General features: G+C 40.3%; 1 protein-coding gene across 1 annotated transcript; it reads left to right on the plus strand.

Moving 5' to 3' along the window:
* Positions 1–31,214: 31,214 nt before the first annotated feature.
* C15H11orf58 (chromosome 15 C11orf58 homolog) lies at positions 31,215–58,012 on the plus strand. The gene is made up of 5 exons (XM_005896780.3): positions 31,215–31,438; positions 40,060–40,143; positions 54,982–55,042; positions 56,573–56,682; positions 57,401–58,012. Exons 1-5 carry the CDS (start codon positions 31,376–31,378, stop codon positions 57,626–57,628), a joined length of 546 nt encoding a protein of 181 aa, XP_005896842.1. The 5' UTR covers positions 31,215–31,375; the 3' UTR covers positions 57,629–58,012.
* The last annotated feature ends 14,077 nt before the right edge of the window (positions 58,013–72,089 follow it).

Below are 72,089 nucleotides of genomic sequence, written 5' to 3' on the forward strand. Positions count from 1 at the left end.
TCTATTTACTGCGAAGTGATGGGAACAGACACCATGATCTTAGTTTTCTGAATGTCGAGTTTTAAGCCATTTTCACTCTGCTCTTTCACTTTCATCAAGAGGCTCTTTAGCTCTTCTTCACTTTCTACCTTAAGGGTGGTATCATCTACATATCTGAGGTTATTGGTATTTCTCCCAGCAATCTTGATTCCAGCTTGTACCTCATCCTGTCCAGCATTTCTCATGATGTACTCTGCATTTAAGTTAAATAAGCAAGGTGACAATATATAGCCCTGACGTACTCCTTTCCCTATTTGGAATAAGTCTATTGTTCCATGTCCAGTTCTAACTGTTGCTTCCTGATCTGCATACAGATTTCTCAAGAGGCAGGTCAGGTGGTCTGGTATTCCCATCTCTTTCAGAATTTTCCACAGTTTGTTGTGATCCACACAGTCAAAGGCTTTGGCATAGTCAATAAAGCAGAAATAGATGTTTTTCGGGAACTCTCTTGCTTTTTCCATGATCCAGCAGATGTTGGCAATTTGATCTCTGGTTCCTCTGCCAGAAATCGAACCAAATCCAGCTTGAACATCTGGAAGCGCACAGTTCACGTACTGTTGAAGCCTGGCTTGGAGAATTTTCAGCATTACTTTACTAGCATTGAGATGAGTGCAATTGTGCGGTAGTTTGAGCATTCTTTGGCATTGCCTTTCTTTAGGATTATAATGAAAACTGACCTTTTCCAGTCCTGTGGCCACTGCTGAGTTTTCCAAATTTGCTGGCATATTGAGTGCAGCACTTTCACAGCATCATCTCTTAGCATTTGAAATAGCTCAACTGGAATTCCATCACCTCCACTAGCTTTGTTCGCAATGATGCTTCCTAAGGCCCACTTGCATCCCATTTGCATTCCAGGATGTCTGGCTCTAGATGAGTGATCACATTGTTGTAATTATCTGGGTCGTGAAGATCTTTTTTGTATAGTTCTTCTGTGTATTCTTGCCACCTCTTCTTAATATCTTCTGCTTCTATTAGGTCCATACCATTTCTGTCCTTTATCGAGCCCGTCTTTGCATGAAATGTTCCCTTGGTATCTCTAATTTTCTTGAAGAGATCTCTAGTCTTTCCCATTCTATTGTTTTCCTCTATGTCTTTGCATTGATCAGCAAGAAAGGTTTTCTTTTCACTCCTTACTATTTTTTGGAATTCTGCATTGAAATGGGTATATCTTTCCTTTTCTCTTTTGCCTTTAGTTTCTCTGCTTTTCTCAGCTATTTATAAGGCCTCCTTAGAAAACCATTTTGCTTTTTTGCATTTCTTCTTGAGGATGGTCTTGATCCCTGCCTCCTGTACAATGTCACGAATCTCCGTCCATAGTTCTTCAGGTATTCTATCAGATCTAATCCCTTGAATCTATGTCTCACTTCTACTGTATAATCATAAGTAAGGTATGATTTAGGTCATACCTGAATGATTTAGTGGTTTTCCCTACTTTCTTCAATTTACGTCTGAATTTGGCAATAAGGAGTTCATTATCTGAGCCACAGTCAGCACCCAGTCTTATTTTTGCTGACTGTATAGAGCTTCTCCATCTTTGGCTGCAAAGAATGTAATCAATCTGATTTTAGTATTGACCATTTGATGATGTCTATGTGTAGAGTCTTCTCTTGTGTTGTTGGAAGAGGGTGTTTGCTATGACCAGTGTTCTCTCTTGGCCAAACTCTCTTAACCTTTTCCCTGCTTCAGGGCCAAATTTGCCTGTTACTCCAGCTATTTCTTAACTTCCTACTTTTGCATTCCAGTCCCCCCAAAAAGGACATCTTTCTGGGGTGTTAGTTATCGAACATCTTGTAGATCTTCATTGAACCATTCATCTTCTGTTTCTTCAGCATTACTGGTTGGGGAATAGATTTGGATTACTCTGATATTGAATGGTTTGCCTTGGAAACAGAGGTCATTCTGTCATTTTTGAGATTGCATCCAAGTACTGCATTTCAGAGTCTTAAATTGACTATGATGGTTACTTTATTTCTTCTAAGGGATTCTTGTCCACAGTAGTAGATATAATGGTAATCTGAGTTAAATTTGCTCATTCCAGTCCATTTTAGTTCACTGATTCCTAAAATGTCGATGGTCACTCTTGCCATCTCCTGTTTGACCACTTTCAATTTGCCTTTGATTCATGGACCTAACATTCCAGGTTCCTATGCAATATTGCTCTTTACAGCATCAGACCTTGCTTCGATCACCAGTCACATCCACAACTGGATGTTGTTTTTGCTTTGGCTCCATCCCTTCACTCGTTCTGGAGTTATTTCTCCACTGATCTCCAGTAGCATGTTGGGCACCTACCGACTGGGGGAGTTCCTCTTTCAGTATCCTATCTTTTTGCCCTTTCATACTCTTCATGGGGTTCTCAAGGCAAAAATACTGAAGTGGTTTGTCATTCCCTCCTCCACTGGACCACGTTTTGTCAGAACTCTCCACCATGACCCATTCGTCTTGGGTGGCTTTACACGCCATGGCTTGTAGTTTCATTTAGTTAGACAAGGCTGTGGTCCATGTGATCAGATTGGTTAGTTTTCTGTGATTGTGGTTTTGAGTCTGTCTGCCCTCTGATGAGTCTCCCCTGGTGGCTCAGACGTTAAAAGTGTCTGCCTACAATGGGGAGACCTGGACTTGATCATTGGGTTGGGAAGATCCCCTGGAGAAGGAAATGGCAACCCATTCCAGTATTCTTGCCTGGAAAATCCCATGGACGGAGGAGCCTGGTAGGCTACAGTCCATGGAGTCACAAAGAGTCGGACATGATTGAGTGACTTCACTTTGCTTTTTTGCTTTGCCCTCTGGTTTCCCTGGTGGCTCAGACGGTAAAGTGTCTGCCTGCAATGAGGGAGACCCGGGTTTGATTCCTGGGTCAGGAAGGTCCCCTGGAGATGGAAATGGCAATCCACTCCAGCACTCTTGCCTGGAAAATCCCATGGACGGAGGAGCCTGATAGGTTGCAGTCCATGGGGTCGCAAAGAGTCGGACATGACTGAGCGACTTCACTTCACTGATAGAGAAGGATAAGAGGCTTATGGAAGCCTCCTGATGGGAGAGACTGACTGAGGGGGAACTGGGTCTTATTCTGATGAGAAGGGCCATGCTCAGTAAAACTTTAATCCAATTTTCTGTTGATGGGTGGGGTTGTGTTCCCTTCCTGGTTTTTCAGATCAGATCAGATCAGATCAGTAGCTCAGTCGTGTCCGACTCTTTGTGACCCCATGAATCGCAGCACGCCAGGCCTCCCTGTATATCACCAACTCCCGGAGTTTACTCAGACTCATGTCCATCGAGTCAGTGATGCCATCCAGCCATCTCCTCCCCTGTCGTCCTCTTCTCCTCTTGCCCCCAATCCCTCCCAGCATCAGAGTCTTTTCCAATGAGTCAACTCTTTGCATGAGGTGGCCAAAGTACTGGAGTTTCAGCTTTAGCATCATTCCTTCCAAAGAAATCCCAGGGCTGATCTCCTTCAGAATGGACTGGTTGGATTTCCTTGCAGTCCAAGGGACTCTCAAGAGTCTTCGCCAACACCACACTTCAAAAGCATCAATTCTTCAGCGCTCAGCCTTCTTCACAGTCCAACTCTCACATCCATACATGACCACAGGAAAAACCATAGCCTTGACTAGACGAACCTTTGTTGGCAAAGTGATGTCTCTGCTTTTGAATATGCTATCTAGGTTGGTCATAACTTTCCTTCCAAGGAGTAAGCATCTTTTAATTTCATGGCTGCAGTCACCATCTGCAGTGATTTTGGAGCCCCAAAAAATAAAGTCTGACACTGTTTCCACTGTTTCTCCATCTATTTCCCATGAAATGATGGGACCGGATGCCATGATCTTCATTTTCTGAATGTTGAGCTTTAAGCCAACTTTTTCACTCTCCACTGTCACTTTCATCAAGAGGCTTTTTAGTTCCTCTTCACTTTCTGCCATAAGGGTGGTGTCATCTGCATATCTGAGGTTATTGATATTTCTCCCGGCAATCTTGATTCCAGCTTGTGTTTCTTCCAGTCCAGCGTTTCTCATGATGTACTCTGCATATAAGTTAAATAAGCAGGGTGACAATATACAGCCTTGATATACTCCTTTTCCTATTTGGAACCAGTCTGTTGTTCCACGTCCAGTTCTAACTGTTGCTTCCTGACCTGCATACAAATTTCTCAAGAGGCAGATCAGGTGGTCTGGTATTCCCATCTCTTTCAGAATTTTCCACAATTTGTTGTGATCCACACAGTCAAAGGCTTTGGCATAGTCAATAAAGCAGAAATAGATGTTTTTCTGGAACTCTCTTGCTTTTTTGATGATCCAGCAGATGCTGGCAATTTGATCTCTGCTTCCTCTGCCTTTTCTAAAAACAGCTTGAACATCAGGAAGTTCACGGTTCACATATTGCTGAAGCCTGGCTTGGAGAATTTTAAGCATTACTTTACTGGCGTGTGAGATGAGTGCAATTGTGCGGTAGTTTGAGCATTCTTTGGCATTGCCTTTCTTTGGGATTGGAATGAAAACTGACCTTTTCCAGTCCTGTGGCCACTGCTGAGTTTTCCAAATTTGCTGGCATATTGAGTGCAGCACTTTCACAGCATCATCTTTCAGGATTTGAAATAGCTCAACTGGAATTCCATCACCTCCACTAGCTTTGTTCGTAGTGATGCTTTCTAAGGCCCACTTGACTTCACATTCCAGGATGTCTGGCTCTAGGTCAGTGATCACACCATCGTGATTATATGGGTCGTGAAGATCTTTTTTGTACAGTTCTTCTGTGTATTCTTGCCATCTCTTCTTAATATCTTCTGCTCCTGTTAGGTCCGTACCATTTCTGTCCTTTATCGCATTCATCTTTGCATGAAATGTTCCTTTGGTATCTCTGATTTTCTTGAAGAGATCTCTAGTCTTCCCCATTCTGTTGTTTTCCTCTATTTCTTTACATTGATCGCTGAGGAAGGCTTTCTTATCTCTTCTTGCTCTTCTTTGGAACTCTGCATTCAGATGTTTATATCTTTCCTTTTCTCCTTTGCTTTTCACTTCTCTTCTTTTCACAGCTATTTGTAAGGCCTCCCCAGACAGCCATTTTGCTTTTTTGCATTTCTTTTCCATGGGGATGGTCTTGATCCCTGTCTCCTGTACAAAGTCACGAACCTCAGTCCATAGCTCATCAGGCATTCTATCAGATCTAGGCCCTTAAATCTATTTCTCACTTTCACTGTATAATCATAAGGGATGTGATTTAGGTCATACCTGAATGGTCTAGTGGTTTTCCCTACTTTCTTCAATTTAAGTCTGAATTTGGCAATAAGGAGTTCATGGTCTGAGCCACAGTCAGCTCCTGGTCCTGTTTTTGCTGATTGTATAGAGCTTCTCCATCTTTGGCTGCAAAGAATATAATCAATCTGATTTTGGTGTTGACCATCTGGTGATGTCCATGTGTAGAGTCTCTCTTGTGTTGTTGGAAGAGGTGTTTGCTATGACCAGTGCATTTTCTTGGCAAAACTCAGGACAAAACTTTGCCCTGCTTCATTTCCAGATTCCAAGGCCAAGTTTGCCTGTTACTCCAGGTGTTTCTTGACTTCCTACTTTTGCATTCCAGTCCCCTATAATGAAAAGGACATCTTTTTTGGGTGTTAGTTCTAAGAGGTCTTGTAGGTCTTCATAGAACCATTCAACTTCAGCTTCTTCAACTTTCCTGGTTGGGGCATAGACTTGGATTACTGTGATATTGAATGGTTTGCCTTGGAAACGAACAGAGATCATTCTGTCGTTTTTGAGATTGCATCCAAGTACTGCATTTCAGACTCTTTTGTTGACCATGATGGCCACTCCATTTCTTCTGAGGGATTCCTGCTCTCAGTAGTAGATATAATGGTCATCTGAGTTAAATTCACCCAGTCCAGTCCATTTCAGTTCAGACTTGATCATTAGGTTGGGGAAGATCCTGGAGAAGGAAATGGCAACCCATTCCAGTATTCTTGCCTGGAAAATCCCATGGACGGAGGAGCCTGGTAGGCTACAGTCCATGGAGTCACAAAGAGTCGGACATGATTGAGTGACTTCACTTTGCTTTTTTGCTTTGCCCTCTGGTTTCCCTGGTGGCTCAGACGGTAAAAAAAAAGTGTCTGCCTGCAATGAGGGAGACCCGGGTTTGATTCCTGGGTCAGGAAGGTCCCCTGGAGATGGAAATGGCAATCCACTCCAGCACTCTTGCCTGGAAAATCCCATGGACGGAGGAGCCTGATAGGTTGCAGTCCATGGGGTCGCAAAGAGTCGGACATGACTGAGCGACTTCACTTCACTGATAGAGAAGGATAAGAGGCTTATGGAAGCCTCCTGATGGGAGAGACTGACTGAGGGGGGAACTGGGTCTTATTCTGATGAGAAGGGCCATGCTCAGTAAAACTTTAATCCAATTTTTCTGTTGATGGGTGGGGTTGTGTTCCCTTCCTGGTTTTTCAGATCAGATCAGATCAGATCAGTAGCTCAGTCGTGTCCGACTCTTTGTGACCCCATGAATCGCAGCACGCCAGGCCTCCCTGTATATCACCAACTCCCGGAGTTTACTCAGACTCATGTCCATCGAGTCAGTGATGCCATCCAGCCATCTCCTCCCCTGTCGCCCCTCTTCTCCTCTTGCCCCAATCCCTCCCAGCATCAGAGTCTTTTCCAATGAGTCAACTCTTTGCATGAGGTGGCCAAAGTACTGGAGTTTCAGCTTTAGCATCATTCCTTCCAAAGAAATCCCAGGGCTGATCTCCTTCAGAATGGACTGGTTGGATTTCCTTGCAGTCCAAGGGACTCTCAAGAGTCTTCTCCAACACCACACTTCAAAAGCATCAATTCTTCAGCGCTCAGCCTTCTTCACAGTCCAACTCTCACATCCATACATGACCACAGGAAAAACCATAGCCTTGACTAGACGAACCTTTGTTGGCAAAGTGATGTCTCTGCTTTTGAATATGCTATCTAGGTTGGTCATAACTTTCCTTCCAAGGAGTAAGCATCTTTTAATTTCATGGCTGCAGTCACCATCTGCAGTGATTTTGGAGCCCCAAAAAATAAAGTCTGACACTGTTTCCACTGTTTCTCCATCTATTTCCCATGAAATGATGGGACCGGATGCCATGATCTTCATTTTCTGAATGTTGAGCTTTAAGCCAACTTTTTCACTCTCCACTTTCACTTTCATCAAGAGGCTTTTGAGTTCCTCTTCACTTTCTGCCATAAGGGTGGTGTCATCTGCATATCTGAGGTTATTGATATTTTCCCGGCAATCTTGATTCCAGCTTGTGTTTCTTCCAGTCCAGCGTTTCTCATGATGTACTCTGCATATAAGTTAAATAAGCAGGGTGACAATATACAGCCTTGATATACTCCTTTTCCTATTTGGAACCAGTCTGTTGTTCCACGTCCAGTTCTAACTGTTGCTTCTGACCTGCATACAAATTTCTCAAGAGGCAGATCAGGTGGTCTGGTATTCCCATCTCTTTCAGAATTTTCCACAATTTGTTGTGATCCACACAGTCAAAGGCTTTGCATAGTCAATAAAGCAGAAATAGATGTTTTTCTGAACTCTCTTGTTTTTTTGATGATCCAGCAGATGCTGGCAATTTGATCTCTGCTTCCTCTGCCTTTTCTAAAACAGCTTGAACATCAGGAAGTTCACGGTTCACATATTGCTGAAGCCTGGCTTGGAGAATTTTAAGCATTACTTTACTGGCGTGTGAGATGAGTGCAATTGTGCGGTAGTTTGAGCATTCTTTGGCATTGCCTTTCTTTGGGATTGGAATGAAAACTGACCTTTTCCAGTCCTGTGGCCACTGCTGAGTTTTCCAAATTTGCTGGCATATTGAGTGCAGCACTTTCACAGCATCATCTTTCAGGATTTGAATAGCTCAACTGGAATTCCATCACCTCCACTAGCTTTGTTCGTAGTGATGCTTTCTAAGGCCCACTTGACTTCACATTCCAGGATGTCTGGCTCTAGGTCAGTGATCACACCATCGTGATTATATGGGTCGTGAAGATCTTTTTTGTACAGTTCTTCTGTGTATTCTTGCCATCTCTTCTTAATATCTTCTGCTCCTGTTAGGTCCGTACCATTTCTGTCCTTTATCGCATTCATCTTTGCATGAAATGTTCCTTTGGTATCTCTGATTTTCTTGAAGAGATCTCTAGTCTTCCCCATTCTGTTGTTTTCCTCTATTTCTTTACATTGATCGCTGAGGAAGGCTTTCTTATCTCTTCTTGCTCTTCTTTGGAACTCTGCATTCAGATGTTTATATCTTTCCTTTTCTCCTTTGCTTTTCACTTCTCTTCTTTTCACAGCTATTTGTAAGGCCTCCCCAGACAGCCATTTTGCTTTTTTGCATTTCTTTTCCATGGGGATGGTCTTGATCCCTGTCTCCTGTACAAAGTCACGAACTTCAGTCCATAGCTCATCAGGCATTCTATCAGATCTAGGCCCTTAAATCTATTTCTCACTTTCACTGTATAATCATAAGGGATGTGATTTAGGTCATACCTGAATGGTCTAGTGGTTTTCCCTACTTTCTTCAATTTAAGTCTGAATTTGGCAATAAGGAGTTCATGGTCTGAGCCACAGTCAGCTCCTGGTCCTGTTTTTGCTGATTGTATAGAGCTTCTCCATCTTTGGCTGCAAAGAATATAATCAATCTGATTTTGGTGTTGACCATCTGGTGATGTCCATGTGTAGAGTCTTCTCTTGTGTTGTTGGAAGAGGGTGTTTGCTATGACCAGTGCATTTTCTTGGCAAAACTCAGGACAAAACTTTGCCCTGCTTCATTCCGTATTCCAAGGCCAAGTTTGCCTGTTACTCCAGGTGTTTCTTGACTTCCTACTTTTGCATTCCAGTCCCCTATAATGAAAAGGACATCTTTTTTGGGTGTTAGTTCTAAGAGGTCTTGTAGGTCTTCATAGAACCATTCAACTTCAGCTTCTTCAACTTTCCTGGTTGGGGCATAGACTTGGATTACTGTGATATTGAATGGTTTGCCTTGGAAACGAACAGAGATCATTCTGTCGTTTTTGAGATTGCATCCAAGTACTGCATTTCAGACTCTTTTGTTGACCATGATGGCCACTCCATTTCTTCTGAGGGATTCCTGCTCTCAGTAGTAGATATAATGGTCATCTGAGTTAAATTCACCCAGTCCAGTCCATTTCAGTTCACTGATTCCTAGAATGTCGACATTCACTCTTGCCATCTCTTGTTTGACCACTTCCAATTTGCCTTGATTCATGGACCTGACATTCCAGGTTCCTATGCAATATTGCTCTTTACAGCATCGGACCTTGCTTCTATCACCACTCACATCCACAGCTGGGTATTCTTTTTGCTTTGGCTCCATCCCTTCATTGTTTCTGGAGTTATTTCTCCACTGATCTCCAGTAGCATTTGGATACCCCTCATCCAAGGTAAGGAGCATTAGCTGCGCTTTGCTGGAACAGCCATGAAGAGATATGGCTGTTCTTCAAGAGAAGAACAGCCATGCCTAAGGTAAGAGAAACCCAAGTAAGACGGTAGGTGTTGCAAGAGGGCATCAGAGGGCAGACACACTGAAACCATACTCAGAAAACTAGTCAATCTAATCACACTAGGACAACAGCCTTGTCTAACTCAAAGAAATTAAGCCATGCCCGTGGGGCAACCCAAGATGGGAGGGTCATGGTGGAGAGATCTGACAGAATGTGGTCCACTGGAGAAGGGAATGGCAAACCACTTTGGTATTCTTGCCTTGAGAACCGCATGAATGGTATGAAAAGCAAAATGATAGGATACTGAAAGAGAAACTCCCCAGGTCAGTAGGTGCCCAATATGCTACTGGAGATCAGTGGAGAAATAACTCCTGGTTTTTACCTGGGGCCAAACTATGGTGGGGGGCTTCCCTGGTGGCTCAGAAGCTAAAGCATCTGCCTGCAATGCAGGAGACCTGGGTTCAATCCCTGGGTCGGGAAGATCCCCTGGAGAAGGAAATGGCAACCCACTCCAGTACTCTTGCCTGGAGAATCCCATGGAGGGAGGAGCCTGGTAGGCTACAGTCCATGGGGTCACAAAGAGTCAGACACGACTGAGCGACTTCACTCACTCAAACTATGGTGGAGGTAATGAAGATAATAGAGACCTCTTTCCAAAGGTCCCATGCACACAGTGCCCCCAACCCTGCAGCAGGCCACTGCCAACACATGCCTCCACTGGAGACTCCTGTACACTCACAAGCAAGTCTGGATCAGTCTCTTGTGAGGTCACTGCTCCTTTCTCCTGGGTCCTGTTGCACACAAGGTTCTGTTTGTGCCCTCCAAGAGTCTGTTTCCCCAGTCCTGTGTACGTTCCGGCAGCTCTATGGTGGGGTTAATGGTGACCTCCTCCAAGAGGGCTTATGCCATACCCAGGTCTGTTGCACCCAGAGCCCCTACCCCTGCAGCAGTCCACTGCTGACCCATAACTCCACAGGAGACACTCAAACACAGTTCTGTCTCAGTCTCTGTGGGGTCTCTGGGTTCTGGTGTACACAAGATTTGTTTGAGCCCTCTGAGTGTCTCTGGCGGGTATGAGGTTTGATTCGAAATGCAATTTTGCCCCTCCTACAGTCTTGCTGGGGCTTCTCCTTTGCCCTTGGATGTGGGGTATCTCCTCACAGCTGCTCCAGCACCATGCAGCTGCCACTCCAACTGGAGTGGGTAGTCTTTCCCTTCTCCAGGGGATCTTCTCAGCCCAGGTATCAAACCCAGGTTGCCTGCATTGCAGGCAGATTCTTTACCAATTGAGCCACAAGGGAAGCCCCTGCTATTTTTAGATATGTGATTTTGAACATGTTATTAACCTTTATAGGTCTCAATTTCCTTGTCTAGTTACTTAATCTGTATGTGCCTCAATTTCCTCATCTGTAAAATGATATATTAACTAACACATATGAAACACTTAAGGAAGAAACTGAGGACAAAGAAAGCATTACCAACATGTTTGTCAAATCACTGGTTCTAAAAGTGTGGTCCTCAGACCAGCAGCATAAAAAAACTTGCTACAAAATCTACACATCACAGGCTTACTAACTCAGAAACTCAGGTAGGGCCCAACAATATAAACTTTCACAAAAAATCTTCCAGGTGATTCCAATGCACACTGAAGTCTGAGAGCTATTGGTACAAATTAATAAGATGTTATCTGTTTAGTATAAAGTCCTTTAGTATACACAGCCATTAGTATACTTGGTGTTTTGCCCCAAGTATAAAGACATCATCTTTTACTGCAAAACAACTAAAAGATTTGGTTTCAGAACTGAAAGTAACTTCATATCCACTAGGATAGCTATAATAAAAAAAGAAAAACACATAATAACAAGTACTGGCCAGACTGTGGAGAAATTGGACCTTCAAACATTGCTGGTGAGAATGTAAAATGGTGCAGTCACTTTGGAAAGAAATCTGACAATTCTTCAAAAAGATAACCACTGAGTAACCTCGTGACACAGCAATTTCTTTTCTAGGCATAAACACATGAGAATGAAAACATGTTCACACAAAAACTTGCACATAAATGTTCATAACAGCATTATTCATAATAGCCAAATAATGGAAACAATCCAAATGCACATGAAATGGAGAATGAATAACACAATATGGTATATCCACGTGATGGAATCTTATTCTACTATAAAAAGGAATAAAAGCATTGATACATGCTACACTATGAATGAACCTTGAAAACATTATGCTAAGTCAAACCAATCCCCAGAGACCACATATTGTATGATTTCACTTATATGAAATAGGCAAATCTACAGATGCAGAAAGTAGATTAGGTTGCCTAGGGTTGGGGGACTTTCTTGGTGGCTCAGACGGTAAAGCATCTGTCTACAATGCAGGAGACCGGGTTCAATCCCTGGGTCAGGAAGACCCCCTGGAGAAGAAAATGGCAATCCACTCCAGTACTATTGCCTGGAAAGTCCCATGGACAGAGAAGCCTGGTAGGCTACAGTCCATGGGATTGAAAAAAGTCAGACACGACTGAGCGACTTCACTTTCACTTTCACAATCTTTGATGACTACAAAAATACTAATCGTAGCCATAAAAAAGAAAATGATCATCATAAACCTGTACTGAGTGGTCACTACAGGCCAGGTACTTTGCAGGAATCTATGCTCAAACTATATTAGATAATAAAATATTCCTATAAGTTAGGTACTGATTAATATTTCCATTATCAAGATGAGGAAACAAAGGCTTGGAGAAAGAAATGGCAACCCACTCCAATATTCTTGCCTGGAGAATCCCAGGGACAGGGGAGCCTGGTGGGCTGCCATCTATGGGATCGCACAGAGTCAGACATGATTGAAGTGACTTAGCAGTAGCAGGGGTGGGAGAAGTGGGAGGAAAAACTGCTAATGAACACATGGTTTCTTTTGGGAATGATAACATTGACTGTGGTGATAACTGTATAACTCTGTGACTATATTAAAAAATAATTGTGTACTTTATGAATGAAAAATGTATACTTTATTATGTGAATTAAGTGGTATGTGAATTACATCTCAATAAGCCTGCTGTGTAAAGAGCCTAAGGCATAGGTCAAAATATTATTGATGGAAAATATTTGTAATATAAAAATTGATGCAATAACAAAAATTTGTACTTAAATTCTAAATTATATTATCCTGAAAGTGAACGAGGGAAGAACAAGGTGAAAGGGAAGGTGTTAAATTCTTCATGCATCTAACGGAAGTCAGGAGACATTGAGATAGTTATAACCTTGATTGGAGCAAAAACTAAAATATAACGATTCATAATACTGAAAATAAAATATATATCCTCCAAATCAAAAGAAAAAAGAAATGAGAAGGGATTACACTTGGATGTTAACTAGTTACCCCACAACTATTGCTTTATGAGTGATTTTTATTTCCTCTTTGATGTGTGTGTGCTCACTTGTGGCTGATTCTTTGCAATCCTATGGACCGTTGCCTGCCAGGCTTCTCTGTCCATAGGATTTTGCAACCAAGATTACTAGAGTGGATTGCCATTTCCTCCTCCAGGCGATCTTCCTGACCCAGAGATGGAACCCACATCTCCTGCATTGCCTGGCAAATTCTTTACCACTGAGCCATCTGGGGATATCCAAGCCATGAAACTCACTAGTTATCTCACAACTCTGGCACCATGAGTGACTTTTTTTTCTGCTTTATTTCCCACATTTTCTACAAAGGGTTGTTTTATCTTTGTGTAAGCCTGCTTACCTTTGTGACCTTAACTTTTTTAAAATCCAATTTCATTTACTTATGTATTCACTTATGGTTAATTTTAATATGTTAATAGATTCAAATAATTTAAAATTCAAAAGATACAGAAAGTATGGTGAAAAGACTCGCTGCTACCAGTGTACTCAGTCCCCCAGCCACTACCACAAACACGGAGGCTACAAATATTATCAGTTATTTCCTGGGTATCTTTCTGAAAATATTAGATGCATATATATTAATTCTTTTCTGTCTTTTTAATACAAATATAGTGGAACATACACATTGTTCCATACTTTCCTGTTTTTATTCAAAAATGTGTCTTACAGATTGCCTTATATTAGTATGTGTAGAGCTTCCTATTTCTTTTTAATGGATACATGGTAGCCCACTGTATGCATTACCATAATTTATTTCAGTTCAGTTCAGTTCAGTCACTCAGTCATGTCCAACTCTTTGCGACCCCATGAATCACAGCTGGCCAGGCCTCCGTGTCCATCACCAACTCCTGGAGTTCACTCAAACTAATGTCCATAGAGTCGGTGATACCATCCAGCCATCTCATCCTCTGTCATCCCCTTCTCCTCCTGCCCCCAATCCCTCCCAGCATCAGGGTCTTTTCCAATGAGTCAGCTCTTTGCATGAGGTGGCCAAAGTCTTGGAGTTTCAGCTTCAACATCAGTCCTTTCAATGAATATCCAGGACTGATCTCCTTTAGAATGGACTGGTTGGATCTCCTTGCAGTCCAAGGGACTCTCAAGAATCTTCTCCAACACCACACTTCAAAAGCATCAATTCTTTGGTGCTCAGCTTTCTTCACAGTCCAACTCTCACATCCATACATGAACACTGGAAAAACCACAACCTTGACTAGATGGACCTTTGTTGGCAAAGTAATGTCTCTGCTTTTGAATATGCTATCTAGGTTAGACATAACTTTCCTTCCAAGGAGTAAGCGTCTTTTAATTTCATGGCTGCAGTCACCATCTGCAGTGATTTTGGAGCCCAGAAAAATAAAGTCTGACACTGTTTCCATTGTTTCTCCATCTATTTCCCATGAAGTGATGGGACCAGATGCCATGATCTTCGTTTTCTGAATGTTGAGCTTTAAGCCAACTTTTTCAGTCTCCTCTTTCACCTTCATCAAGAGGCTTTTTAGTTCCTCTTCACTTTCTGCCATAAGGGTGGTGTCATCTGCATATCTGAGGTTATTGATATTGCTCCTGGCAATCTTGATTCCAGCTTGTGCTTCTTCCAGCCCAGAGTTTCTCATGATGTACTCTGCATAGAAGTTAAATAAGCAGGGTGACAATATACAGCCTTGACGTACTCCTTTTCCTATTTGGAATCAGTCTGTTGTTCCATGTCCAGTTCTAACTGTTGCTTCCTGACCTGCATATAGGTTTCTCAAGAGGCAGGTCAGGTGGTCTGGTATTCCAATCTCTAAGAATTTTCCACAGTTTGTTGTGATCCACACAGTCAAAGGCTTTGGCATAGTCAATAAAGCAGAAATAGATGTTTTTCTGGAACTCTCTTGCTTTTTCGATGATCCAGCAGATGTTGACAATTTGATCTCTGATTCCTCTGCCTTTTCTAAAACCAGCTTGAACATCTGGAAGTTCATGGTTCACATACTGCTGAAGCCTGGCTTGGAGAATTTTGAGCATTACTTTACTAGCATATGAGATGAGTGCAATTGTGCGGTAGTTTGAGCATTCTTTGGCATTGCCTTTCTTTGGGATTGGAATGAAAACTGACCTTTTCCAGTCCTGTGGCCACTGCTGAGTATTCCAAAGTTTACTGGCATATTGAGTGCAGCACTTTCACAGCATCATCTTTCAGGATTTGAAATAGCTCAACTGGAATTCCATCACCTCCACTAGCTTTGTTCGTAGTGATGCTTTCTAAGGCCCACTTGACTTCACATTCCAGGATGTCTGGCTCTAGGTCAGTGATCACACCATCGTGATGATCTGGGTTACAAAGCTCTTTTTTGTATAGTTCTTCTGTGTATTCTTGTCACCTCTTCTTAATATCTTCTGCTTCTGTTAGGTCCATACCATTTCTGTCCTTTATCGAGCCCATTTTTGCATGAAATATTCCCTTGGTATCTCTAATTTTCTTGAAGAGATCTCTAGTCTTTCCCATTCTGTTGTTTTCCTCTATTTCTTTGCATTGATTGCTGAGGAAGACTTTCTTATCTCTCCTTGCTATTCTTTGGAACTCTGCATTCAGATGCTTATATCTTTCCTTTTCTCCTTTGCTTTTCACTTCTCTTCTTTTCACAGCTATTTGTAAGGCCTCCTCAGACAGCCATTTTGCTTTTAATAATAATTTATTTAGCCTCATATAAAACTTATTACTTTTATAATTGGCAAGAACAGCAAAGAGATTATGGAGGAAAAACTATCTTTTAATCTCAGGCTCTTTTTCCTCACAAAAATGTATTGAGTCATGGTTTATCTACAAGACATGGTGCTAAGCCTAGATCCTATCCAAAAGAATCTTACAGTCTAGAATAGCCAGTAACACATGTATCTTTATTCATACCTCTATGATAGCACATATACTTTTGCTATAAATAGTGATGACAGATTAATAAAGATAAATAAAAGGTAGTGGCTCAGGGATAAAGAATCCGTCTGCAGTGCAGAAGACTCAGGAGATACAGGTTCGCTCCCTGGGTTGGGAAGATCCCCTGGAACCCACTCCAGTATTCTTGCCGGGAAAATCCCATGGACAGAGGAGCCTGACAGGATACAGTCCATGGGGTCGCAAAAAGTCAGACACAATTGAAGTGACTAAGCACACAGCACCGTACAAAGTAGTATTGGAACAGATGATTGAGGTCAGAATATAGACCCTTAATTATAGGCTTAATTATATCAACTTAAAATCTGTATGAAATGGGAAGCTCCTGAAATTTTTTGAGTAAGGGAGTCTCTACATTCCATTTTCAGATGATAGATCTGACTGTGATGTAGAAAAATTATTTAACTGGGGACCTATTCAAGGATGGGAGAACATATCTATTAAACAGATGATGGGAACCTGAAAAGACCTAAATTAAGACTTTGATCAGGTTGTCTTTGATCAGCCTATCGAGTTTTCTCTCAGAATATAATACTTTCATGCTTATCAGGTTTCATTCACATAGGACACTCAGTTCAGTTCAGTTCAGTCACTCAGTCGTGTCTGACTCTTTGCGACCCCATGAATTGCAGCACGCCAGGCCTCCCTGTCCATCACCTACTCCCGGAGTTCACTCAAACTCACGTCCATCGAGTCGGTGATGCCATCCAGCCATCTCATCCTCTGTCGTCCCCTTCTCCTCCTGCCCCCAATCCCTCCCATCATCAGGGTCTTTTCCAATGAGTCAACTCTTCGCATGAGGTGGCCAAAGTATTGGAGTTTCAGCCTCAGCATCAGTCCTTCCAATGAACACCCATGACTGGTCTTCTTTAGGGTGGACTGGTTGGATCTCCTTGCAGTGCAAGGAACTTGCAAGAGTCTTCTCCAGCACCACAGTTCAAAAGCATCAATTCTTCAGCGCTCAGCTTTCTTCACACTGCTGCTGCTAAGTTGCTTCAGTCGTGTCCAACTCTGTGCAACCCCATAGACAGCAGCCCACCAGGCTCCCCCATCCCTGGGATTCTCCAGGCAAGAACACTGGAGTGGGTTGCCATTTCCTTCTCCAATGCATGAAATTGAAAAGTGAAAGTGAAGTCACTCAGTCTATTCCCAAATACATGCTCCACCCTGCTCCACTCTTTTCCAAGGCCTAGCTCAAAAACTTTGGGGGAAGAATTTCCCCCATTTCCCTCAGCTAAAATGAACTGCTTCCAGAACATTTTATCTGTAACTTACTGGTGCTACTTAATCATTCTCCCCCACCAAGCTGTAAACTCCTCTAGGTAAAGGATTACTCATTATTTATTCTGGTTTTCCAGAAATTTAGTACACTGCCTGACACATACTAAGCACTCTATATAAATTGTTGAATTATACTGGCACAGTGGAAAGTGCATGGGCTTTGGGAGTTTCACAGACTTAAGGACTTAATCGCAGCTTAGCCACTCTCTCATTGGCTATATGATTATGAGCAGGTATTTAACTTTTCTTATCTATAGAATAAAACTTCTTGCAAATTGTTGTGAAGCTTTGAGATCAGTACCTAGGAAAGTATACAGTGCATAATGGATAGTCAATGAATAATAGTCAAAATAATGGCTCCAGAAATTTTTTTTAGTCTCAGGTAAAAGAGCAGATCTCTTGTATTTTTATTTACATTGTTATCTATGCTCAGTTATGACTCCTCTTTGTTGAGGGATATCAATGTATGCACTCAACAAACATTTTTGAATGCCTACTACATGTTAAGCATTGAGTATATAAAAATGAGGAAAGCATGGTCTCTTTAATTAGGACAATTATTTCAAAATCCTTTTAGTAACAAGATCTCCTCTCCTTGTCTTTACTATCCAAGAAAGAAGGACATTGCAGAGTTTCTGGGCTTTATATGAGATGTCACCCTGTTGCATTGTATAATTTCATATTTCTTATATTAATTAAAAAAAAATACTTACTAACCATCCTGTGGCAGGCGTTGTTCTAGAAGATACAGAAACAAACAAACAAACAAACAAAATACAGAACAGCCCCAGTCTTGAAGAAGGTATTTTAGAGCATCTTCTTCTTGTTTTTCAAAACTAGGAAGAAGAGTATTACTAAGTTTTTCTACCACATATGCATTTCTATTACACTGTGTAATTTCATCCTTACCTATAGCCTTCTATAGATGAAACTGAGTAGAATCTGATAAAATGATCCAGTCTTTACTACCTCCTTTGTTATTTGTTGGCTTTTAATCTTGTTTTATGGTAACTTGAAGATTTAGCCATCCATGTACCAACAATTCTGGGGACGAAATAAAAGACATGTCACTAGATCATTAACCTTTTCTGGACTTTCTCCAACATTACTGATAGTTCTTTTTTTTACTTCAGAATTCTTTTAGCAATCTAAATTACCGACTCAGCCATCCTATTTACTAATAACAAAACTAAAGGTTTTAAATTATATATACTACAGTCTGTTAAAACCTTCGAGTGTGAGCTGTAGCCCATCCTAGAAAATTCTCTAATTTAATTGTATTTCATTGTAATTAAACTTATAAACATTTTATAGAATCATAGAGTTAGACAAAATGTTATAAATAATTTCATAGTTAAGAGCAAGCAACCACTTCCCCAAAATACCTTTCCTCCTCTTGATTTTACTTTTCTCCTCCTTGATTTAAGGTTTATTTTTACCACAGAACTAGTTGATAAAGCTGCCCTTGCTTGGTTATAAAATAGGATGTCACAGTTAGATTTAAAAAAATATTTCCTAATTATAATTGTTACTCCCTTGCTTCCAAAATAAAGGAGTAAAATTCGAATACTGCATAAATTAAAGATCTGTCTTCTACTAGTCATAGTTCTATAAAAGGTTCAGTGATCATCAGAAATTTAGGAAAGTAATAGGACCACACAGGCAGTCAAATTAGAGTAATTGCTGAGCTCAGAAGCTAATAGCTAAGCAGCTTCATAGGCTGCGCTCAATACCAAATTGCACTTTCAGTCTGTATTGTCTGTACAGACCGTACGTACTGACTTTGGTTTTCAAACAAAATTAAAATTCTGAACAAGGTAAGAAAGCTTCAGAATAAGTAAGGAAAAAGAAGTTCAGGTTCAGCCAGGTTCTGGCCTAGTTAAAAAAAATTCAGATACCTTGCTACTCCATGAATTAAACTCCAATACCGGAGGTGGTCCTAAGATGGCGGAGGAATAGGATGGAGAGATCACTTTCTCCCCCACAAATTCATCAAAAGAACATTTGAAAGCTGAGTACATTCCACAAAACAACTTCTGAATGCCGGCAGAGGACATCAGGCACCCAGAAAAGCAGCCCATTGTCTTCAAAAGGAGGTAGGAAAAAACATAAAAGACAAAAAGAGAGACAAAAGAGGTAGGGATGGAGCTCCATCCTGGGAAGAGAGTCTTAAAAAAGAGAGAAGTGTCCAAATACCAGGAAACACTCTCACTGCTGAGTCTGTGGCGAACCTTGGAACCACAGAGGGCAACATAACTGGGAGGAAAAATAACAATTAAAACCCATAGATTCCATACCCAATGGTAACTCCCCCAGCGGAGAAGCAGCCCAGAGGTCTGCATCCGCCACTAGCAAGTGGGGGCTGGGCAGGGAGGCGCGGGCTGCATTGCTTAGAGTAAGGACCCAGCCTGAAGGCCCCGAGGGCAATCTGAGGGAACTAACTTAGGTTAGCAAACCAGACTGTGGGATAGCTACCACACGAAAAGCCCTAACCTAAGACACCACCAGGCCCGCTCACAGAACAACGGACTGACTACAGCTAAGGGAAAAGCCCTAACCTAAGACACTGCCAGGCTCACTCACAGAACAAAGGACTGAGCAGAGCTAGCCGGCTGCAGGCCATCCCCCTCCAGTGACAGGCAGCCAGAGCCGAAAGGGGGCAATTGCGGCCCCAGAGAGGCATTATCTATCAAACTGCAAGCAGACTTTGTTGCTAACTAAGACTTCTTGGGATTCTGGAGGGTCAACATCCGCCTGAGAAGGTGCGCCGGTTGTACACCCAGAAAACCAAGCAGCAGGGACAATGGAGGCAATAAGTCACAGCGACCACTCTCGCCAAACACCTGGTCACCTGAGCTGCTCCGACCTGGGAAAGGCACAAAACGCAGGCCCAACTGAGTCTGCAGCTCTGAGGACTACCGGAGTACCTGAACCTAAGCGGCTTAGACCTGGGAAGTGCATACAACCCAGGGCTGGCCTCATACAGTTTCCAGCAGAGCAACCTAGAGCATAAGCAGTGTTGACAGGGAAAACACACACACCGTGAGTGGGGGCAAACCCAATGTGGCCAAGACACTGCAAGCACACGCCAGTGTTATTTGTTTGCAGCTTCCCTCCCTCCCCAACTGAGCCTAAAAAAGTGTCCACCACCACCCCCTTGAGACAGGGCGGAAATTAGACACTGAAGAGACCAGCAAGCAGAAGAAGCTAAAATAGAGGGAACCTCCTTGGAAGTGACAGGTGCAATAGATTAAAACCCTGTAGTTAGTACCAACTACATAGAAAGGGGCCTATAGATCTTGAGAAATATAAGCCGGATCAAGGAACTATCCGAAAATGAACTGACCCCACACTGCCCACAACAACACCAGAGAAAGTCCTAGATATATTTTTACCATTTTTACTATCATTCTTTATTTTCTTAATTTAAAAAAAATTTTTGCGTCCTCTATTACTCCTTTAATTTTCATTTTTATAACCTACTATTAAATTTGTATGCAGGTCAGGAAGCAACAGTTAGAACTGGACATGGAACAACAGACTGGTTCCAAATAGGAAAAGGAGTATGTCAAGGCTGTATATTGTCACCCTGTTTATTTAACTTATATGCAGAGTACATCATGAGAAACGCTGGACTAGAAGAAACACAAGCTGGAATCAAGATTGCCAGGAGAAATATCAATAACCTTAGATATGCAGATGACACCACCCTTATGGCAGAAAGTGAAGAGGAACTAAAAAGCCTCTTGATGAAAGTGAAAGTGGAGAGTGAAAAAGTTGGCTTAAAGCTCAACATTCAGAAAACGAAGATCATGGCATCTGGTCCCATCACTTCATGGGAAATAGATGGAGAAACAGTGGAAACAGTGTCAGACTTTATTTTTCTGGGCTCCAAAATTACCGCAGATGGTGACTGCAGCCATGAAATTAAAAGACGCTTACTCCTTGGAAGGAAAGTTATGACCAACCTAGATAGCATATTCAAAAGCAGAGACATTACTTTGCCAACAAAGGTCCATCCAGTCAAGGCTATGGTTTCTCCTGTGGTCATTTATGGATGTGAGAGTTGGACTGTGAAGAAGGCTGAATGCCGAAGAATTGATGCTTTTGAGGTGTGGTGTTGGAGAAGACTCTTGAGAGTCCCTTGGACTGCAAGGAGATCCAACCAGTTCATTCTGAAGGAGACCAGCCCTGGGACTTCTTTGGAAGGAATGATGCTAAAGCTGAAACTCCAATACTTTGGCCACCTCATGCGAAGAGTTGACTCATTGGAAAAGACTCTGATGCTGGGAGGGATTGGGGGCAAGAGGAGAAGGGGACGATAGAGGATGAGATGGCTGGATGGCATCACTGACTCGATGGATGTGAGTCTGAGTGAACTCCGGGAGTTGGTGATGGACAGGGAGGCCTGGCGTGCTGTGACTCATGGGGTCACAAAGAGTTGGACACGACTGAGTGACTGATCTGATCCGATTACTTTGCAAAAAAATAAATAAATAAATAAAAGAGAGAGAGAGACCCTATTTTTTAAAAGCAAACTTCATATATATATATTTTATAATTTTTGTGACTTTGTTTTGTTTTGTTTTGTTTTCCTTTTCTTTAATGTTGTATTTTTGAAAATCCAACCTCTACTCTAGATTTTTAATCTTTGCTTTTTGGTATTTGTAATCAATTTTGTACTTTAAGAACCCAATCTTCAGTACCCATTTTTACTTGGGAGTGAGATTACTGGCTTGACTGCTCTCTCCCTCTTTGGACTCTCCTTTTTCTCCATCAGGTCGTCTCTATCTCCTCCCTTCCCCTTCTCTTCTCTACCCAACTCTGTGAATCTCTTTGTGTGTTCCGGACGGTGGAGAACACTTAGGGAACTGATTACTGGCTGGATCTGTCTCTCTCCTTTTGATTCCCCCATTTATCCTCCTGGCCACCTCTGTCTCCTTCCTCCCTCTTCTCTTCTCTGTATAACTCCGTGAACATCTCTGAGCAGTCCAGACTGTGGAGCACACATAAGGAAGTGATTACTGGCTAGCTTGCTCTCTCCTCTTTTGATTCCACCTCATCTCATTTGGGTCACCTCTATCTCCCTCCTCCCTTTTCTCTTGTCCATGTAACTCTGTGAACCTCTCTGGGTGTCCCTCACTGTGGAGAAACTTTTCATCTTTAACCTAGATGTTTTATCAACAGTGCTGTATAGATGGAGAAGTCTTCAGGCTACTGTAAAAATAAGACTGAAAACCAGAAGCAGGAGGCTTAAGTCTAAATCCTGAGAACACCAGAGAACTCCTGACTCCAGGGAACATTAATCAACAGGAGCTCATCAAAGACCTCCATACCTGCACTGAAACCAAGCACCACCCAAGGGCCAAGAAGTTCCAGAGCAAGACATACCACGCAAATTCTCCAGCAACACAGGAATACAGCCCTGAGCTTCAATATACAGGCTGCCCAAAGTCACTCCAAACCCGTTGACATCTCCTAACTCATTACTGGACACTTCATTGCACTCCAGAGAGAAGAAATCCAGCTCCGCCCACCAGAACACCGACACAAGCTTCCCTAACCAGGACCTTGACAAGCCACCCGTACAACCCCACCCACAGCGAGGAAAATCCACAATAAAGAAAACTCCACAAACTGCCAGAATACAGAAAGGCCACCCCAAACACACCAATATAAACAAGATGAAGAGATAGAGGAATACCCAGCAGGTAAAGTGACAGGATAAATGCCCACCAAACCAAACAAAAGTAGAAGAGTTAGGGAATCTACCTGATAAAGAATTCTGAATGATGATAGTGAAAATGATCCAAAATCTTGAAAACAAAATGGAATCAGAGATAAATAGCCTGGAGACAAGGATTGAGAAGGTGCAAGAAAGGTTTAACAAGGACCTAGAAGAAATAAAAAAGAGTCAATATATAATGAATAATGCAATAAATGAGATCATAAACACTCAGGAGGGAACCAACAGTAGAATAAGATAGGATTAATAAGAGGCAGAAGATAGGATTAGTGAGGTAGAAGATGGAATGGTAGAAATAAATGAATCAGAGAGGAAAAAAGAAAAACAAATTAAAATGAGGACAATCTCAGAGACCTCTGGGACAATGTTAAACGCCCCAACATTTGAATCATAGGAGTCCCAGAAGAAGAAGACAAAAAGAAAGACCATGAGAAAATACTTGAGGAGATAATAGTTGAAAACTTCCCTAAAATGGGGAAGGAAATAATCATCCAAGTCTAAGAAACTCAGAGAGTCCCAAACAGGATAAACAGCGAAACACCCCAAGACACATATTAATCAAGTTAACAAAGATCAAACACAAAGAACAAATATTAAAAGCATCAAGGGAAAAACAACAAATAACACACAAGGGGATTCCCATAAGGATAACAGCTGATGTTTCAGTAGAAACTCTTCAGGCCAGGAGGGAATGGCAGGACATACTTAAAGTGATGAAAGAAAATAACCTACAGCCCAGATTACTGTACCCAGCAAGGATCACATTCAAATATGAAGGAGAAATCAAAAGCTTTACAGACAAGCAAAAGCGGAGAGAATTCAGCACCACCAAACCAGCTCTCCAACAAGTGTTAAAGGATCTTCTCTAGACAGGAAACACAAAAAGGTGTATAAACTTGAACCCAGAATAATAAAGTAAATGACAATGGGTTCCTACTTATCAATCAGATCAGATCAGATCAGTCGCTCAGTCGTGTCCAACTCTTTGCGACCCCATGAATCGCAGCACGCCAGGCCTCCCTGTCCATCACCAACTCTAAGAGTTCACTCAGACTCACGTCCATTGAGTCAGTGATGCCATCCAGCCATCTCCTTATCTGTCGTCCCCTTCTCCTCCTGCCCTCAATCCCTCCCAGCATCAGAGTCTTTTCCAATGAGTCAACTCTTCGCATGAGGTGGCCAAAGTACTGGAGTTTCAGCTTTAGCATCATTCCTTCCAAAGAAATCCCAGGGCTGGTCTCCTTCAGAATGGACTGGTTGGATTTCCTTGCAGTCCAAGGGACTCTTAAGAGTCTTCTCCAACACCACACCTCAAAAGCATCAATTCTTCAGCGCTCAGCCTTCTTCACAGTCCAACTCTCACATCCATACATGACCACAGGAAAAACCATAGCCTTGACTAGATGGACCTTTGTTGGCAAAGTAATGTCTCTGCTTTTGAATATGCCATCTAGGTTGGTCATAACTTTCCTTCCAAGGAGTAAGCGTCTTTTAATTTCATGGCTGCAGTCACCATCTGTAGTGATTTTGGAGCCCAGAAAAATAAAGTCTGACACTGTTTCCACTGTTCTCCCATCTATTTCCCATGAAGTGGTGGGACCAGATGCCATGATCTTCGTTTTCTGAAGATCATGGTATCCGATCCCACCAATACAATTACCTTAAATGTAAATGGGTTGACTGCCCCAACCAAAAGACAAAGACTGGCTGAATGGATACAAAAACAAGACCCCTATATATGTTGTCTACAAGAGACCCACCCTGAAACAAGGGACACATACAGACTGAAAGTGAAGGGCTGGAAAAAAGATATTCCATGCAAATAGAGACCAAAAGAAAGCAGGAGTAGCGATACTCATATCAGATAAAATAGACTTTAAAACAAAGGCTGTGCAAAGAGACAAAGAAGGACACTACATAATGATCAAAGGACCAATCCAAGAAGAAGATATACAATTATAAATATATATGCACCCAACAAAGGAGCATCACAATATGTAAGGCAAATGCTAACAAGTATGAAAGGGGAAATTAATAATAACACAATAATAGTGGGAGACTTTAATACCCCACTCACACCTATGGATAGATCAACTAAACAGAAAATTAACAAGGAAACACAAACTTTAAATGATACAAAAGACCAGTTAGACTTAATTGATATCTATAAGACATTTCACCCCAAAACAATGAATTTCCCCTTTTTCTCAAGCGTACACGGAACCTTCTCCAGGATAGATCACATCCTGGGCCATAAATCTAGCCTTGGTAAATTCAGAAAAATTGAAATTATTCCAAGCATCTTTTCTGACCACAATGCAGTAAGATTAGATCTCAATTACAGGAGAAAAACTATTAAAAATTCCAACATATGGAGGCTGAACAACACGCTGCTGAATAACCAACAAATCACAGAAGAAATTTTTAAAAAATCAAAATATGCATAGAAATGAATGAAAATGAAAACAACAACCCAAAACCTGTGGGACACTGTAAAAGCAGTGCTAAGGGGAAATAGCAATACAGGCATACCTCAAGAAACAAGAAAAAAGTCAAATAAATAACCTAACTCTACACCTAAAGCAACTAGAAAAGGAAGAAATGAAGAACCCCAGGGTTAGTAGAAGGAAAGGAATCTTAAAAATTAGGGCAGAAATAAACTCAAAAGAAACAAAAGAGACCATAGCAAAAATCAAAAAAGCCAAAAGCTGGTTCTTCGAGAGGATAAATAAAATTGACAAACCATTAGCCAGATTCATCAAGAAACAAAGGGAGAAAAATCAAATCAATAAAATTAGAAATGAAAATAGAGAGATCACAACAGAAAACACAGAAATACAAAGGATCATAAGAGACTACTATCAGCAATTATATGCCAAAAATGGACAACTTGAAAGAAGTGGACAAATTCTTAGAAAAGTACAACTTTCCAAAACTGAACCAGGAAGAAATAGAAAATCTCAACAGACCCATCACAAGTACGGAAATTGAAACTATAATCAGAAATCTTCCAGCGAACAAAAGCCCAGGTCCAGAGGGCGTCACAGCTGAATTCTACCAAAAATTTAGAGAAGAGTCTCATTCCAATCCCAAAGAAAGGCAATGCCAAAGAATGCTCAAACTACCGCACAATTGCACTCATCTCACATGCTAGTAAAGTAATGCTCAAAATTCTCCAAGCCAGGCTTCAGAAATATGTGAATCGTGAACTTCCTGATGTTCAAGCTGGTTTTAGAAAAGGCAGAGGAACCAGAGATCAAAGTGCCAACATCCGCTGGATCATCAAAAAAGCAAGAGAGTTCCAGAAAAACATGTATTTCTGCTTTATTGACTATGCCAAAGCCTTTGACTGTGTGGATCACAATAAACTGTGGAAAATTCTGAAAGAGATGGGAATACCAGACCACCTGACCCGCCTCTTGAGAAACCTATATGCAGGTCAGGAAGCAGCAGTTAGAACTGGACATGGAACAACAGACTGGTTCCAAATAGGAAAAGGAGTACGTCAAGGCTGTATATTGTCACCCTGCCTATTTAACTTATATGCAAAGTACATCATGAGAAACGCTGGAGAGGAAGAAGCACAAGCTGGAATCAAGATTGCCAGGAGAAATAGCAGTAACCTCAGATGTTCAGATGATACCACCCTTATGGCAGAAAGTGAAGAGGAACTAAAAAGCCTCTTGATGAAAGTGAAAGAGGAGAGGGGAAAAAGTTGGCTTAAAGCTCAACATTCAGAAAACAAAGATCATGGCATCTGGTCCCATCACTTCATGGGAAATAGATGGGGAAACAGTGGAAACAGTGTCAGACTTTATTTTGGGGGGCTCCAAAATCACTGCAGATGGTCGCTGCAGCCATGAAATTAAAAGACGCTTACTCCTTGGAAGGAAAGTTATGTCCAACCTAGATAGCATATTCAAAAGCAGAGACATCACTTTGCCAACAAAGGTCCGTCTAGTCAAGGCTATGGTTTTTCCTGTGGTCATGTATAGATGTGAGAGTTGGACTGTGAAGAAGGCTGAGCGCCGAAGAATTGATGCTTTTGAAGTGTGGTGTTGGCGAAGACTCTTGAGAGTCCCTTGGACTGCAAGGAGATCCAACCAGTCCATTCTGAAGGAGATCAGCCCTGGGATTTCTTTGGAAGGAATGATGCTAAAGCTGAAACTCCAGTACTTTGGCCACCTCATGCAAAAAGCTGACTCATTGGAAAAGACTCTGATGCTGGGAAATATTGGGAGCAGGAGAAGGGGACGACAGATAAGGAGATGGCTGGATGGCATCACTGACTCGATGGACATGAGTCTGGGTGAACTCCGGGAGTTGGTGATGGACAGGGAGGCCTGGCGTGCTGTGATTCATGGGGTCACAAAGAGTCGGACACAACTGAGCGACTGAACTGAACTGAACACCTATCCTACTCAAACTCTTCCAGAAAATTGCAGAGGAAGGTAAACTCCCAACTCATTCTATGAGGCCACCATCACCCTAATACCAAAACCTGACAAAGATGCCACAAATAAAGAAAACTACAGGCCAATATCACTGATGAACATAGATGCAAAAATCCTTAACAAAATTCTAGCAATCAGAATCAAACAACACATTTAAAAGATCATACACCATGACCAAGTGGGCTTCATTCCAGGGATGCAAGGATTCTTCAATATCTGCAAATCAATCAATGTAATACACCACATTAACAAATTGAAAAATAAAAGCCATATGATTATCTCAATAGATGCATAGAAAGCCTTTGACAAAATTCAACATCCATTTATGATAAAAACTCTCCAGAAAGCAGGAATAGAAGGAACATACCTCAACATAATAAAAGCTATATATGACAAACCCACAGCAAACATTATCCTCAATGGTGAAAAATTGAAAGAATTTCCCCTAAAGTCAGGAACAAGACAAGGGTGCCCACTTTCACCAGGACTATTCAACATATTTTTGGAAGTTTTGGCCACAGCAATCAGAGCAGAAAAAGAAATAAAAGGAATCCAAATTGGAAAAGAAGAAGTAAAACTCTCCCTGTGTGCAGATGACATGATCCTCTACATAGAAAACCCTAAAGACTCCACCAGAAAATTACTAGAGCTAATCAATGAATATAGTAAAGTTGCAGGATATAAAGTCAACACACAGAAATTCCTTGCATTCCTATATACTAATAATGAGAAAATAGAAAGAGAAATTAAGGAAACAATTCCATTCACCATTGCAACAAAAAGAATAAAATAGTTAGGAATATATCTACCTAAAGAAACAAAAGACCTATATATAGAAAACTATAAAACACTAGTGAAAGAAATAAAAAAGGACACTAATAGATGGAGAAATATACCGTGTTCGTGGATCGGAAGAATCAATATAGTGAAAATGAGTATACTATCCAAAGCAATCTATAGATTCAATGCAATCCCTAACAAGCTACCAACGGTATTTTTCACAGAGCTAGAACAAATAATTTCATAATTTGTATGGAAATACAAAAAACCTTGAAAAGTCAAAGCAATCTTGAGAAAGAAGAATGGAACAGGAGGAATCAACCTGCCTGACTTCAGGCTCTACCACAAAGCCACAGTCATCAAGACAGTATGGTATTGGCACAAAGACAGAAATATAGACCAATGGAACAAAATAGAAAGCCCAGAGATAAATCCACGCACCTATGGACACCTTATCTTTGACAAAGGAGGCAAGAATATACAATGGAGAAAAGACAATCTCTTTAACAAATGGTGCTGAGAAAACTGGTCAACCACTTGTAAAAGAATGAAACTAGAACACTTTCTAACACCATACACAGAAATAAACTCAAAATGGATTAAAGATCTAAACATAAGACCAGAAACTATAAAATTCCTAGAGGAAAACATAGGCAAAACACTCTCTGACATAAATCACAGCAGGATCTTCTATGACCTACCTCCCAGAATATTGGAAATAAAAGCAAAAATAAACAAATGGGACCTAATTAAAATGAAAAGCTTCTGCACAACAAAGGAAATTATAAGCAAGGTGAAAAGACAGCCTTTGGAATGGGAGAAAATAATAGCAAATGAAGCAACTGACAAAGAATTAATCTAAAAAATATACAAGCAACTCCTACAGCTCAACTCCAGAAAAAAAAAATGATCCAATCAAAAAATGGGCCAAAGAACTAAACAGACATTTCTCCAAAGAAGACATACAGATGGCTAACAAACATATGAAAAGATGCTCAACATCACTCATTATCAGAGAAATGCAAATCAAAGCCACAATGAGGTACCATTTCACACCATTCAGAATGGCTGCTATCCAAAAGTCTACAAGAAATAAATGTTGGAGAAGGTGTGGAGAAAAGGGAACCCTCTTACACTGTTGGTGGGAATGCAAACCAGTATAGCCAGTATGGAGAACAGTGTGGAGATTCCTTTAAAAACTGGAAATAGAACTGCCATATGACCCAGCAATCGCACTGCTGGACATACACACTGAGAAAACCAGAATTGAAAGAGACATGTGTACCCCAATGTTCATTTCAGCACTGTTTATAATAGCCAGGACATGGAAGCAATCTAGATGTCCACCAGCAGATGAATGGATAAGAAAGCTGTGGTATATATACACAATGGATTATTACTCAGCCATTAAAAAGAATACATTTGAATCAGTTCTAATGAGGTGGATGAAACTGGAGCCTATTATACAGAGTGAAGTAAGCCAGAAAGAAAAACACCAATACAGTATACTAACACATATATATGGAATTTAGAAAGATGGTAACGATAACCCTGTATGTGAGACAGCAAAAGAGATACAGATGTATAGAATAGTCTTTTGGACTCTGTGGGAGAGGGAGAGGGTGGGATGATTTGGGAGAATGGCATTTAAACATGTATAATATCATATGTGAAATGAATCGCCAGTCCAGGTTTGATGCATGATACAGGATGCTCGGGACTGGTGCACTGGGATGACCCAGAAGGATGGTATGGGGAAGGAATTGGGAGGGGGTTCAGGATGGAGAACATGTGTACACCCATGGCGGATTCATGTTGATGTATGGCAAAACCAATACAATATTGTAATTAGCCTCCAATTAAAATAAATTAAAAAAATAAACTTCAATACCCAATTAATACTTTAGATTCAGTGCTTTCTTTCTTACTAAACTAGCAGTTGGTGGGGAGAGGGAAGAAGGGGGAAGAACTGCTTAGTGGATATTGAGGTGTTTAATCGTTTGGGGGTGATGAAAATGTCTTAGGACTAGGTAGAGGTGATGGTTGCACAACACTGTTTATGTATTACATGATACTTCATTATACACTTTAGGCTTCCCCGTTGGCTCTGCAGTAAAGAATCCGCCTGCAATGCAGGAGGCGCAGGTTTGATTTCTGGGTCACGAAGATCTCTTGGAGAAGGAAATGGCAACCCACTCCAGTATTCTTGCCTGGAGAATTCCACGGACTGAGGAGCCTAGAGGGCTACAGTCCACTACAAAGAGTCAGACACGACTGAAGCGACTTCGCACACAGGCAGGCAACTAAACACTCTAAAATGGTTGATTTTATATGATGTGAATCTCATTTCAAATCTTTAAGTGAATTATTTCTTAAAAGGAAAAGCTACGGGCTTTCTTGCAGAGATGGACTTCACTTTCTGAAGGCCCTCAAAGCACAAAACCTACATACCAGAAGCGAGGTTGAAGAGGGTCACTCCTGCTTCACATAAAGCAGCGTTAAAAGCTAACAGATTTTCCTCAGGTGGACCCTAGTTTCAATAGTGGCCAATTAACTGGCATTTAACACCAATACTGAACTCATTCCAGTGAGAATGAGAAAGCGGGAAAATGTTTATCTGGAATTTTCTAAAAGCAGCCATGCCGGTTTAGAAATTGACTACAAGCGAGAGAGCACCACAGGGGAAATGCTAGGAGCCATATTTTTTCCCTGAAAGGTTTGTTTTGGGCTGAGGCTACTCGTGAGGTTCTATAATCCTGAAACATTACATTTAAACCCAGGTGCTTAACGGTAACGAATGGATTTGTAAAAGGGGCAACGTCCCACAGTGAAATGCAAACACCCAGGCTAAGTCTCTTTCTGTAGCAACGAATCTTCCGTACGCCGCTCACCGCCATACCCATCCGCGGGAAAACTACCTCCACTAGCCGAGGAAGGCGGAGCCTCGGAGGGCACTCCCGCCACACAGCGCTGGCGGCGCCGCTGGGCTTCTTGAGAGTTGTAGTTTTAGTCACCCATCTATCTCCTTTGCTCAGGCAGTATGTTGTGAACCAGGAAACTACAACTCCCAGAGTGCGCCAAGGTAGCGAGCGCCCGCGGCAGTGACGATTGTGGCGGACAAGGCCCGAAGGGACTCTGCCTTGTGGAGTGGCGCTGCTGCTTGGGCCGGTGGCAGACTGCAGGCTGCTGGCGTCGCGGCTGAGGAGAACGGGCGAGTGGGTTCGACCTTTCCCGTTGTGGTGTCCGCAACGATGAGTGCTGCCAGGGAGTCCCATCCGCACGGGGTGAAGCGTTCAGCCTCCCCAGACGACGATGTAAATAACAATGGCGGAGTGGTGGAGGGTTGCGGCCTACCAAAGATTGGGATAGGCGGGGAAGGGTGGATGAAGACGGAGGAAGCGCTTGAGGTGACCTGAATGGGGAGGGCCGCGGGGAGGACCCAGAAGAATGGGAAATGTACTCTTTTCTTAATTAGGCTTGAACTGTTTGTAGTTCTACCCGCTAAGAGCCAGAGACCTGCATGGGAAGGGGAATCGAGGAAGAAAATTCTGAATGGTCGAGAAGTGAAAGAGCTTAGTCAAGTGTACGTGTTTACCCATTTGGGGGCTGTTGAAGCTTCTTTATGGATGTTTCTACTAGGAAATGGCAAGATCCTGCTGGTTTTAGGCTTAAAATCCTCCTGTGATAGTCGAGATGTTCGTGCAAATTTGGACAGATATTCTGGCCAGGATTATTTTTGCAACGTAATGGTAACAGTTAAAATTAACTGTACTATTAAGAGTAAACCAAGAAAGTACTGAACGGAAGAACTGTACCGGGGGAAGTGGCGCACAGTGCTGAGGCCTGAGACGTTGAGATGTAGAATCCAGTTTTGATGTCAAGTACTGCTCTTCTCCCTCCCCCCACAGTTGTCAGTTTAAGTAGCAGGACATTCATTCCTTGAAGTAAACTATTAAATATTTACTGCTGTGCCAGATGTTGGGAGTTCAAAGATGAATAACTATGGTGTTTATCCTGGGCCTTTTGTGTATTTGTACTAGTTCTTAGCGCGGTGTCATGGACACTGCAGTAACCAGTAAACGTAAAACTAGGTCCCTCGTACAATGGACGAATGCCATGGAAACGTAGACGGGGAAATTGGGGAGCGGGGGAAGGTGGAGAGGTTATTGATAAGGATGATGAAGGGAGGATAACTAGTTTACTTTCGATTATTTAAAGCGCTGTCAATTTCTGATTGTGTAGAGGTCTTTGTTTTCTGAAGTGCGGTTCAGTGCCTTTGGTAATATTTTACTTTGCGAAACATAAAAGACTCATTGAACTCTGTTGGTGCGTCAGTTGTAATAAATGAGATGACGTTAAGACCCATCCCTCGTTAGGTAAATGGTGGAGTTAGGTCCAGAATAGTAAGGCTCTTTACGGAAATTGATTTTAGCTCTGCAGAAAGATAAGTAATCAGTAAAGATTTGAGGATGAATAGTTATATAGTGAGATTTATTTGTGCCCACGGTTCCTCCCTACAACTGGCTTTGAGATATTTTCTTGTTAATATGGTAAGCCAGTTCTTATCAGAAATTTATCTAGGCTTTTTGAGTAACCTGAGTGCCGTTTTAAAAACCATTACGCTGTTTTCCTCCTGGTATTTAACTGTGACTTGATTGCTAGAATGTCAGGCACCTGTTTTGCTAGAATCAAAGAAATAATGTTTTATTTTGACAGAAAACTCTTGGCGTTATTAGGTAATTTAACAAAGTTAAAGTGATTAAATAATTAAATCTCTACAGTTTTTGATGAGGTCAGGTTAAACTACATGACCTTTAAGACCTTTTCCAATCCTATAAGCATTCCTTTTAATAGCGATGGTTACAGTTGCAGTTCAAAATTAGGTCCTCGGACCTTAACACATTATCTATAAATTTTGCTAATGCGTGCTGCAGTTCATGGGGTTGTAAAGTGTCGGACACGACTGAGCTGAATTCCATATTTTAGTGCAATACAGTAGTAACTTGTCCCTTGACAGTGATTTTTGAGTCAGTTTCTTTAATATTTTTATTTTTGTTGGTAATTGGGAGTTATCTTTAAGTGCTTGTGTTTTTAATATTTTAAGAATAATACATATTTAAAATTTTAAAATACGTGTCTAAGTTTAGAAAATAAAATGTAAGTGGTCAACAGTTTCTAATGTGCCTCTGCACTTAAAAGATTATCAGTTTTCTTTGTCCACTCACCTCATGTTTATTGGGGGTAACAAATCATGGAATCCAACTCTAGGAACATGCTGACAATTGTAGAAATAAATTCTGGGAGTTACTACAGTGTGTACTGAAGAGGAGGTAAATTGACTGCAGTTCTATAATAAGTGGATTAAGGATGAAACCAACTTAAAAATGGTTTCATTGGTTTGATTGGAGTGGAGAAATGAAAGCTGTCTTTTAGGAAGTAGGATGAATAGGGAGGTTGACTTTAGTAACTGGTGGAGAATCTCTAAGAATATATGGGCACCCATGTGCTTTTCAGAGTACAGCACTTGAGCAAGGTACTTTTGACTGTATGGGAAGACCTGGAAAGAAGAACTGGAAGGACTTCATGATTTTTTTTTAAATTAGAATTATAAATTGTAGATGATAGGGTTATTTATGTAAGGCATTGAAGATATTTGCTCTTTTAATAGGAAATTTGGGGAAGTTTTGCTTTTTTAGACAATTATTTTAAATTAATTCTACATATTTTATAACTGTAGTTCATAAACTACTTGTATATATCCTGTCTCATTTGATCATGTACAGAGTATGATGTGGAAAGAGCAGAGGATGGAAGCAAGTCATTTAGTCTCTTTGCCTCAGTGTCCTTATTTATTAAATGGTCGCTTGAGAGAATATAAATAAAAAGTGATCTGTAAGTTGTGAAACACTATGCAGTTCTCAGGTGTTGGTATTCTTAAGACAGCCTTTCAAAAAGACTCTTAGGGCAGATGGAGAATTAAAACTTAAAAGTTAAATATCAGGTTCACGGAACAAGTGTTTAGTGAGAATCAGAACTTAAGCTTCACTAATACTTTGTTTTTTGTTTTGGGTTTCTTTTACTTAACTATATTAAGCCAGAAATAGTTAAGAACTAACTAGTCTATGAAAAAATATGAGATGTTAGGTGGGAAGAAGTAAAGATTGGGAACTTAGATGGCCAGAATCAGAAGAGCATGCCACCAAAAGGAATTGAGAAGAACCATAAGTGGGTGTCCAATATGGGACAAATATTTCAACTCTCAATGCCCAGGAAGGATGACCATCATTGTTTTGCTGCTGCTGCTGCGTCACTTTAGTCGTGTCCGACTCTGTGTGACCCCAGAGACAGCAGCCCACCAGGCTCGTCTGTCCCTGGGATTCTCCGGGCAAGAACACTGGAGTGGGTTGCCATTTCCTTCTCCAATGCATGAAAGTGAAAAGTGAAAGTGAAGTCGCTCAGTCGTGTCCGACTTTTAGCGACCCCATGGGCTGCAGCCTACCAGGCTCCTCCGCCCATGGGATTTTCCAGGCAAGAGTACTGGTCATTTATGAATAATTTTCAGAAGAAAAGATTGTAAAAGTAATTTTATTAAAAATTGTAATAACTTAAATTCTAGAATTTAACCATAACCAAATTTTCTTTTTTTTTTTCACCTTATGTATCTGTGCATGCATACCCAAAATATTTAGCATTCTCTGAATATAGCTCCTTTGCTTTTTGCTTCTCTTCTTTTCACAGCTATTTGTAAGGCCTCCAAAGACAGCCATTTTGCTTTTTTGAATTTCTTTTCTATGGGCATGGTCTTGATCCCTATCTCCTATACAATGTCACAAACCTCCATCCATAGTTCATCAGGCACTCTATCAGATCCAGTCCCTTAAATCTATTTCTCACTTCCACTATATAATCATAAGGGATTTGATTTAGGTCATACCTGAATGGTCTAGTGGTTTTCCCTACTTTCTTCAATTTAAGTCTGAATTTGGCAATAAGGAGTTCATGATGTGAGCCACAGTCAGCTCCCGGTCTTGTTTTTGCTGACTGTATAGAGCTTCTCCATCTTTGGCTGCAAAGAATATAATCAATCTGATTTCATTGTTGACCATATGGTGATGTCCATGTGTAGTCTTCTCTTGTGTTGTTGGAAGAGGGTGTTTGCTATGGCCAGTGCATTCTCTTTGCCCTGCTTCATTCCGTACTCCAAGGCCAAATGTGCCTGTTACTCCAGGTGTTTCTTGACTTCCTACTTTTGCATTCCAGTTCCCTGTAATTAAAAGGACATCTTTTGGGGATGTTAGTTCTAAAAGGTCTTGTAGGTCTTCATAGAACTGTTCAACTTCAGTTTCTTCAGCGTTACTGGTTGAGGCATAGGCTCGGATTACCATGATATTGAATGGCTTGCCTTGGAAATGAACAGAGATCATTCTGTCGTTTTTGAGATTGCATCCAAGTACTGCATTTTGGACTCTCTTGTTGACCATGATGGCTACTCCATTTCTTCTAAGGGATTCCTGCCCCCAGTAGTAGGTATAATGGTCATCTGAGTTAAATTCACCCAGTCCAGTCCATTTTAGTTCTCTGATTCCTAGAATGTTGACATTCATTCTTGCCATCTCCTGTTTGACCACTTCCAATTTGCCTTGATTCATGGACCTGACATTCCAGGTTCTTATGTAATATTGCTCTTTACAGCATCGGACCTTGCTTCTATCACCAGTCACATCCACAGCTGGGTATTCTTTTTGCTTTGGCTCCATCCCTTCATTGTTTCTGGAGTTATTTCTCCACTGATCTCCAGTAGCATATTGGGCACCTACTGACCTGGGGAGTTTCTCTTTCAGTATCCTATCATTTTGCCTTTTCATACTGTTCATGGGGTTCTCAAGGCAAGACTACTGAAGTGGTTTGCCAATCCCTTCTCCAGTGGACCACATTCTGTCAGACCTCTCCATCATGACCCTCCTGTCTTGGATGGCCCCACACAGCATGGCTTAGTTTCATTGAGTTAGACAAGGCTGTGGTCCGTGTGATCAGATTGGCTAGTGGTCTGTGATTATGGTTTCAGTGTGTCTGCCCTCTGATGTAGAGTTCCAAAGAATAGCAAAGATCTGAATGCACAGTTCCAAAGAATAGCAAGGAGAGATAAGAAAGCCTTCCTTAGCGATCAATGCAAAGAAATAGAGGAAAACAACAGAATGGGAAAGACTAGAGATCTCTTCAAGAAAATTAGAGATACCAAGGGAACATTTCATGCAAAGATGAATGTGATAAAGGACAGAAATGGTATGGACCTAACAGAAGCAGAAGATATTAAGAAGAGGTGGCAAGAATATACAGAAAAACTATACAAAAAGGAGCTTCGTGACCTAGATAATCACAATGATGTGATCACTCACCTAGAGCCAGACATCCTGGAATGTGAAGTCAAGTGGGCCTTAGAAAGCATCATTGCGAACAAAGCTAGTGGAGGTGATGGAATTCCAGTTGAGCTATTCCAAATCCTGAAAGATGATGCTGTGAAATTGCTGCACTCAATATGCCAGCAAATTTGGAACACTCAGCAGTGGCCACAGGACTGGAAAAGGTCAGTTTTCATTCCAATCCCAAAGAAAGGCAATGCCAAAGAATGCTCAAACTACCGCACAATTGCACTCATCTCACACGCTACTAAAGTAATGCTCAAAATTCTCCAAGCCAGGCTTCAACAATATGTGAACCGTGAACTTCCAGATGTTCAAGCTGGTTTTAGAAAAGGCAGAGGAACCAGAGATCAAAGTGCCAACATCCTCTGGATCGTGGAAAAAGCAAGAGAGTTCCCGAAAAACATCTATTTCTGCTTTATTGACTATGCCAAAGCCTTTGACTGTGTGGGTCACAATAAACTGTGGAAAATTCTAAAAGAGATGGGAATTCCAGACCACCTGACCTGCCTCTTGAGAAACCTATATGCAGGTCAGGAAGCAGCAGTTAGAACTGGACATGGAACAACAGACTGGTTCCAAATAGGAAAAGGAGTACATCAAGGCTGTATATTGTCACCCTGCTTATTTAGCTTATATGCAGAGTACATCATGAGAAATGCTGGGCTGGAAGAAACACAAGCTGGAATCAAGATTGTCCAGAGAAATAATCAATAACCTCAGATGTGCAGATGACACCACCCTTATGGCAGAAAGTGAAGAGGAACTAAAAAGCCTCTTGATGAAAGTGAAAGAGGAGAGGGGAAAAAGTTGGCTTAAAGCTCAACATTCAGAAAACAAAGATCATGGCATCTGGTCCCATCACTTTGTGGGAAATAGATGGGGAAACAGTGGAAACAGCGTCAGATTTTATTTTTGGGGGGCTCCAAAATCACTGCAGATGGTGACTGCAGCCATGAAATAAAAAGATGCTTACTCCTTGGAAGGAAAGTTATGACCAACCTAGATAGTATTTTAAAAAGCAGAGATATTACTTTGCCAACAAAGGTCCGTCTAGTCGAGGCTATGGTTTTTCCAGTGGTCATGTATGGATGTGAGAGTTGGACTGTGAAGAAAGCTGAGTGCCGAAGAATTGATGCTTTTGAACTGTGGTGTTGGAGAAGACTCCTGAGAGTCCCTTGGACTGCAAGGAGATCCAACCAGTCCATTCTGAAGGAGATCAGCCCTGGCATTTCTTTGGAAGGAATGATGCTAAAGCTGAAATTCCAGTACTTTGGCCACCTCATGCGAAGAGTTGACTCATTGGAAAAGACTCTGATGCTGGGAGGGATTGAGGGCAGGATGAAAAGGAGACAACAGAGGATGAGATGGCTGGATGGCAGCACCGACTCGATGGACATGAGTTTGAGTGAACTTTGGGAGTTAGTGATGGACAGGGAGGCCTGGCGTGCTGCGATCATGGGGTCGCAAAGAGTCGGACACAACTGAGCGACTGAACTGAACTGAATATAGCTAACTGCATATCAGTTGTCATGTGCGAGACTGAAACATAATTTCAGATCTATTTATAAAAATCTTTATTTTTATTATTATTTTTATTATTATTTATTTATTATTATTTTTTATTATTAGTTTTATCTTTATTCATGCATTTGCATCATCAAAAAAGAAACCTGAAATTTTTTGAAACGCTTTCATTTCTCATAGTTTTGTGTAGAAAGGGGGGTTCCCTTCTTTGCTCTATAATTACACAGCATTTTCATTTTTAGATTATAAAGTCAACTGAAATGATCAGTGAATGCTTTCATTTCTGTATTCCTTCTAGTCACTAGCCCTTAATGTTTGTCCACTTACAAACTATATCAAATAAGTTTCGGTGTACAAATATCATAAAAGAGGAAATTAAATTGTTACATATCTCTCTAGAAAAAATGGGATGGTCCAGGCTGTTGTTACAATAATGCAAGATGAAGCCTGTTGAATGGCTTTCTAGATGAAAGTATCATATTTCTTTTTTTGTCTATTTTCTTTGTCTCGCGTTGACTTCCAGGTTGGAGAAAAATTCTGTCTCTCATTGCCTTCTGGGTTGGGGAAATCTACTATTTCATCATCCAAAAACTCATAGTTTTAGATTTTTGCAGTTAAGTTTGCCATTATCATTAGAGTGTGTACCCTACTTGTCATTTTGCATTCATATGCTGCTGCTGCTGCTAAGTCACTTCAGTCGTGTCTGACTCTGTGCAACCTCATAGACGGCAGCCCACCAGGCTCCCCCATCCCTGGGATTCTCTAGGCAAGAACACTGGAGTGGGTTGCCATTTCCTTCTCCAGTGCATGAAAGTGAAAAGTGAAAGTGAAGTCGCTCAGTCGTGTCTGACTCTTAGCAACCACATGGACTGCAGCCTACTAGGCTCCTTCATCCATGGGATTTTCTGGGCAAGAGTACTGGAGTGGGTTGCCCTTGCCTTCTCCAATTCATCTTCTAATTCATGTAATAGTTGTGAAATACCTCCTGTCAGTCTAGGTTTTTTTACTCAGTTGCCATTATGGGTAGAAATGTAAAATTTTCAACTGTGTCCAAAGAAAGCTAAAGCATACAACAGAGAGGTGATGTCTTCTTGAAAGATGATGCAATTCTTTGGACAACACAATGGGATAATTTTTCTTATTATTTTAGTCATTTTTAGCATAATTGGGAATGATTAATGAATTATAATGAAATAATTCTTACATTTGTTTCAAGTTGTAGGGAAAAATATTGCTAGGATTCCATAATATTTGTTAGATTTATATAAAGGTTCAATAGACCCATTTGATAATTACAAGATAGGATGAGTTTTGTTCTATTCTTTTTTTTAAAAAAATAGTAAACACTCTCTGTTCTTTGGAAGACCTTAAAGAATAAAAGTCCTAACATACCAGTCCTTAAGAAGTAACAGAAACTGTTCAAAAAAGAAACTAAAAGTGGGTCCAGTTGACTCTGAAGTTATACTGTTCTTTAGAATATTACTATAGCCAGTTTTTAACTTCAGTTAACAGCTGTGGCAGCCTTCTAGGTTCAAAGTATTAGGTACCCTTGGGTCCTGTAAGGCTCTAAGTAGCTCTCACAGTGTGGTCAACATCATCAGCCTCTCTTAAGAATTTGTTGGAAGTGCAATAAATCCTTGAGCTCCACCCCAGATGTATTAAATCTGAAATTCCTGAGGTATAGCCCAGCAGTCTGTGTTTTAACCAACCCTCTAGGTAATTCTTATAGGTGTAAACTTTTGAAACCCAGATCTCTGGCTTCAAAAGAATTAAAGGAGTTTGCCTTATGGTAACAGAAAAGAAGTATTTTTTAAATCGAATATAATACATATGGTTAACTTCCTAATCAAGAATGAGTCTAGTTTATAGTGAAAACTGATGGGAGTGGGAGGGTGGAAGAAACTTGGGATTTACTAGTAGACTCTTTCTAAGTTTTCTTAGTATTTATTATTACACAGAAAAGATTAACTGGTCTATTTCTTTTCCAGCTTGGATCTAGCAATTGGGAGGCAGCAGACTTAGGTAATGAAGAAAGAAAGCAAAAGTTCTTGAGACTTATGGGAGCAGGAAAGGTAAGCATCAGATAGAATACATTTTCATCTTTTCTGTGAAAATAATGCCCTTTTTGTGTATGTTAAGTGAGAAAGAATGAATGCACTCGGATTCCATCTTACTTTACATTTTAAGGTCTGCCTGGTTAGTTTTTTGTAACTGTAACTGACCTAATTGAGCTGCTTCTAGGATTCTCTGTGCCACTGGGTGATAGTGTTTAGAGATATATAGCGAAAAAAAATTGGTTTGAGTAGACTCCTGTGGAAGAAAGAAAAGGCAAAAGTTGTGATTTGCTATCTGTTAGCCTAATAATTTGATACTTCTGGGCAGACCATTTGATAGATCTTACAAAGAATAATCTTTCATATTTTATAGCTTGTCCAGCTCTTTAAGTAGTGGCCAAGGGAATAGCCTTTATCAAAAACTTGAATTCTGTCCTTTGCCTTTGTTTTTTTTATTCATATGAGAATCCATTCATGCATTTTACCAATGACTATTGACCGTCTCATACATGCCAAGCACTGTCCTAGGTCCTGGAGGAGCAGGGTGGGATCACACAGATCAGTAACACATGTTTGGAGTCATCATCTGCTGGAGGATACCAGATAATGACAATATAGAATTATAATTATTATGGAAGAGCTATGCACATGCTGCGAAATCAGCAGACAAGGGAAGCTAACTCTTGTTTAGCAGCACAAGAAAGCTTCCCAGAAATAGAATTGATCTGAATCTGAGAGGATTAAGAGTTAGCCAGACTAGAACAGTGGAGTTGGGCATATGGAAAGATCATGTAAGATGTTAGGACCTATACAAAGGAAGTGTTTGTATAATACTACATTAGTCCAGATTTCCAATAATTTGTGATTTGTCATAGAAAGTAGTCTGAAGTTTCTCTTGATTCATGTAAATAGATTTTCTAAGGATATATAAAGTAATAGTTTAGGAAGTATACTCAATCTAGTAGAATTAAATTTCTTTAAGTACCTTGAAATAACATCCTAACATAAAATGTATGAAATTTAACCACCAGTGGTCATTTATATCTCAGTAAAACAGGAGGGGGCAAGTAAGGTGGAGGACAGATTGAACAGTTTTTTTAGAAAAAGAAAAAATTTGGCTACTGATAAATGGGTATAGCATACATTAAATTCTTTGATAGCAAAGATTATAACTGATCTTTCAGTCACAGGGTGCCATCATCTTAGAATAACTTGGTGCCATTGTATATATTCAAATCTTGTTACATATTTTCTGCAATCTAAAGGAGCCATCTGCTTAATTATTGATTTGCTTTTGTGCTAATAATATGTAGGGCAATAAGCATTAATGCTTGAAGCTTTTCGGGAGTATCGTCTGGGTATGGAGAATGTGGCATGATTCCACAATAGGATGATTTGTTATCTATATCTTCACACTTGATTGGTTAAGATTGCTTTGCAGAGTCAAATTTTAATGAACAGTTTTGCTGTTATTGTTGAGTTGCTAAGTCATGTCTGACTCTTTTGCAACCCCATGGTCTGTAGCCCCCCAGGCTCCTCTGTCCATGGGATTTTGCAGGCAAGAATACTGGAGTGGGTTACCATTCCCTTCTCCAGGGGATCTTCCTGACCTAGGGATTGAACCCAAGTCTCTTGAAAGGGCAGGCAAATGCCTTACCACTGAGCTACTAATTTTAGTGAACAATATTTTTTTCAGTTGGTATTTTTTTTTTAATTGAAGTATAGTTGATTTACAGTTTTGTATTAGTTTCATATATACAGCAGAGTGATTCAGTTATGCATCTGTGTCTGTTTTTCAGATTCTTTTTCATTATAGTTTATTACAAGATCCTGAATATAGTTCCCTGTGCTATATATGTATAGTAGGACCTTATTGTTTGTCTATTTTATATATAAGAGTTTGTGTCTAAAATTCCAGATTTATCCCTCCCACCTGTCTTGCCCTTTGGTAACCATAAATTTGTTTTCTATGTCTGTAAGTCTGGTTTCTGTTTTGTAAATAAATTCGTTATATATTTTTTTAGATTTTACATGTGATATAATATTTGTTTTTGTCTGACTTCATTTATTATGATAATATCTAGATCCATCCATGTTGCTGTGAATGGCATTATCCATTCTTTTATTGCTGAGCAGTATTCTAGTGTGTGTGTGTGTGTGTGTGTGTATATATAATTCCATTATATATGTATGCATGTATACACACCACATCTTCTTTATCCATTCACCTAAATGATGGACATTTAGGTTGCTTCCATGACTTGGCTATTGTAAATGCTGCTGCTATGAACATTGGGGTGTTTATATCTTTTTGAGGTAGTTGTATATATGCCCAGGAATGGGATTTATGAATCATATGGTAACTATTTCTAGTTTTTAAAGGAACGTCCATACTGTTCTCCATTTACATTCCTACCAACATCATAGGAGGGATCCTTTTTCTCTTCATCCCCTCCAGCAGTGTGAGGTGATACCCCCTTGCCGGAGTCCAGCTCCAGCAGCCAGGGATTCAACCTGAAGAGATGAACGGTGTCCGCGATGAGACAGCCTCTCAGTTTTCTTGGACTGCCTATTTATTTCAAGTTTAAGATTTTATTTTATACTTTTACAAAAGCATTAGGTCAGAGGTTTGACATTTTCAGTTCCCCCTCACCCAGATTTATTATGTCTATAAATCATTATTGCTCTTCAAACAGAGTTCCTGCTTCAGTGATTGTCTGGGAATCAGCCTTACCATCTATTATCTACTTCCTCTAATGTGTCCTATAGTTAACTTGTTTTTACATTGTAACTCATGCTACATTCCTCAGTTTACTACTTATCTTCCTAAATCCTGTTTGCCCCTAACATCCTGAGCTCACTATCTCTTAAAAAGGCTATAGTGTCTCTAAAAATTCCTAACTTCTATAAGGTATAGTAAAATATGCTAACTTTACAACATTCCTTAAATCTTTAACTTCTATTTTAATTATTTCTAAGCCCTAAATTCAGTAAACTCCTTTGCCATGAACAGTTTCCTCACAAATAGGCTTCAGATAGCAATCCCTCCCATGGCCTCAAGCTGTGGCCTATGTGCTTATCCTGGAACACTCTTTTGTAAAAGTCCTTAAACAAATGTCAATGATTAACTTTATGAATTATTCTCTGAGCAATGCTGCAGAAGGCTTTGTGCCTTCTCATGCTCCTCTCAAGAACAATAAGCACCTTAATATTCCTTTTCAGTCAACTCAGCCGAGGAGAGGAAAAAACAAGTCAGAATTACAAGGCCTAACTCCTTCATTCCGGGTCCGTGCCTGCAGAATGAGGAGAAGGGGCTGGGGCAGTGCCTCCATTTTGTCAGTAATGCCTAACATGGCTCCTGACACCCCCTTATAGTTTTGATTGAAGTTTCTATAATAATTAGTGATGTTGAGCATTGTTTCATGTGTCTTTTGGCCATCTCTATGTCTTCTTGGAGAAATGTCTGTTTAGATATTCTGCCTGTATTTTGATTGGGTCAGGATTTTCTTTTGATATTGACCTATAGGAGCTATTTGTACATTTTGGAAATTAATGTGTTGGTGGTCTCATCATTTGCAAACATTTTCTCCCATTCCATAGATTGTTTTTTCATTTTGCTTATGGTTTCCTTTGCTGTGCAAAAGCTTTTAAGTTCAAGTTTTTTTAGGTCCCATTTGTTTATTTTTGTTTTATTTCCATTACTCTAAGAGACAGGTGAAATAAATAGTGCTGCAGTTTACTTGTATCTTTAATCCTGTTCAAGTTTATATTTGAATACAGGGTTAGAGAATGTACTAATTTCATTCATATACATGTAGCTGTCCAGTTTTCCAAGCACCACTTATTGAAGAGACTGTTTCTCTGTTGTATATTCTTGCCTTTTTTATCATAGATTAATTGACTATAAGTATATGGGATTATTCCTGGGCTTTTGATCCTGTTCCATTGATCTATGTATGTTTTTGTGCCAGTTCCATACAGTTTTGACTACTGTGACTGTGTAGAATAGTCTGAAATGAGGGTGTGATTCCTCTGACTATTCTTCCTCAAAATTGTTTTGGCTCTTTGGGGCCACAGAAATTTTAAAATTATTTGTTCTAGTTCTTTGAAAAATGCCATTGGTGATTTGATAGGGATTGCATTAAATTGACAGATGGCTTTGGGACCTATGGTCACTAACAATATGGATTCTTCCAATTCAAGAATACTTTCCATTTGTTTCTGTTGTCTTCAGTTTCTTCTGTTAGCATCTTTTAGGCTTCTCAATACAGTTCTTTTGCATGTTTGGGTAGGTTTATTCCTTCATATTTTATTCTTTCTGATGTGATGGTAAGTGGAATTGTTTCCTTAATTTCTCTTTCTGATAGTTCATTGTTAATGTATAGAAATGCAGCCAATTTCTATATATTAATTTTGTAGTCTGCAACTTTACCCAGTTCATTGATGAACTCTAGTAGTTTTCTGCTGGTGTCTTTAGGATTTCCTATATATGGTATCATATTATCTGCAAACAGTGACAGTTTTACTTCTTCCTTTCTAATTTGGATTCCTTTTATTTATTTTTATTGTCTGATAGCTGTGGCTAGGATTCCCAATACTATGCTGAATAAAAGTGGCAAAAGTGGGTATCCTTGTCTTGTTCCTGATCTTAGGGGGAATGATTTCAAGTTTTCACCTTTGAGTGTCATGTTAGCTGTAGGTTTGTCATATATGGCCTTTATTATGTTGAGGCAGATTCCCTCTGTGCCCACTTTCTGAAGAGTTTTTATCATAAATGTATGCTGAGTTTTAGCAAAAGTTTTTTGTTCATCTACTGAGATTGTCAGTTGAAAAAAATGCACAACGTAACAGTTGAGAATTATTTTATTCAGCTGATTTTCTGAGTACTTAAGCCCAGAAGGCAGCCTCTCGGATTGCTCTGAGCAACTGCTCCAAAGAGGTAAGGGAGGAGCCAGCTTTGCAGCAAAAACAAGATTAGTTGGAACATCAAAAGATTACTGTTAACTAGGGAAAAAATATGTTAAGTTAGTGAATTTAACACTTCATAGGGAAGGTACAAGAGTCTGGACTCATTGAAGTCATTCTTTTGATAGGCATCTTAAGTGTTTAGGGCCAGTATCCTGCTTTTCTACATTCTGAATCTCTACCGGGAGCAAAGTGGTGAATGCAGTGGCTGCTAGCTTGATGGCTACAGTGCCCTTTGTTTACTGACATGGCTACATTTTTCATTCATAGTTCTTTCCTCTTGATTGAAATTCAGCCAACATTTGAGAGGCCCTTTGTGACCAATTTTGTCCAACAGTGCTAGGGAGTCTCGTGTGTGAGTTTAAGATTAACTGTCCCTTTGAAGCATCCCAGAGTTAGTAGGAGCTCAGGAGAACTTTAGAGTTTGATGTTTGGGAAGTGTGAGTGTGAGATTAACTGTCTTAAGACCTTTGCCATCATTAGTTTTTTGGAGACCTGGTTACACATTGGGTAATGCAATAGATAATCTTATAAACTAGACAGGATAATTAATATAGTTGATAACATTAATAAGGTCATAGTATGGCAGAGAAAGAGTAAAATTAATGTTTTATTTTTGTTTATAAAGGAATACTTGATCAACTTGTAGATCATTATTTCATTCAGTCCCATATAATACCTGTTGATCTAGATACAGTCATCAGGTTTTACATGAGAGTTTTGTCATTTCTTACATGTTTCAGTGATGTGATCTAAAAGTTACCAGAAACTTACATTTTTTTTAAAAGTTCTTTTTATGAATCTTCTTGAAGATCTTCATTTTATAAAAGCATTAGAGTAAAACAATGGCTGTTCATAAATGACAGAACTTAAAATGGCATGGTTAAAGAACTGACTACAATGTAGTTGACAAGGAACTTGGGTATTTCTGTGAACATAAAACATTTTAAGACAATAAGTAGAATTATAATGATAACATTATACCAGAGCATCTCAGATTTTTTAGTAATTTCATGTAAATTTTGGAATATCTATTAATGGCATCCATACAGTGTAACATAAGGTTCATCTCTAATTACATGACAATGCTTCTCAAGTAATTTAACATACCTGATAAGCCTAATTAGTTTGACATTGCTCGCTGAGGTGTCTTGGTCCCTTTGAAGCATCCCAGAGTTAGTAGGAGCTCAGGAGAACTTTAGAGTTTGATGTTTGGGAAGTCTGTCCATACTGTCAACACTTGATCAAATAGGATCATAGGTCATTCTGAAACAATACTTAAACACAGTGACAAAAGATTTCAAAGCAAATATAGATCACCCACAGGCAAAGAAACTCACATGATCTGTTGTCAAAGCAGTTTTCTAAGAAGACTTTATTCTTTCAACAGAGAGAAGAAACAAATCCAGTCATGTACCAGCCTACTTTTAATAGCAAAATCCATTTATGTAATTCAATCTAATTTTAGTCAGTCCTGACCACGTACAAAATTCTTTTCTCAAAGTTCCTTTTCCACAAACCTTCCATCACATATTATTTTGTCTATTCTCTCATCTACAACTAACCACTTCTAGGAAAGAGTTACTTTCTTTTCTCTTATCAAAATGCAAATCTAATCCTCAGACCTTCATTTGTTCTTAACACACATCTTACTTTTCTAGCATACTGGACTGTTTTTCTTTATTATTTGTAGTAGCTTTAATTTTGTATTAAATTAAAAACTTTTTCTAGTGAATACTAAGAAGTAAGCAATTATGAACTGTCTTTTACGTAGCATTCTGTATATTGGTGAACATAAATACCAGTTTTTATAAACTTTCATCTCAATTCTGTCAACTTTTACACCTCTGACTCTAATTTTTATTAGGACTCAGTCAGCAAGTCTTGGTCTTACAGGGAGTCCTAGAAGCTTTCCTTTCTTTCATCCTCCAACCATTTTATCTATTTGTATAAAAGTCTCTGGGGTCCTCAGTGAGGGATTGAGCCAAGTGACTCAGGCCCTTTTCTCAATCTTTGAAGCTGATAAATTGGCCCATTTCCCCAAGTAATTGTTGATCAGGATCTCAGTGCAATTTTCTTCCACTCTTTAAATACATACATAAATACATATATATATATATGTATATGTATATTAAATAGAGCAGACCTGCTTGAGGTCTTTTATTGCTGGGGACCAGCACTTTGGGGCGAGGATCCCTTTGACACATTGAACCTTAGGTAATGTTGTTTGAGAATCTTTTGTTTTAATCCCTTTGACATATTTATCCCATTTAAAATAATCATTTATCTAAACATTTCTTTATCTGTTTGGGATAAGTTCCTTTAAAATTTTTACCTTGTTGGGAAATAGTCTCTAGACTTTGTTTTTTTTCTTATTTTTCCGTTAATCAACCTAATTAATATTAATTATTCTAATGCTTTTATTGGCATCTGTAAGATCCATTAAGGGGAAGCAGAAACCAAAATAAGATTTCCCAAACTAGTTTTTTGGGTTTGTTAAACTAAGGGTGTTCTTAGGGTTAACCATTATATACTGTTTTTTCCCCATCTTTTAATTTTTTTTCCCATAGGTATCAAGAAAACACGTATTTATAATGTTTAGTCACTGAGTCATGTCTGGCTCTTTTGCAACCCCATGGACTGTAGCCTGCCAAGCTCCTTAGTCCACAAGATTTCCAAGGCAAGAATACAGGAGTGGATTCTTCAGGGGATCTTTCCAACCCAGGGATCAAACCCACATCTCCTGCATTGGCAGGTGGATTCTTTACCACTGAGCCACCAGGGAATCCTGTTTATAATAAGAGCTCTCTAAAAATTTAGATATTTAGAAGTTTCTCCAATTTAAAGGATTGATCATCTGGTTGTTAGTGAGATGTATTTTAATAGCGACTTAAACCGATAACACAAGAGGGTTCTCCACAAGAGAGTGGGAATGATGCCACCTAAACAGATCCAGAAAGTTTATTCTCAGAAATAAGTCTAAGAAAGTAAAGGCCTTCACTAAACAAGCTGATGCAGTGAAGGTTAAGAATGCAAAAAGCCCCTGTGAGTTGGTAAATGCAGACAAAAAACTGCTCAGGATCTCAGTCTATTTGGCAGCTAAACGTGCACCATTTGTGTACCTTTTGGATGACAGACCAAGTGCTCAAAACACACACACACCTAAAGAAAAGGCCTGAAGATCAGGTAAAACATTTATATCTCAAAGACACAGAAGAAAAAATGAATGAAAATCCCCCTAGAAGGGCTTTTGTTTTTTAACATCAGAATTCTGTTTTTTTTCAAGCTGACTTTTTCTAACTTAGGTGCATATACAATAAATGAGTTCCATTTAGTCGTTTTCAGGGCAAGACTCCTTAATTTACTTGCAGGTATAAGTTCTGTATGTACATGAATCTGGCTGGAGTATTAGTTGGAGGTTGGCTTTCTGACACTCCTCATTTCTCTGAGTAAGTCTGTTTCCTATTTTAAAGTTGAATTTCTCTCACATTTACTACTGCACTTTTATCCCAACAGATTCTTATTAAGGTAGCCAATTTGAGGAAAACATCAATCAGGTCAGCCTCTTAACCCAACCATTCAACCAAGACCGCTTAGTATGTTTTCAGTTGAGGAAATCCCAATGTCTTTCCATTGAGTTCCCCAGTGTCTTTCAGGTAGGGGGCACTTTCTCTCAGGGTCTTTCATCTGGGCTCCCTTAGTACCTTTCAACTAGAGGGAGCCACTGTCTTTCAACTGGGGAGCCAGGTACCAGTTAGATACCACCAAATATAACTCATCATCATCAGGAACTGGGAGAAACTCACCCAGAGAGACTCACTTATCCAAATTCATCTGCACTCTGTGAGGAGACAGATGAGCACAACAGGTCTCTGTTGGTATCAAGGCCTCAGTTCCTCATAGCGTTCAGACAAAAGAGGGGCGTTTTCTCTGTGTCCCTTCCTGGTTACCAAAACTGTCCACTGGAAAAAATACACAACCCAAAAGTTGAGAACTATGTTTTATTTGGCAGATTTTCTGTGGACTTAAGTCAGCCTCTCATATTGCTCTGAATAACTGCTCCAAAGAGGTAAGGGACATATAGACATTTTTGCAACAAAAACTATGGATAGTCGAAACATCAAAAGATTACTGTTCATTAAAGAAACTAAGGAAAACCAGACATGTCAAGTTAATGAATTTAATGCTTTTCAGGGAACATTTAATGGGAAGATATGAGTTTGGACTCACTGAAATCATTCCTCTGATACGCACCTTAGATACCTAGGGCCAGTATCCTGCTTTTCTCCATCCCAAATCCCCTCAGGGTGCACAATTGGGGGTGGCTGCTGATTTGATGGTCAAAATATCCTTTATTTTTTGATGTGGCAGGCCACATCTTTCATTCACAAGAGGATCATGTAGTTTTTTATTCTTCAATTAATGTGGCATATCACACTGATTGATTTGTAGATATTGAAAAATCCATGCATTGTTGGGATAAATCCTGTTAGATCATGTTGCCTGATCTTTTTAGTGTATTATTGTATTCAGTTTGCTAGTATTTTGTTGACGGTTTTTGCTTCTATGTTCATCAGTGATACTGGCCAGAAATTTTCTGTTTGTGTGTTATCTTTGCTTGGTTTTGGTATCAGGGTGATGGTGGCTTCACAGAATGACTTCGGGAAATTTCCCTCCTCTTTAATCTTTTGGAAGAGTTTGAGAAGGAGCAGAATAAGTTCTTTGATGTTTATTAGAATTCCTCAGAAGCCATCAGTTCCTGGATTTTTGTTTGTAGTGAGTTTTTTAAGTTACAGATTCTATTTCACTTCCAGTGTCCAGTCTGTTGAAATTTTTATGTTTCTCCTTGATTCAATTTTGGTGTGTTGTATGTTTCTAGAAACTTGTCCATTTTTTCTAGGTTGTCCAGTTTGTTGGTATATAATTGTTGATAGTATTCTCTTAAGGTTTTTACTTCTGCTGTTTCATTTCTTATTTTATTTGGGTCGTCTCCTTTCTTCTTGGTGAGCCTGGCCAGAGGTTTGTTGATTCTGTTTACTCTTTCAAAAATACCCAGCTCTTGGTTGATTTTTATTTTTCCCCCATTTTTAAAAAGCCTCTATTTTCTCTTTGAAAGTGAAAAAGTGAAATTGTTAGACTCAGTCATGTCTGTCTCTTTGCAACCCCATGGACTGCAGCCCACCAGGCTCCTCTGCCCATGGAATTCTCTAGGCAAGAAAACTGGAGTGGGTAGCCATTCCCTTCTCCAGGGGACCTTCCCAGTCCAGGGATTGAACCTGGGTCTTATTGCAAGGACTTCCCTGGTGGCTCAGATGGTAAAGCGTCTGCCTACAATGAGGGAGACCTGGGTTCAATCCCTGGGTCAGGAAGATCCTCTAGAGAAGGAAATGGCAACCCACTCCAGTACTCTTGCCTGGAAAATCCCATGGACAGAGGAGCATAGTAGGCTCCTACAGTCCACGGGGTTGCAAAGAGTCAGACACGACTGAGCGACTTCACTCTCTTATTGCATTGCAAGCAGATTCTTTACCATCTGAGGGACCGGGGAAGCCCTGTTCCCTCTTTCATCTTTTATTATTTACCCTCTTCTTCTGACTTCGGGTTTTGTTTTCGTCACTCCAAATCTTTGTTGTGACGAGACAAAGAACCAAGGAACATAGACTCGCGTGACATTTTTCTAAATATTTTAGGTGGTAGGTTAACTTATTTGAGATTTATCTTTTTAAGGAAGGCCTATATTGCTATCAACTTCTTACTTAGGACTGCTTTTGCTGTATCCCACAGATTTTGTATAGCCATGTTTTCATTTGCTTTAAGATATTTTAAAATTTTCTCTTTGATCTCATCATTGACACCTTGCTTTTTTTAATACCATGTTGTTTAGTCCCCATATAATTGTTTTTTTCTTGTTTCTCTTTCTGTCATTGATTTCTAGTTTCATGCCATTGTGGTCAGAAAAGACCCTTGAAATAATTTTTATCCTCTTAAATTAGTTAAGGCTTGTTCTGTTTCCTAGTATGTCGTCTACCCCAGAGAATGTTCCATGTTCACTTGGAAAGAATGTGTATTCTGATTTTTTGGATGTTATGGCCTATAAGTATCAATTGAGTCTTAAGTGTTCTGTTGTGTTACTTAGGATCTGTTGTGTTATTTAGGATCTGATTTTGTGTAAGATCTGTCCACTGATATAAAGTCTCCTATTGTATTCCCATCAGTTCTTCCCTATGTCTGTTAGTATTTTATTTTTATTCATTTATGTGCTCCTATATTGGGTGTGTATATGTTAACAACTGTAATAGCCTTTTCTTGTATTGATCCTGTTATTATTTTGTAGTACCTTTGTCTTTATGGACTTTGTCTTAAAGTCTGTTTTTTTCTGATATGGGTATTGCTACCCCCGCTTTCTTGTCATTTCTATTTCCATGAAATATCTTTTCCATCCTCTCAATTTCAAATGTGTGTGTCCTTCACCCTAAAGAGTCTCTTGTAGGCAGCATTATGGTAGTATCCTCTTGGTTTAGTCCAATCTGTACTCTTGATTGTATTTCAGTACATTTGTATTTAAGGTAGTTGTTGATAGATATTTGTTGCCATTTCAAACCTTCTTTTCCAGTTGAGAATGTATTTCTCTTTGTTCCTTTCTTTTTGTTTGTCCTATTGTGCTTTGATAGTTTTTTTTTGTGTTACGTTTGAGTTCTCTTGTTTTTTTGTGAACTTTTTGTATGTTTTTGTTTTATAGTTACCCTGTTTTTCAAGGTTTTTTTAAAATAAAATTTCTTATAGCAAAAATTACATATTTCAGATTTATTAGTGAAAAAACTAAACAAACAATTTGGACAAGTACCTTAATATTTATGGGTTTAAACATTTTCATACTTAAGAAATGTGAAAATGCTTTCTGCCAGGTTACCCGCCAAATCGCATATGAGGAAAGAAATGTACTAGGTTACATTTACATTGATTGTACCCTCGGCATGAGTTTTAAAGAAAATACTGTGAACACTGCCAGTCTGAAGCAGCCTCAACTTGTTGCCTAGGACAGAGTTAAGGATATAAATATGAGTATTGTTAGTCTTTCCTATTTTTCAAATGGTTTTAACTCATTATTCTATCTCATTGCTTTGGACTGGTAGTCATAGGTTCAAGCACATTCCAGTAACAATCTACATTTTCTAACTTCTCTCCCCCATATTTTATGATTTTGATGTCTGTCTTCTTTTATATCTTCCTGTTAAATAAGCCTTTTGCTATTCATCTTAATTATCATTGCTTTCACAAAAATTTTTTTAAAAACTATGGTACTGGCTTACTTAAGTGATTGGTTTTCCGATTGTGATTGTCTCTTTCCTATAGGTTTTTGCTGCATTTCTACTTAGAGAAGACTTTTAAATATTTCTTTTAGAATAGGTTTTGTATTGCTGTATTCTTTTAGTTTTTGCTTGTCTGCAAAATTCTTTCTCTTCTTCTAAATAACAGTCTTGCTGTGTAGAGTATCCTAGGTTGTAGGATTTTTAGGACTTTGAATTTGTCTTGCTGCTCCCTTCTGTCCTGCAGCATTTCTGTAGAGGAGTCAGCTGATAGACTTATGAGGTTTTCCTTGTAAGTAAACTCTTTTGACTGCCTTTTTTGACTGTGCCACACAGCTTGTGGGATCCTAATTCTCTGACCAGGAATCAAACCCTGGCCCCCTGCAGTGGAAATATGGAATCCTATCCACTGGGCTGCCAGGGAACTCCTACTTGCTGCCTTTAGAATTCCCACTTTAACTCTGGCCATTTTAATTATAATGTCGCAGTATAGGTCTGTTGGGTTCATCTTGTTTGGTACTCTCTTGTGTTTCTTGTACCTGGATATCTGTTTCCTTTTGGTTTGGGGAGTTCTCAGCTATCATTTCTTCAAATGCATTTTCAGTCCCCTTTTCTGTTTCTTCTGGGATCTCTGTTATATGTAGATTGACTAGCTCTGTTTTATACCACAGATCTCATATATTGCTTTCATTTTTTTTTTTTCCACTTGTCGTTTTGTCTGCTGTTCTGATTGGGTGATTTCCATTATTCTGTCTTCCAAATCATTTATTTATTCTTCTGCATTGTTTAGCTCGCTGTTTATTGCCTTTAGCTCAGGTTTTGTCACAGTAGGTGCTTTCTAATTTTAATTGGCTTCTCTTTATAGTTTCTAGTTACAATGATCTGCATTTTTGTTGATAGCCTTTTTTAACTCCTTTATTATTTTTATCATCTTTTTGAACTTGGGGTCTAGTATACTGGAGAGATGTTTCATTGCACGTCCAGGGGATTTCTCATTTTAATTGGGAACAATTCCTGGCTTCTTCATTTTACTTATGTTTCTCTATAATTTTAGGAGAAACAGTTTTTTGCTATGGTCTTAAAGGGTTGTATTTATGTGGAAATATCCCTGTATAGCCCATGAGTCTAATATTTTTGGTGTGAAGGCTGTTCTTAGTATGGATAATTGCTGCATCTTTCTTCAGTGTATGCTTGCTGTCATTTCCTTGTTGTAGGGGTTATAATTGGTGTTCAGGATGTAATCTGGCCTCAGGTGATGTGAGTTTCTGTGATTCCTTTAATCTGGCCTCAGGTGGTCTCTTGGAGAGCTTCTCTGGTTCCTTTAATCTGGAATGAGGAATGCTATCATCTTATATTTGTTTATGGGGTTTAGTTCTGTAAAGAACTCTGAGATTCTGTTACTTGTATTTCTCAAGGTGGAACTGAGACCCTGCCCAAAGGCTACACTATTGTTTCTTGACTGCTCCTCACTCTGCATCCCCTCCCTTCTCTGTTTAGCCTCTATTTGAATCTGCCCTTTGGAACTCAAGGAAGGTCACGGAGGCTGGAGTCTCTTCCCTACAAGCAAGAAATGAGGGACACAGAAAGGTTTCTGTGCCCAGGAGCCCCACAGGCTCCTGTTTGGTTTCAAAACTCAGTATAAACCATAAAGAATGGATTGGAAATGATAAATTGAGACTAATTATGTAAGCTAATGAGTTGGTAACTTTGAGTTAGATTTATCTTTATGTTGTATAGAACTAGATTGTTTTAAATTCTGTGCTTTTTCATAGTGTGAAAGAGAGTGTTTTTTGTAGTCAGAAGTAACGAGCTAGCTGTTTGTGGTCTGTTGCTAAGTAGTAATGATTCTTATTTTTTATATTTCTATCATTTTGTTCATTATCTTTATTTAGCTAAATAATCTGATTTGCTTTTTCTTCATGATATATACCTGAGACATAGTTCAGTTCAGTTCAGTCGCTCAGTCGTGTCCGACTCTTTGCGACTCCATGAATCGCAGCACGCCAGGCCTCCCTGTCCATCACCAACTCCCGGAGTTCACCCAGACTCACGTCCATCGAGTCAGTGATGCCATCCAGCCATCTCATCCTCTGTCATCCCCTTCTCCTCCTGCCCCCAATCCCTTCCAGCATCAGAGTCTTTTCCAGTGAGTCAACTCTTCGCATGAGGTGGCCAAAGTACTGGAGTTTCAGCTTTAGCATCATTCCTTCCAAAGAAATCCCAGGGCTGATCTTCAGAATGGACTGGTTGGATCTCCTTGCAGTCCAAGGGACTCTCAAGAGTCTTCTCCAACACACTTCAAAAGCATCAAAACCTGAGACATGTTTAAATGTAAAAAATGTTTAAATTGATCCAATTTTCTAGTTATCTGTCTTGTTTAAAACCTACATACTTTCTATACCCATCCTCTGCTTGGTTTATTGTAATGACACTGCCTTCAGACATAACTATAATTTACTTATTGATTTTGTTTCCCCTCCCCATCCCTATCCATGCAAGAATGTAAGTTCAGCATCAGGCACATGGGCAATAATTATGTTAAATCTGTGGTTTCAAATTCTAATACATTTCCTTCTTCTTACAGAAAGAACATACTGGTCGTCTTGTTATAGGAGATCACAAATCCACATCTCACTTCCGCACAGGTAAGAAGGTAAAATATGATTGAAGTGGAGGTGCTAAAGTTGGAATGTGAAATACTTGCATATATTTTGGCATATTCTAACTTTTGTGTATAATTGTTGATTAGTTCTGATGAGTAACATGTTGGAAATAGATGTTGTATATGTAAACATGTTACATACATCATGTAACAGTATATACTCTGATGAAGGATTTGAAAGAGTTTACATTAATATGATATTCTAACCAAGAAACTGACTTGTTTCTGTTTTCATTTTTACCAATTTACAACATGTAGTATTTTAATTGTAGTGAGGTTTTATGCCTCATCTTGCCAATTGTAGTTTCTAGAGTTTACATATATTTTGTATACTATTTACTGTACAGTGTTAATAGTTGGCATATTATACTGGTTTTTAGTTTATTCACTAAGTTTTGCTCTGAGATCTTTGAAGAGCATAAACTCATTGGAAAACCTGAAGAAATGAGTTTTTCTTTTAATTTTTTTGGGGGGGATTTAAATTAAAAACTGAAAATGAATTAGAATTTGGATTTGAATTCAGTCTGCTGAAAAATTTTCTCCCATTTAATATTGACCCTGATCTTGGACATTATTAATAATAGGGCACAGTACCCCATATACATTTAAGAAAACCTTTACTTACATCTTTTGAATTAACTTTATGCTGACCTAGATTATGTAGCATATTTTAGAAATTAATAGGCATTTTATTTTTCTGGTGTTGAACAATTACTTCAAATTAATCTGCATTGCTACAAAAGGCTCAAGAGTCTGAACTTCGGCAGAATGGAAATGTATTTAACTGTTGCACTTATTCTTTTAAAATATGAAGTTATATTCTTGTATTTACAAATTAAAATGCCATGTACAGAAAGCTCCAGTGGTATTGGTAATATTTTAGTCCTTGGGTGGTAAGTTTATAGATGGTTGTTTAATATTTTGCTTCCTAACTTACATGCAACAGAGTATATGTTAAAATATGTCACCTGATATATTGGTTCAGTACAGTGATACACAAAGAAAGGCATATGGAGAGCCAATTCCAAGGTCATTTTATTTAGCCATTTTCTGAACAGAATTATGTGCCTTTTCATTATTTGTGTTCAAAGACAGAAGCTGTTGTTTGTTGGAGGTGTTTTTCTATGACTAGGAGGAAACTTTCACTTTCAGGAGAACCATTATTAGACTATATTAACTAAAACATGATACCCAAAGTTCTTAGTAATTAATATTTACAGTATCTAAACTTCAGGCAGTTCTGAGAATTCCTTATCTGGTTTAAATTATTACATGGAAAAAATTTTCATCTTTAATAAAACAGCTTCTAGTTTTAGTAGTTACTAAAGAAGTAAGTTATTTTATCTGTTAGGTAAACTACGTATGGTATATAAACCCAGTCACAAAATTCACTGTAAAATTACTCAGAGAAATCAGCCCTAAATATAATAGCATCTGTATTATGGGTTTTTTGTGTAATCAAATATTTTTATTAATTTGACTGAAACATAATCAAAGTACACTGGACATACAGGGGAAGAAGACAAGAAAATTAATGAAGAACTGGAGTCTCAATATCAACAAAGTATGGACAGTAAATTATCAGGAAGATATCGACGACATTGTGGACTTGGCTTCAGTGAGGTAGTAATTAACATATTTTCATTAAGTGGAAAGATAATTCCAATTTGATATCACTTATTTCTGTTAAATTACTGTAGCAACCAAGAATCCTATGTAGAAACCTCTCTTTATATAGTTACTTAAAATATTTTTATATGCCAAACTAGGTCTTTGTAGATAATGAGAAGAGATACTGAGAGTTTTTGAAATGTTTTTTGATACTAGCTTAATGTACATTCTGCTTAGAGAATCATTAGGGCACATTTTAGGTAGGCATGGACAATGTACTCACAAGTTAGATGAAATATTTCCTGTAAATACTCATTAGGAGAGTTTTCTCAGTTGTTTCCTATGTCACCTTGTTCCATATAACTACTGGTTCATTACTCCAAAATAATGTAATATGCAAAACATTGGTAACTGTTTTCAGCATTCCCATGAATCAGTGGTTAACTTGCCTTATTCTTAAAAAAAGTATTGTTTCCATTAGGAAGACAATGTTAATTTCAAACTAGGGAGGGAAGGAAAGGTGGTGGTCTTCAGAGCCCTTTCTTAAGCAAAAATCCTACTCAAGTACCAGTTTATGAAACAGCTGGAGACGCCTGAGCCCTCAGCTCTTCCCTAGGCAGCCTCTGTTCTTAAACTATTGATTTAATGGCTAGGGAGTGAGACAAAAATGAGAGTCTGCTCCAGTTTTTGTACTGGATACTTTTAACAGGCTGTTGGTTGATGTTTGTAGGTAGATGATCATGATGGGGAAGGTGATGTGGCTGGAGATGACGATGATGATGATTCACCTGATCCTGAAAGTCCAGATGACTCTGAAAGTGATTCAGAGTCAGAGAAGGAAGAATCTACTGAAGAGCTCCAAGCTGCTGAGCACCCTGATGAAGTGGAGGATTCCAAAAACAAAAAAGATGCAAAAAGCAACTATAAGATGATGTTTGTTAAATCCAGTGGCTCATAACTCCCCAACACTTAGTCTTTGTATTAAAAGTAAGCCTTATTGTTATAATGCACAGTGGAGGACTGCTGATAGAGCACAGACCTTTGTATTATAATTTTTAAAAAGGCCCTTTTAAATAATTACAAAGAGTGTTTGCTTTCAGATGCCATGGGTTACACTTTTATGGGCATGACTATAACCATTTTTGTAAAGAGTAAGAGTTGTATAAAATAAGAAATAAATACAATACTCAACTTCTTTTCATGTTAGCATCATCAACAATCTCTAATATCACTTTTTTACCCCTTCAGATACAGTTATGGGGGAAACAGTATTTTTTGTGTGGTAGCTGTTTATCTTTTTTTGTTTCTTCATGTTTTTCTTTTATAAAAGTTTTATCTGGTACTGTGATGTGTTCATGGGAAATAGTCTTTTATTATACTTTCTCATAGTAGAACTATTCATCATGGCTATTTCTGCTGCCAATAACAATCTATATTAATTCTGGCAAAAGATTTGGAACTTAGTTTACTCTTACTGATTCAGCTCTACTCTTTTGGACCAAAGCAACATGAGAGCAAATACTTTTCACACCTGTAAGGTTGGGGTTGCAGTTGTCATGTATTTGGAATGTTATGATCCCAAGCAGTCTTTATATAATTTGAATGATATTGTATGTTAGTTTTTTTTTAATATAAAATTGGCCAGTTTTTACAGAAGAACATTTTTTTCTGATCATTTGGTCCTATCTATTTAGGAATATGTAAAATGGAACTTTTTTTTTCTTAAGGTAATATGTGACCAAAGTTAATTTCCTTCCTAATGCTTAAATAAAGAGAAAGCAGTTTCCCATATTTGGTTGTAATACCTTTATCCTCATTATCTAAAAATGAGGAACAGGCTTATTGAACAAGAATCTGAAACCAAATTCTCTTCATTTTATCCCAGTGCTGTTATCTTACAAAAAGGAGTATTGCTTTGATTTTATCACTACTTCTGTCGGAGTAAGATTAGTATCTGACTACTATTATGTGGTTAATTTGTACAGCAGGTTAACACAAACTGCATTATGAGCTAGTCAATGATGTTTGAGTAATTAATTGGATTCAAAATCTTAATGTTTCTAAGTGATGTGTTCAAAGGCTTGAGTTAAACCTATTTGTTTGCTGAACTGTTATACGTCTAGATGCTTAAGTATGTTAATGTGTTGGATTTTTCTTTTTTTAGTTCCTGTGTCATTTTGAAATACAGAATGTGTTCAAGGAGTGTAGCAACTAGAACAGGTGATTTTTGGATTATGCAGTCCATCCTGAAATTTTTTTTAGATTTCACACCCCCAACACTTTTTTTTCTTATTTCTCACATTGTTTTATAATAGGTGTTACCCTATATAGTAAAATACTGAGTCAGTGGGTAGTAAACAGAATGTACAACATTTAACAAATAGCATTTGGTTTAAACAAGTTTGGCTTTGTTCAGATTTCAGTTTGGCCATTGATTTTCAAATGACTAGCCTGTAGGGTTGCTTATTACAACTAATTTAAGAAGTGAAAACTGATTTATGTTTAACAGTGTTATATTTTAAAAAGTACTTTTCATCACTTTATTTAAATATGCTGGGTTATTAATAAGCCTCGATTCTTATATAAATAGAAGAGCCTTGTTCTAAAATAACTACACTGGAGGACCTTTTTTCTTCTTCTTCAAGTAGAGAAAGTCTTACTCCAGTTCATTTACTATTGGACATTTAACAAAATTCAGGGTCGGAATAAATTGAGGTCTGTTGGACCGTGTGGCCCAGTGGCCCAGCACCACATTAAATATCATGGCTGTCTTTTAAGCATGAGCATTGGGTTTTTGTTTTTCTTTGTTAAATTGTGGGGGAAGGGGATTAAAGGAAGACAGATACAATGCCATTTTGATATCCCTACTAAAGTACCAGGAGGGAAAACACAATTTGCTTTTGCGCAATGAAATATGCTATTGAGGTGAAAGTCGAGTGGCAACTTTTTCCTACTATTGATACTTTCTTACCTGAAATATACTTCTCCCAGGTGTTGATTATACTGATGTTCCAGTGATCTTTCTATTGTAAAGGTTTTCAGGAACAGATTCCTGTATTAATGGGTAAAAGTCTTCTCATATCTGTAATTTTTTAAACCTGGAAGAATTCAAGGTATAGAAAAAGGTCTGACGTGATTGTTGTTCTGATTAAACAATGGTTTGAGAGCAGAAAGGTGGGTCATATTTTTTGAGTAAATTTTGAGGTAGTAAATTTCAGCTGCCCGGTTGGCATCAGTGAACACTGCAGGGCTGTGGTTCCATTGCTTTGTCTCCACAATAACCACATCTTGGATACTTTCAGTATCCAAAAACAACTTTACCTCTGAAATGACAAATGTAGAAATCTTATCTCTGACCGTAACTGCTCTGTTCCTTTACGTATGTTCAAATCAGATCATTTCACTGTTGTCACCTGTTTCATAAGCCCTGTCTAGATTTCTTATGTGATCAATTCAGTGTCCCTGTTGTCAGTAACCCAAATAATCTTCCCTAAATGTCATAACATTCCTAGAAACACAGCCCTGGATTATCCAGTTTCCTATGGATTATTTCTGGAGAAAGACTACCAACTGAACAAACCAGTATTTCTAAATGTTAACAACACTGCATATTATCCTTATTGTTTTCTCTCATCAACCCTTCTCCCATTCTTAACTGTTGAAAACCCCTATTTTCAAACTTGCGACCCTCTCTTTCCTCCTTCACTCTTATAACATGTCCTTACATTCTAGCTTACATTGAAGAATAGGTTTTATCAGGCAGAAACTCCCTGAACTTCAGCCTAATTTGACAACCATGGAGAAGTGCTCCATTCTTCTAGGTCACATCCCAGCTCTACCAACTTAGTGATAAACCCAATGACCTTGGGCATAACTAGATCTGAGTCTCCTTTCCTCCCTTTCATCAGTAAAATGAGATTATCAATAGCAACCACCTTGCATGGTTATTATGAGAATTAGTTAAAACAGGTAAAATGCATTGTTGTTCAGTTGCCAAGTTGTGTGTGACTCTTTTACAGCCCCATGGACTGTAGCCAGCCAGGCTCCTTTGGTCCATGGGATTTCCTAAGCAAGGATACTGCAGTGGGTTGCCATTTCCTTCTCTGGGGGACCTTCCCAACCCAGGTATCAAACCCGTTTCTCTTGCATTGGTAGGTAGATTCTTGACCACTGAGCCACCAGGGAAGCCCACATTTTCAATAGTTTTAATAACTTACTGCTGTTACTGTTTGCTTCACTGCTATTCCCTTCCCCCAAATCCACTCCAGCTTTCTACCCAACTTTATTTAACACCACAACTGCATTGAAAACTGCTTTGATCAATGATTCTTTCCTAAACAAGATTTTTTGGCCACTTGATGCAAAGAACTGACTCATTGGAAAAGATCCTGATGCTGGGAAAGATTGAAGGCAAAAGGAGAAGGGGGCAGCAGAGAATGAGATGGTTAGATAACATCATTGACTCAGTGGACATGAATTTGAGCAAATCCCGGAAGATAGTGGTGGACAGGGAAGCCTGGTGTACCGCAGTCAAGTTGCAAAGAGTCAGACATTTAGCAACTGAACAACATCAGAATGATGTGTCTGAAATCTGTTAACTGACTCCATGTGAGTAAGGTTTCTCAATGCTTTCATTTATAAAAATAGAAGTTTTCTCCTTTAGAAACTCCAATTACATGTGCATATTTCATTTCCTATCCCCATGTCATTTTTATTTTTATCCCTCTTTTCTCCTTATTGTGATTTGAGCACTGTGTACTCTTTATCATTCCAATTTTATATTCATTTTTATGATTATATACTTTTTTCCTTGAATTCTGTCAGTTCCTGTTTCTTCTGTTTCCTCATATCCTCTTGTATTTCTGATGTATCAGTTTATAGAGATCATAAGATATTAAGGTTGTCATGAAATCTTTGATCATAGTTTTCAACTGTTTATTGAGGGAATGTTTTTCTGGTCAGTGTTCTTCACATGTCATTTATTTTTCTTGACCCTTTTTTCTCTATTTTAATATCCTCATGCAAAGCCTGTGCCAGTTCTTTTTCATTGTTTAGTTACCTGCAGATATTTACTCAGCACCTACTCTGTGCCAGGTACTATTCTAGCTCCTGAAAGGACAGCAGTATTATCTTCCCTTCACCAGAATGTACGCTTCATTAGAGCAGGGACTGATTTCGTTTACTGCTGTCCTTCCAGGAGCTAGAATAGTGCCTGGCACAGAGTAGGTGCTCAGTAAATATTTGCAGGTAACTAAACAATGAAAAAGAACTGGCACAGGCTTTGCCTACTTTTAGGCCCAGGTAAGATGGGCTCCTGCCTTGGGGGCTACATGTTAGAAGGCCCTGCATATCACAGATATTTATCAAAGAGCATGTGGGTGCCTAAGTCACTCAGAATTTGCCATTGAGGACTAGCACAGTGCAGTCTATAACCGTAATTGTTTAACCTTGTGACCAGGAAAATCCTCCATGTTTTTTGCCCTATGTCCTTGAAACAAAAGGTGACTTATGTCAAATTCCATGAAGGTTTGTGAGTTTCATCACTGCTAATGTCAGAGACAGACACTGCTTCTTAGCACAGAAAAATTGTAGTGGCATCAGTATTTCAGTAAGAGAAATAACTAATTTGTCAAATCCATTTCACATGGATGTAATGGATTCTTGCATAATAAGATACTGTTTCCCAGGAGTGGAAAATATAGTAAAAAGGGTGTATAAAAATATGTATATTACACATACATTCATATATAATTGGAGTCGCTGAAAGAAGAGAGAGTATGGGGAAAATTGAAAGAGATGAAGGTTAAGAATCTTCCAAAACTGACAAAAGATACCCACCCATAGATTTAAGATCTACAATTCCCAAGCTGGATAAAGACAAAACCACACCTAGGCATATGACAGTAAAAGTGCTGTGACCCAAAGACAAGAAAAAAAATAAATGCAGATGGGGCAGAGGGAGACATATTAAGGGTGCAAGTCAGTCAGTTCAGTCACTCAGTCATGTCGTCTTTGCAACCCCGTGAATCGCAGCACGCCAGGCCTCCCTGTCCATCACCAACTCCCAGAGTTCACCCAAAGTCATGTACATCGAGTCGGTGATGCCATCCAGCCATCTCATCCTCTGTTGTCCCCTTCTCCTGCCCCCAATCCCTCCCAGCATCAGGGTCTTTTCCAATGAGTCAACTCTTCACATGAGGTGGCCAAAGTATTGGAGTTTCAGCCTCAGCATCAGTCCTTCCAATGAAAACCCAGGACTGGTCTCCTTTAGGATGGACTGGTTGGATCTCCTTGCAGTCCAAGGGACTCTCAAGCGTCTTCTCCAACACCACAGTTCAAAAGCATCAATTCGGCACTCAGCTTTCTTCACAGTCCAACTCTTACATCCATACATGACCACTGGAAAAACCATAGCCTTGACTAGATGGACCTTTGTTGCAAGGGTGCAAGAGTAAGATATATAACTTCTCAACATAACTTCCCAGATGGCGCAGTGGTAAAGAATCTGCCTGCAATGCAGGAGACCCAGATTGGATCCCTGGGTTGGGAGAAGGAAATGGCTGCTGCTGCTGCTGCTAAGTCACTTCAGTCGTGTCCGACTCTGTGCGACCCCATAGATGGCAGCCCACCAGGCTCCACCATCCCTGGGATTCTCCAGGCAAGAACATTGGAGTGGGTTGCCATTTCCTTCTCCAATGCATAAAAGTGAAAAGTGAAAGTGAAGTCGCTCAGTCGTGTCCAAGGAAATGGCTACCCACTCTAATTATTCTCACCTGGGAAATTCCATGGACAGTGGAGCCTAGGAAGCTGCAGTCCATGGGGTCACATAGAGTTAAGACGACTGAGCGACTGACCACATACTACACATAAACCAAATAAGCCAGAAGACAATGTAATATCTTCAAAACACTGCAAGAAAGGGGAAAAAAAAATCACCAACTTATGACCCTATCCCAGTGGAAATATCCTTTAAGAATAAAGGTAAGACATTTGTGTTGGCCAACCCACAAAGGGCTTCTAACATTGAAAGGGAAGTGCTCGCAATGAGTTCCACATTCAACCCAAATTTCTCTCTAGGGTCATTTTTCAACAAAGTACAAACGGGCGGCAGACTCACTGGGTGGAGGTAGCATTCAGGGCTGTCAAGAGATCGCAGTTTGGAGGGAAGAGTTCAGAGACTACATAAATCTACATAAACTCCCCTGGTCCTTGACTAACTCCTAAGCCATATACAAACGTGATGAGAGTAGGAGAGTCCGTCAAAAAACAGCTAGTCAGGCTCTCAGCGTCACAGCTTTTGGAACAGACAATCTACTTCAGGGGGAAAAGGGATACCAGAGGTTGACCTCATGCTTCCTATCTTTGCTCCATTCCTCTGGATCTTGGCTCCAGATATTTTCACAGCTTTGCAAGCTCTCCATTGCCTTCAAATACATATTTTTTAAAAATAGTTCAGCCTCCTTTTCCATTTGTTCTCAGTAGGAATGTTGCTTCACAGTACCCTTGTCTACCATTGCTAGAAGCATAATTTTTTTCCAATAAAGTATTTTGGAGAGAAATATTTAAAGGTTTAAATAAACAAGTTCATAGACTAGGACACTCAATATTGTAGTGATATAATTCTCTCCAAAGTAATCTACATACAATGTAATCTCAGTAGAAAAAAAAATACCCAATTGAGAGTGGAAAATAAAACTTGACAAGTTTGTTCTAAAATTTACAAGGAAAAACAAAGACCAAAAATAGCCAAGATAGTTGTGGAAAATAAGAACAAGATAGACACTTTGCTTTTCTGTGTATCAACACTTACCATAAAGCCCACCTAATTAAAATAGTATGATGTTGGCACAATGATAGACATATAGACAACAGAACAGAAAAATTGAGTCACACATATACAGATACTTGATTACGACAAAGTGGCACAGCAGTGGGAAGAAAATGATAGATTCTTCATTAAGTTGGGCATCTGTGGGGAAAAATGAGATCTGATGACCACTTCACACCTTAACTTAAAAACCAGTTCCAGGTATACTGTAGATCTGTGAAAGGCAAAACAAGAAAGCTCCTTAGAGAATAGCTTCATGACTTGAGCACAAGAAGACTTTGAACAAGATGCAAAACACCGCAAACTACAAAGGAAAATATTTACATGATTACCTTAAAACTAGTAATGTCTACTGACTGAAAGTCGCTGTGAAAAGGCAAGCCAGCGTGGTATAAGACATTTGCAATGCACATCACCCATAACAGGTTCTGTGTCAAATACTCCTTGTGTTTCACCACGCATCCTCTAGATATGACTGTGGTAGGATCTCATTCTAGCCACACCTCACATGGTGCCCCAGGGCTTCTTAGCTGCCCCAGTGTGGGGTTCACATGGGAATCACCCACACATGTAGGATATGGAGATGTGAGGGACTTACCCCATGGGGAGCCCTTGGTCAAAGAAGGCTCTGAGCCAGAAGATAAATGCTCTTCTTATACCACAGGTGGATAATTTTGAAGAGCATTTTACGTGACTCTTCAGAAGGTCCCAGTGAGACTGAGCCCAGGTTTTTCACAACAGTGACCAACTTGAGAAGGCGCATGCTTCTGTTGCTTTCCTTTCTTTGCCACTTCCGTTCCTTGGATATACTTAGTTGCTCTGTCATGTCCAACTCTTTTGCAACCCTATGGACTATAGCCCACCAGGCTCCTTTGTCCATGGGGATTCTCCAGGTAGGAATACTAGAGTGAGTTGCCATGCCCTCCTCCGAGGGATCTTCCCAACCCAGGGATCGAACCCAGGTCTCCTGCATTGCAGGCAGATTCTTTACCAGCTGAGCCACCAGGGAAGCCCTCTCTTCCTTGGATCATTTCCCAAATTAACTCTCTGCCTACAAGCCCTTCCCTCAGACTTCTTTCTAAGGGTAGCCAAGATTAAGACAGGCTTATATCTAGAACCTTTACAAATCAACAAGAAAAAGATACATAAACCAATGGAATAATGATAAAGAGTCCTGAAGATATTTCACAAATAAAGAAATCCAAAAGGTCAAAGAGCATTTGAAAGGATGCACAATATCAATAACCAGGAAGATGCTAGTAAACCTAATTCATACACATTAAAAATTGTTACAACTTTTTAAAAAGTTTTGTTGAGTATATTATCTATTGCCGTGTAACAAATTACCCCAAAACTTACCAACTTAAAACAATAAACATTTATCTCACAGTTTCTGTGAGTCAAGAATCTGGGCTCTGCTGGGTGCTTCTGGCTGAAGGTCTCTCATAAGGTTGTAATCAGGTGGCAGGCAGGGCTGTAATCATCTCGAGGGCTGACTGGAGGCAGGGAGGACCCATTTCCAAGCTCACTCTTAGGTCCTCGCTGGCTGTTGGTCACAGACATCTGTCCCCACCCTGTGGGCCTCCCCACAGGTTAGCTCACAACATGGTTTCTCCAGTGAGAAAGCAAGGGAGGATGCCCAAGACGGAAGCAACAGTCTCCTTGTAACCTCATCTTGGAAGTGACACCCTGTTAGGTTCTGTCATGGCCTATTCATTAAAAGGGAGCTGCTAGCTTCAGCCCAGGGGGACGGGCTTACAGAGGGTGTGAATGCCAGAAGGCGGGCATCACTGGGGGGCCATCTCAGAGGCTGCCACCACAATGAGGATATGGAGAAACTCACATATTCATGGTGGGACTGTAAATTAATACTATCACTTTGGAAACCAGTTTGTCATTTGTTACCTAAATTGAAAGTATGCATACCTTATAACCTATCAACTCTATACCGAGGTATAGACCAAAAGAAACGATCACATGTGGATTGAGGGATATATGTAAAAATGTACATAGCAGCATTATTTTTAATAGCTCCAAACTGGAAACATCCAAATGTCCTATAACAGTAGAGTGGATAAAAACTCCTAGAATATTCCTACAGGGAATACTATACGACAGCAAAATGAGTGAAATATAGTTACACGGATGAATATCATAATGTTTAGTGGAAAAAAGCCTGACACAAAGGATTACATTCTTTTATTATTCCATTCTATTATTCCATTGGTACACATTTCAGAAAACAAAAATAAGAGTATCTGACTAGGCCTGCTTAGATAGTAAAACTATAAAAAAAAAAAGTATGTAGTAATAACAAAAGTCTGGGAGAGGAGGGCCTAACTGAGCAGGAAGGGGCATTAACAGAGCTTCCTGCATCCTGGCAAACCTGGATTTCTTAACTAAGGCAGTGATTACACAGATATCTGTTTTCTGATTTTTTTTTTTTTGAGCTGTATGCTGTTATTTCATAGACTTTCTGTGTGTATGTTACATTTTGCCATAAAGGAAGCTTTCCCCAAACTACACATATATCCACATCCTATTATCCAATCATGCACAAAAGAGGCCCTGCAGAAGGCCTGGCATGAGGTTAAATGCTCAGGGTACACAAGCCAGTATCCATTTCAGAACTCCTTCAGGTGCGAAACCTTGTCTGCCTCCTCTCTTGACCATGCCAGGCCCTGGAAGGAAAGGTAGGCAACAGGGCTGAGCCTCCCGGAAGCCCTGCTATTTGCAGGGTTTGGCCTGGAGGGGACCATGGTCTCTCTTTCAGTGAGAGGGCCCCATCTTCTCCCCTGTTCCAGGCAGGAACAGGGCTGGTGGGCGGGGGGCTCCTCAGGTCAGGAGTCTAGGACCAGGAGCCCTTTTGGGGCAGTCATTGGAGCTCAGCTCTGAGACAACCTGCCTACCCCATGTGACTTCAGCAAGAAGACTCAAAATCCTCTCTAACCACTTCCCCCACCCAGAACTTCAATGAAAAGGTCAAGGGAATTTTCCTCCCCTATAAATGGAATGGATCTTTCTCAGGCCCAGAAAGAATTATTTATCAGGTGTTCATGGCATTCCGTGTGCCTTTACAGGGCCCAGGCGCGCTCTGAGGCACACCAGACAACTTTCTTCCTGAAAGCTCAGTTTATAGGCCAACTTCAAAGCCCAGGTCCTCAGAACAGGACAAGGCTCCAGTTTGGGAATTGACATCAAAGGCGCACGCACAGGTTGATCTGATGTCGGGGTGGACAGCCTCAGGGCTGCGAGGGGAGGCCTCAGAGAATTCGCCTGTCCTCAGCCCCTGGAGAGCTGAGGGAGGCAGCCTGGCGGTGGCACGGCCTTGTGAACCCAAACTTCAAAAGCCCTGAGCCACTGCTTAACTTGCTGCAGGCAGCTGTCTAAAATGGCAGACAGATGGTAGAGGGCAGAAGACTCGGGTGGGCAACAGCAGCTGACCCCATCTGTTTATCCACTGAGCCAGGGAGAGGGTACAGGGTTTAAATGTGGAAGGGCTGTCTGAAGCCCTGCTGTCCATAGTAAGGAGCCTACACGAGAGCAAACCAGCACCGGGACGGTCGGCCCACTCAGTCTTCACATCGCCCATGTACGGTAGGGACTTGTCATTTCTATTTCTCAAAGGAGGAAACTGAAGCTTAGGGAGGTACCATGACTTGCCCAAGGTCAGAGTCAATCAATAAGGGTGGATCTATCTGCATTGCACAACCCCTGCTCTTACCTACTACTCAAGAAACTTAAAAATAGGGCACTAGGAATGCTCTCTAGGGGCTTGAGTATAAAACAGGTAAGAGAGCAGAGAGAGACAAAGTCATCTGAGAAGGAGAGAAGGCTTCTGGCCAACAGCCCTTGACTTTTTCATCCCCTCATTCATTCAACAAATTTCTCAGTACCTTCTTTGTGGCAGACATTGTTCTCGGCACTAGGGATGATATAATGAACAAGACGATGCTCTTGCTCTTACCAAACATATATTCTTGCAAGGGAGATTGGCTATAAACAAGTAAACAAATTAAAGAATGAGAATGCAGTATGTGTTAAGTAATTATAACTCGTTGTTGTTCAGTTGCTAAGTCGTGTCCAACTCTTTGCAAGCCCATGGATTGCAGCATGCCAGGTTTCCCTGTCCTTCACTATCTCCTGGCGTTTGCTCAAACTCATGTCTTAATAGCAGGTAAATGAGAACTCATATTTTTTCTAGTGCTTCCTATGGGGTCAAGAACCATGCTTAGCATTTTCTATGTCATAATTCATTTAATCTTCGTTAAAAACTCTCCTGAGGTAGATGCCAATATAAATCTTTATTTTATAGGTGAGGGAACTGAAGCAAGGACAAATAACTTGTCTAAGGTTACAGGACTGGCAAAATGGCGTGATCAGATTTAGATTCCAGGCAGCCTGGTCCCAGAGCTGACTGCTTCCTTGCCATGGTGTCAGTCTCCTAAAAATGGATTGGCCAGCCACGGTTACAAAGAAAGGGGGCACCTGAGGATCAGTGCCATCTTACTCTGTCCTGATCTTCCCAGGCCAGTCTTCTAGGCAAGGACATTGAAAGGATTTTGCTGAGATGCCCAAGCCCTGGATCTGATTTTTCACCTTCTCCCTGGGATGATTTTGCCTCTGATCTCAAATTCAGGATCTACAAAGGAGATGCTTTTCAGACCCAAGAAGCCTCCAGAGGCAGACAGACACTTGGAACTCAGTCAAAGGGGGCTGTGTGCCTTCAGTGGGTCAGGAGAGGCCCCCTGTGTGGGGGAAAATGAGATTCTGGATACTTCCAAGGACCCACTACCAGGATGGCATGAGGGACCACTGCTGTGGCCCACACAACCAGCAAAGTGTCCCCACATGTCAGATCAGTTAAGGACTGGGATGCAGCTCAGGGCTCAGTGGGAAAGCATCTCTGAGTGTTAAGTGATGTCAAGGGCTGAGGTCAGCAGCGGCTTTCTTTCTGACTTTGTGGCCTCAGCCAGGGGGCTGTGCCTCTCAGGCCTTCTCAGTTCTAAAGCAGCTGAATAGGGAACCCCTTACATCCCAAGGACAAAACCTTCATCCATCAGAAGAAGCCCCTTAGCAAGTACTTCTCAGCTCCCCATGAAAAAGCCTTCGAGAAGCTCAGCTGGGAAACCTCTTCCGTGTCCTATGCAGTCCCCAATGAGCTCAGAGAGAAACTTTCTAGGGTCTGTGCGTACTGCTCCACAGGCTCGGCCTCTCTCCCCAAAGCTCAGTCCTTCCTGGGCGGATCCGCACCCTCCAACCACGACCTGCACCCTCCGCAGCATGGGCGAGTCCACCCCCACATGCACCCTCGCTCCAGCCTCATCTGCATTTAACATCTCTTGTTGGGCTTTGGCAGAGAAAACTCAACAGACTCGTATTAAAAATGCCCTTTAAAATTCAAAAGCTTTGAACTGAAGAAATACCTTGAGAAGTTTTCATGGAAAGTTCAGCTCTGCTGGTTCAATTCACTACACTTAGATGCACCTTTTCAAATAATAGGGAAAAAATGTAACAGGGTCAGACCCAATCAATATGCTTGTTCAAACAGAATTGCAGGGACTGTGATGTGCACACATTTTGTACTCTGCCTTTGTACCCCGCCACTCGCTCTGAAGAAAGGTTTCTTTGCTGGGAGAGCAATGAACGTGATAGCCTTTGGAGTGGAGATGGCAAAGCAATGGCGTGTTTACCGGGCCGGGAGGGGCTGCGATTTTTTGCATCCACCCCCACCCCCAGCCTCGTCTCTTTGTTCTTTTCATAACGGCATGCAACCCTCATGGGCAAAGTCCCTCCTATGCCCGGCGTCTGATGCTGAATTGGAGGCAGAGGACTCCCAGCACTTGCCTGCTCCGTCTCAGAAAGGTGATTTGTGGATTAGACAAATAATTTGCTGCTTCTTTCCCACCCTTGGTGAGAACACAAAAGGATTTGCCATAGAGCACTGTACTCGGCTGGGGGAACTCCCAAAGTCTAAAACGGGCTCTTGTCTGGCTAAGTCAGGGTCCACATCCACTCCACTCCCCCACCCCCACGCCTTCCATCCCCAAGAGGACCTTGGGCAGATGGAGGTTTCCTTGGCCTTGGGCTGCAACCTAACAGCCAGGAAAATTCTGGAAAACCCACCTTAAGTGAAGGTGGCCAAGTTAGAGGGAGAAGGGGTGAGCTACAGATCCCACCACCAGCCCCTCGGCCAGACACAAAGGCAGCAAAAAAATGAATGAAGGGGAGCAAACGAAAGGCCTGCCTTCAGCATCCACATCAGCCTGGGCACACTGACCTCATGCAAAATCACAGATGTATACACATCTCAACGTCAATCCTTTAAACGATGCCCTGGAATTGACAGAGTAGCTCTGATGTATATACGCCACCAGGTACAAAATAGCTAGCTAGCAGGAAGTAGCTGTATAGAGCAGGGAACTCAGCTTGGGCTCTGTAATGACATAGAGGTGTGGGATGGGGGCTGGGACGAGGGGATATATGTATACTTATGGCTGATTCACGTTGTTCTATAGCAGAAACCAACACAACATGGTAAAGCAATTATCCTCCAATTGAAAAACAAAACTAAACAGTGCCTGGACATGGTGAGGATCTGGGCTGTTCAGGAGGGTCAAGCGGGGATTAGGAAAGCTTATTCCCAACCCCTACTTCATACTAGATCCTAAAACATTCTTGTTGGTTCTTGCTAAAATAAGACATTCTGGGTTTCCACTGGACCTGGGATAAAGTCAGGAATAGATGTCAACAGGGGTGCGGAAGTATGCTCATGCTCCCTTTGCTGACCACAAGCAATCCCATTGTTTCAAACTCTGCTCAGGCCCCCAGGGCCCCTGCAAAGAAGCGAAGTCAAAACTATCGGGCCACATGGAGTTTCCCTTCCAGAGTGGCCCCCACCTGGAGGGTCCCTGGTCAGCCAGTCCTTTCACAGATGGCCCCATCTTACCTCGGGTAACAAGTCCTCTCGAGGAAGCAGTGAAGGGGGTCAGGCCATGTTGCCTGCTCAAACGTGACGCAGCTGGAGGGTGCCTTTTCCAACCATCCATGCTGTTTGTAGAATCTGAGTCAAGGTCCTGTCATGCTCTCTGTTTGAAATTTGGGCCACGATTCTTAGAGAACAGGCTACGCCTCCTCCCGCTGGAGTGGAGAAAAGAGTTAGGAGTCACCATGTTCCCTCCCACACAGGACCATGCGTGGGACCAGCTAGTAAGAAAACCCCTGACGTGCTTTTGCTGAGAGAATGGTGGCCACCTAGCGGCGGGGGCTCTACCTCCTGTACCTTTTTTTCTTGCCTTGCACTCAACTGTGGACAAATTCTCCACCACCTCCACCCCTCACGGGGCCTTCCCAGGTGGTAAAGAACTCAACTGCCAATACAAGAGATGTAAGAGACGTGGGTTCCATCCCTGGGTTGAGAAGATCCTCTGGAGTAGGAAATGGCAACCCACTCCAGTGTTCTTGCCTGGAGAATCCTGTGGATAGAGGAGCCTGGTGGGCTACAATCCATGGGGCCACTAAGAGTCGGACACGACTGAAGCGACTTAGCACAACAGCACAACCACCCACCCCTCGCACCCCAGCCTCCCTT

The sequence above is a fragment of the Bos mutus genome, chromosome 15 (assembly GCF_027580195.1).
Source record: "Bos mutus isolate GX-2022 chromosome 15, NWIPB_WYAK_1.1, whole genome shotgun sequence".
NCBI classification, from domain to species: domain Eukaryota; kingdom Metazoa; phylum Chordata; class Mammalia; order Artiodactyla; family Bovidae; genus Bos; species Bos mutus.

Coding starts and splice junctions, on each gene's coding strand:
- C15H11orf58 (XM_005896780.3), top strand. CDS start 31,376: ATGAGTGCTGCCAGGGAGTCCCATCCGCACGGGGTGAAGCGTTCAGCC. Junction 31,439..40,059: donor CAGCCTCCCCAGACGACGAT/GTAAATAACAAT, acceptor TTTCTTTTCCAG/CTTGGATCTAGCAATTGGGA. Junction 40,144..54,981: donor GACTTATGGGAGCAGGAAAG/GTAAGCATCAGA, acceptor TTCTTCTTACAG/AAAGAACATACTGGTCGTCT.